We start from the raw sequence: 72,089 nt of genomic DNA on the forward strand, positions 1-72,089 counted from the left end.
AAATTCTTTTTGCATCTATGTATGTATCAAAAAAATTAAAATCTACTCTCAGTATTTTGTAGTTTTAAAAAATTTAATAAAAAAAAATCTAAATTAATGATTTAATATGCTTTAGTATAATTTTGATAAATTCCTAAAACATAATAAGATGAAATCTAAATACATTCAAAGATATACAAAATAAAGAATAGTGGAAAAAGAATACAAGAATGTAAATTGATTTGAGATTTAGAAAAACATTTTTTTAGTTAATTAAATTGTGTGTGTATGTATGTATGTATGTATGTATGTATGTATTAAAATTTTAATTGGAAGTTTTCAGCTTTAGATACATGTATTTTTAGAAAAATATAATTAATTTTTTTAATGTAAATGGTTGATGTAACGTGAACTCATTTCCTACTTAAAAGCATTCAAATGTATATTTAAACAGTTCTGAATATAAATAATGGTTATGATCTTTTATTGATAGTGTTCATTATATTTTTAGATAACTAAATTAGATCTAAATATAAATTTTATAAAATTATGGTAGTTGAGCATATTCCAAGCTGGTATCAGAATAATTATAATTACAATTTTATACTTCTTCAATGCATTTTACTTTTGAAAAGATACATTCTTACTTAGAAAAAGTTTTGATGTTAAATAAATAATCTGATATTGATTCTCCAGAAAAGATAACGGCATCATTAAAAATACTGATTCCTGTCTTCCGAAGAATCCCAAACATAATGGATACTGAAGATTCTACTGTAATGATATTCAGAAGTAAATTTCAAAAACGTGCACCATTCTGAGAGGTTCTAGATTTCTGAAGAGTATTTTTCAATTCCATGTTTTAATTGTACATCATTGTTAGAATGATTTTAGACTATTTAAGAAATAAATAAATAAATAAATACATCAAATCAAATCAACCAAGCATTTTTAAAAATCAAATTAATTTAATGTATACGCATTTTGCAATGATCAGATGATGATTGAATCAATTTCTGTAAATTTTATAAAGTTGAAAATGTTTTCTGTAGATTTATGATAAAAAATAAAAAAATACTAATTAATCGTACTTGTTACTATTTATTTTCTGTGGGTAACGTTTTTTGAAATGTCTGAATATGTGTATTCATGTTTCGTGTATGTCTGAATATATGATTGAACACTTTTTTTATATTCATATGTCCTTTTATAATCGATTCTTCAATTCATGATTGGAATATTTATTTAGAAAACGTTGGATGTTGATGAATACATTTAGAATGAACAGAAAGACATAATTGAAGTATTTTTCATGTATAGTACAAACTTTATTGGTAATTACATCAAGTCGCATAAGATTCATTGAAAAAACCAAAATTGTTAATAAACCTTACTAACAGTTCTTAAATGAAGAATGCCACAATTAAAGTTCAACATTTTTTGCTGGACCTTTGATAATTCATTTTTCTAGACCTTCAATGAGTCACTTTTATTTTACTCATATGATGCCAGAGGATATTATACAAATATTTCATTGCGAGGAATTAAGTGTTGTAAAAAAATAAAAATAATACTTAGTGAAAAACACAGAATTATATATGTTTCATCACAATGGACATGACATTTGAACCTCCAAATCTGTCATTGAGGGATTGTTGAAATCTTTTGAGAAATTCTTTGTGCAAAAAGACAACCTCAAAAATCTTTTTACAGATACATAACACTTGCAAGAAGAATTTTTGTAGCATGAAACATGTAAATAAATAAAATGAAGTGAAGAAAAATCATAAATTCAGGTATTTGTGGAAAAGATTTTGTGACCCCACCAATATGTATTTAAGTTTATTTTTATCAAAACTTATTGATTGATGTTGAATTCAAATCTTAACCAATTTTAATTCAAAGGTCAATTTGACCCATTTACTCAAAACACAATGGCTCAATTATTACTCAAATTCCATGTTCCTTATTTTGAGTAATAATAACTAAAGTAAAATGAAATCCAATCACATTTACAGTAAAAAATAAAAATAAAAATAAAAAGTTATTCACTATTTTCCCCTGTCCTTCTACACTTCAAATTTTAATAGATCACCTCAATCTAAAAAAATCACACACCCATTTTTCAACCTCCTCTCCATATACACTGTAACCCACATATGCAAATCACCATCATAATAGATATTTTCAAATATGTAGAAATATAAATATAAATATAAACAATTGCCCCAAAAATTGATACAAGCATTGTACATATGAAACCCTAATCCAAAAACTGAGAAACATTCATTGGAAGCCATTAGACGATAACCCAAAGACAGATAAACAAAAAAAAGTGACAACCACTCTAACCTCTGCCAAATTTGGGGACAGAGTCAGGTAAGCCTGTTTCTCTGTCTCTCTCTACATATCTGTTTGTATATATATCTATATATACATATATCTGTATGTATGTATGTATGTATGTTGCCTGTGTGGAAAGAGAGATACAATTGTTCATTATATTGCACCAAAAGAGCAAACCCCTGAAATTGTTTTGTCTGGGAAGGGTGTTAATAGTGGTACAATTCCCTGCCTTGGTATTCGATTCAGTCCTGCACCAATTGTGAGCGACTCACTCTCCCTCCTCTCAAGTGTCCATTATCCAACCCTAAATTAGTAAGCAAGCTTGTACACAAGTTGTCTACTATTGTGCATTAAAACTCTCTCATTTGCCTCCCTCTCTACTACTGGTCATGCTTCTGTCATGTTGCCAAATTGGCCCTTTCCTTGTAACTGAAACCAACTGTCTGGCTATGGCCTTGTTGTTGGTTTGTGAGAGTACCTACCAACTTTGGTGGAGCTGGAACCACTTTCCTGCTATATTTGGCAATGGGGGTGCAGTAGTTTTTGATGAGGGAGGGTGGTGCTGTATTCACAGTCATTTTGTGATTTGTCATGTTGTTGTTGGAATGGGGTGGGATTCCCCAAAAGGGGTGTGTGTGTGGGTGTGTGGAAAACTTGCAACAAGGTCACAGGGATCAGAAGAAAGCAATGAATTCATGGTCCCCAACAACTTCCCTCAAGACCCCAGCTGAACTATTTATATGACCTTTGTACTCATGCAGGGCTACCTGGCAGGAGAGGGGAGGGGGCTTGAATGACGAGATATTGTCTCTTTCCCCGCCTTCAACGTACACCCCCCCCACTCATAGACATGGATCCAGCTCTCATGCCTTCTCCACTGCCTAGGCCCTGAAAGAAACAAAGAAAAAGAAAAGCAGCAGCAACAACAACACAACCAAACAAAACAAAATCCACATACAACGGAACTATTCTCACCCCAGGTTGGCAGCAGTTCTCTTCTGTTTCTTTTAACTGGGTGGGCTTTTATGGGTTCGTTTTGTATGGCATTGATGAGATTCAGTGGGCAGAGTGTGTCCCCTAAAGGCTGCCAAGTAGCAAGCACACACTCATACTTGCAAACCCAGACACTACCAAGGTATACATAGTATGAGTAAATGGCTCTGCAGGCAGGTGTTGTAATACAGTGGGGCTGATCCAAGGCTTGGAACATGTGAGGTTTCTTACACACCCCTGAAGTGACATTTATGCACAGTGCCATTGCATAATGGGAGGGGGGGATGTTAGTATTAAGCAGTGCATATAGAGAGTGTACATCAGCCATGTTCATTCAAAGCCAGGGAATTCCATCATAATATTGCAAGGTACCCCTTGAAACCCAAAGATGTTTTTGTACTCTCTGCCCCCCAGTCTGAATGCACCCCCTTGTAATCCAGATTAAAGCACTGCCACATCCACTTCAGTATTTTTATACTCCTTATTATGTGAATGTGGGTTTTTTCTTTTGCATAACTTTGCTCTACTTTAAGAAGGCCAAAACTGAAACTGGTGCAATTATCCACAAGACTTCAGTGATAACTTTTGAGAAGCCAAAAGTCCAGATGATGTAGAGAGTGAATGCTGCTTTTGAAAAACAAAGTGGCCGAGGTAACACTGCTGCAACATATAATTAACTCAAAGTGAACTTTACCCTTTCTGGTTTCATTTTTTTCCTTTAATATCAAACCCATTTCCTTTAATATCTCACCCATTTCCATTTCTGTTTTAGGATCCAAACAAGACTGACTTTCAAGCCACCACAATAGGTCAATTCCAAGCACAAAATCACACTCAAGAAGAAACAGAAAGAAAAGAAAAAAGAAAAAAAAAGAAAAAAGAAAAAATAGACAAATCCGGAACCAAAGGTTTCCTCAATCACGACCAGCAACTCATCTTTACACAACGGTCCTCTTTTTCTTTTCATGGGGTAGGTCAAATTCTTCTTCCGGATAATTTTTATTTATTTATTTATTGTTTGTTCACAGCACTAGAAACAATTCAAACCCCATGCAAAATAGAAAAGAACGGAGCACGAGAAAGAAAAAGATCCAGAATTGCAAAAGAGAAGGCGCAGGTGGATGTGGGACCGGGACCGGAAGCAGCGCTGTCTTGAAGGGAAGAGGATTGCAATTGCATCGCAATGCAAAGTTAAGGGGCTCGTGCTGAAGATCCATTCATATTGCTACTTTACTACCCCTGCTGCTGCTGCTGCTTCTATTGTTGTTGTAATTGTTGTTGTAATTGTTGTGGATGTTGTTGTTGTAGCGATGCATGCTTGTTTGCTGTGTGGGTTTTGCTTCCGAATGTGAAGCTGTGGGTAGTTTGTTTGATACTCCCCCCGTTGGGACCAAGCTTGCTTACTTGCTTGCTTGGCACCATGAAGTCTGCGGAGACCGAGACCGAGGGCGCATGTTCCTCGTCGCGTTCGGGCTCGGGCTCGGCATCGGGATCGTATTCCGGTGCGGAGATCGGAGCGGTTGGAATCGGTGTGGTGGGACGTAGTCGACGGAAGAGGAGCTCACGCATGCGTACTTTTAGCTCGGGCACGGCAGCGTTGGCTCTCGTTGTGTCCACTGCGGAGGGCCAGACGCGAGAGCGGAAACATGAGCGGAGCTCGCAGTACAGAGGTGTTACTAAGTGCGTGCTTCGAGCTTCGAGTTTTGGTTTTGGTTTTGTCGAGTTTTGTTTGGGTCTGTTTACAGGACGGTGGTGCAGTCGTTGAGGCTCCGCTCTGAATGTTTTTAGCTGTTGTCATTAAATTGTTTCGTGAGGAGTGGTTGATGAATTGTCCAGGGATTGGTGTGCCGCGGAGGCACTCATTCGGAGGGGTTTGGGTTGGGGAATGACCGCAGGCATCGTGGGACTGGACGCTTTGAGGCTCACTTGTGGGACAAGACGGGATGGAACCAGAAGCAGCACAAGAAGGGGAAGCAAGGTGTGCGCTAGTTTTAGTTCAGGCTTCTCTTGGAGGTGGTTGTGCGGGCTAGCCTTCTTTTGTTTCTACTTTTATTTTTTGTTTTTGGCGATTAGCTTATCAATGGATTACAATACATCTCTATCCTCTCCTCCCACAGTTCCCGTTCCTACTGCTCACGCGAAATCTCTCCTCCACCTAGAGTTTGAAAATCCTACCCTTCCCATTGTGGAGTCTTCTCAACACGGTCTCCGCTCCTGTCCCCGCTGATCTTTTGTAAAGTACAGTTGTCACACGGATTTTATGAGTTTCTAAACCAATGGTAGCTATCTCAATCCGTTCTTTATCTCTCCCCCTCCCAATTCGCATTTTGAGCGCAGTCGTGGTAGAAAATAAAATAAAAACAAAAGACGTTTCTCATCTGGGGCCTTCCATTACCTCGCTAATTATTAGAACCGAGTGGAGAGAGATCGTAGTCAGAATGACCCAGTTAAAAGTACGTGTTCTGCTCGGTCCATGGGCTTGCACAAGTCGCTAATCTTATTGCAAGTCGCGTAGATATTTGAGAGTCTAGGTTAATTTTATGTACAACCCGGACTCGCAGTTTTTACTGGTTGCCCAAATCACTCCATTAAGTCTATGCCATAGAGATTACTCAATGGTCATGTTTGTTCAGTTAGTTCTGGGGTAAACTTCTTTTGCCCACTGTAATGCACGTGTTCGTGGGATTCAGTGTATCTTGGTGCCTATGAGAAAGAGACTGCTGCTGCTCGGGCTTATGACATGGCCGCTCTCAAATACTGGGGCCCTGAGACAGTGATCAACTTTGAGGTTTAATCTTTGCATGCTTTCTTTGTTTTTGTTCTTGTTCTTGTTCTTGTTTTTTTTTTTTTTTTTTTTTGTTATTAATATTATTATTATTATTATTATTATTATTATTATTCAGTAAAATGCGGTTTCGATTCCGTAGTGTGGAACCTTCAGCAGATACGTGCTCGAAGTGATTCAGCCGCACTAATGGGTTAACCTGAAATGAGATTTGACGTATTTGCGGTCCAACAGACAGTTGATTCGAATCCATGACTCTTTTCGTTGCAGTTGGAGGATTACACCCAAGAGCTGAAAGAAATGGCCAAGATTTCCAAAGAGGAATATCTCGCCACTCTTCGCAGGTCTGTACTTTCTCGTCATGGTCTTGTAAACTTGAAAATTCAAGTTAGGCAGAAATTGTAGTGGAAGAGTGTCCGCGGGGAAAATGTTTATTTAGTTTACATGATTTTGGTCATCATGATGAGGAAAGAGAAGTATCTGAACAGGAAGAGCACTGGTTTTTCAAGAGGAGTTTCCAAGTATAGAGGTGTTGCAAGGTAACACAAAATTTCGGTCTTTGTCTTATGCTGCAAATTGTTTCATGAATTGTAGATCGCTTCAGACCTTTCTGGTGTACATTTGATGGACTGTCTATTGGTTTGTGATTGCCTTTGCCTGAAGATGCTGCCCCCGTGTACATCGAAGGTAACAGATGTGCAAAGATGTTTTCTTAGTTTGTTAGCCTGATGGAGATTAGCTCAAGCAATCAGAATCATGGGCATTTTGCAGACACCATCACAATGGACGGTGGGAGGCCCGCATCGGGCGAGTGGAAGGAAATAAATACCTATATCTGGGAACGTTTGGTAGGCTTTTCAATTCTTTGAAGCCCTTTCCTTAAAAAAGCGAACTGAAGAGGTGCGAACATATTGAATGCAAAGAAATTGACTAACGCTAAAAATAAATTAAAAAATTAAAAAAATATAGGTACACAAGAGGAAGCCGCTGAAGCTTACGATAAGGCTGCGATCAAATACCGTGGTGCCGCTGCCGTCACAAATTTTGAGTTGACTCACTACCCTGAGCTTGCAAAGTGAGTAGCAGAACTCATTACAATACTCAATGCATTTCTTTTTTTTTGCTGTTTTCGCGGTTTTTGTTTTAAGAAAAGGATCATAAAACTACACTTATCCTCATCCCATACTCATTGTGTGTAGGGACATTCCATTGAAACAAAGGCGAAAGAACTGCGTCACAACGGCCACTTCTACAGACAGCAAGCCAGTCACAAAAGTGGATGGAAGTCCATCTAACAATCCAGACGTACTGGAGAAGGCGAACCAGAGTAACGTTCATGGGCTAAAGATGATCCAATGCCCTCAACCTCCATCTTGCTTGGACGATTTGGACGATTTTCATGTGCAAAGGAAGCACCGTCTTCAATTCAAGCAAGAGGCCCAAAGGATTTCTTTAGATGATTTCTGTTTTGAAGGGCATTCGGAGGATGTCCACACGAAGAGCGCAAGGAATTTCTGCTCTTTCTCTCATATAAAAGATGAAGACCTTCCTGACTTTTACACAGACCCTGAAGACTTGTCGATAGATTATTTAGACTCGAAAGCTGATGTGTTGGGGGTCGACTATGAGGACTATTGGCTTGCGGATTTGGACAGTGTGTATTCTGGCTGCAGTTCGTGTATGTTAGAAGGTGTTCAATCGCCCATTCTGGCCCGTGGGTGAATACCACTCTTTGGATGAGATTGTATACTAATTTAGTAGGGTGCAAGCGTCACAGTTGTTGAGGTTAGTGAGGATAATGGGTAGCATAGAAAAACCACATTACAAGAAGTCCACCACTTCTAGGATAGTACTAGGCTTAGACCTAATTTTGAGGTATGTAAGATATACAGGTGGATTGGTGGATGCTTCCAATTTTCAAAAGAAAGTAAACTCCATTTTTTTATTTTCAGGAGTGTGTTTTGATCCATGGCTGTATATCTTATAGTTACATGTCTTGTGGTGAAAATCATCAAACTGGGTTGCCATACCCATATCTTGATATACTTTCTTACCTCATATGTGTTGTTTTTTTCTTTCAATCTAACAATGTAATGTGAAGGCATTAATGAAGAAAATATGGAGTGGCAACCGCATGAAACAAGTCATATAGTTCGGGATTCAGGACTGAAATAAAACAATGGAAGATAAGTAGTGTACGAACTAGGAAACAACCATATCCAAGCATGAATTTACTTAGACAGTTAAATATATCTCAGATGGCTGAAAACATCTTAAAAATTTCAATGTTAATTTTATGGCACCCAAGAATTTCACGTAGTGGAATAATTATGCACGATCTACTAAAAATATGTTGTCTCGAAAATGAAGTATAGTAGATGACAATCGTCAGGCTATTAAATTTGCTCTCAAGGGTGTTAAGATACATGTAGGCTTGTAAATACTTTGACTATAAATGTAACGAGTTATCCCCACTGTAAAATAAAAATAAAAATAAAAAGCCTGAAAAAGATGACTCTTAGAACATGATACCAACCACCTAGTACTTAACCACATGTAAGGAAGGCTGAGATTCAATCAGGGCTTGGATTAGGACGATTCTCTTCCAAATATTTTTCTGAGCACACAACCTTTATCGCACGATAAAAGCGGTACAAAACTTACCTTCAAGGTTGCCTAACATAATTACATTACTCTTGGCAAATACAATACAGGCTTTGTAATATCGAACCATTTCTGAACATCCAACGCCTCCTCTCTTCCTATCTGGTGCTAATGCAAACCAACCTTTCATTTCGCACAACATCAAAAGAAAAGTTGTTTGCGCAATACCAACTGAGGGTCCGAGATACAAGTCCACAGCGCACAATGTGCTTTTCAAAAATCAGTTTGTAAAGTGTAAGATCAATACACACTCATATTTAACCGTGTTAGCAAAAGGTGTCACAATGACACAAAACACCATTGAAACAGTCTTAGTTACTTGTACTTTTGTATAAAACTTTGATATTCTAGCTTCCCCGCATATCATGAAGATTACGAATAGTGAACGAAATATGAGCTTTATGTCGGTGACTGTTTCGCGAAGTTTGCTGCCAGTTTGCCTTCTGGGTATCATGCTTCAGTTGCACAACTTTGGCTTTCCGGCGTCAGTGAGAAAGAAGCTCGACACGACCTACACGTCAAGCCCACAGAGACATTCTGAAGCGGTGAACCTGCAACAAACCCAGTCCCATCACCTGTGATCGATGGAATGATGGCAGCAAAGTCGCTTGGATGCCCTTGCTTTTGATCCCAGAGTTAGCGGCATTGGAAAGCCTTCCGTCGCAATCTCTATGTTGCGATATACTTGCTCACTGGAGCGCTGATTGATGCAGGCCGATCCACAAAATGATGCCAATCATCGTCGAAAGCCATACGCCTGGCATGAACGTGAATCATGAATTTGCCTTCATTTCTGACCTTGGCTCTGTACAAGCGAAAGTGTGGAAGTTGTTTTAAAACTGTTTTCGAAATGCTGGACTTCAGAATGGTAAGAGGTAGAGAGGGTAAGAGGAAGGCAAAAGATTTGCAAAAATCCATGTGAGATGTGTGATGTGTGAAGGCACTCACTGCTTTAAGGTAACTCATATATAAAGAAAAGGCATTTAAGTACTGGCAGAGCAGTACATGTACTGTAGCGTTATACATAGAACATACTGAATACATAGGACATATGGAATATGTACAGACCTAAATATGAGGAGCTGGGATTATATCAGCACCCTCCCTAATCTTAGCCCTTGATTGGAGCAAGGATTTAAGCCTTTGAGCTTAACTTAGAAGTTATGCAAAGCAAAGCACTTAAGTAGAAATTCAAACAAAGTTCTTCTGTTATTCTTGTTGTTTTAGAGCAAGTTTGTGCAAGTTTGGTGGTGATTTGCTATAGTAGTTGTATTCTTTTTAGATAGGTAGTGGTGCTTATGGTGTCATGTTGTAACACAATTATATGGTGAAAGACAAAAAATATGAGTTTTTTTTTTTTTTTTTTTTTTTTTTTTTGCAAAACATGGATGATAAATAGGAAGGTAGTAATTTTTTTTTAGTTTCATTGCTGTTATTTTATAAAAAAAGATTCTATTTACTTTGTATGGCCATAAATTATGCAAAAAAGAAGTAGATTAAAGAAAAATAACATAAGCATTTTTAGGAAGAAGTTAAAAGTAGTTTGTAGCAAAAATTAGCTTAAGAAACCAAGAATTGAAACTCTAAGAAGATCAATTGAGAACTAGGATCAAAATCAAATCTTAAAGAACAAAGTCATGCACACATATTTAAAGAATTTATAAAAACTATAGTAGATAGATATGTCAAAATTTGTTGGTTTGTAAATGTTCTTGTCTTAAATGTGTTTTGAAAATTTAAGGTCAATCAAACAATTAAATTAAAGGATATTCCAATTTGATTAGATTAGGATCTCAGATATGTAATTTTTAGGATTAGTGAGGTTTTTTGTGATCTTGAGCAATGAATTAATTAGATTGAAGCAAAACTTTGTAAAAGTATAGAAAGCTTAAGCTTCTGCAATCTAGTCAATTTAAAGAAAAATTGAATAGTTAAATAAGGAGTAATTGCTTCTAAAAGATTGATATTAAGGTTGGAGAAAAAAAACAATTAATACCTAAGAAAATTAAAAGTTCTTTTTTTCAATTGATAAGTTTGATTTTGATTTAAAATGTATATGTTTAATATTTATTTAAAGATTGAAATGTATGATTTTTTTAGTTAAGATTAATAATTTAATTAATAGTTATTGAAGTTTTAAGAATGCTATAATGATTTAGTTAAGAATTATTTATAATTTAATTAGAATTTATTTAGGATTTGATTAAAATTTGATTAAAATTTGATTAGTATTTTTTAAAGGTTTGATTAGGATTTGATTTTAATTTGATTAGAATTTAATTAGAATTTGATTAAGGTTTACTTAAAATTTATTTGGTATTAGATTAGACTTTAATTATAGTTTATTTAAGGCTTTTTTTTAGTATTTCTTTAATATTTCTTTATTTATTTTTAAGATATTTATTTTTAATATATTTAAGGATTTTTAAAATTATTTCTTTAAATTTTCTTTAAAAAATATTTTTAAAGATTTAATTATGGTTCTTTTTGATGATTTCTTTACAAAATCTTTGTAATCTCTTATGATTCTTTTTTAAAATTTCTTTAAGATTTCCAAAGAACTAATTAATATTTTATTAAGATTATCAAGATTAAATTGAAGATTATCTAAGATTCTATTAGAGTTATTAGGACCTTGTTATTGCAATTTTTGATTTATCTTCCACAATCAAGTCCTAAATGCATTTTCAAGCAAAACAACACCTATTAAAACAACAACGTTTCTTTTTTGATGTCAATGATTCACTTGAGATCCTTTAAGATTGTAGCTTAGAAGTGTATTTTTTGCGATTGAGAAGCAATGATAATATTCAAATTCTATAGGATTTCTCCACATTCTTAGAATATAACTATAAATTAGCAAAAAAAAAATCTGATAACATTAATCAAGTTGCATGTGTCACCTACATGTCAAGTTTCATGCTTAAGAGATAAAAATATTGGAGACAAAGATGATTCTTCTTCCTTAATTATTGAGTTATATTTCTTCAATATAAGATATGAGTTTTTTCTCTTTATCCTTCTTTGTCTTTTTAATAAGTCTTTTTCTTTTTCTACTCATAATGGCATGACCTTATCTTTTCTTCAACTATTGGTTGTAATAGTTGTGAATTTAGATGCTAATTTTGTCATTCAAAATTTTGATTTTTCTCAGCATTGAATATTTTGGAGAGTAAGTAAGGTTTAGTTGTAATTGATTGATTTTATTTTTGAAGGGTGTGTTACAAAGGTTATTAATTTAGATAATTTAGACAAGGATTATTGTCCTAAGATTTCAGCAAAGTTCTTGCATATTCATATGTATTAGTTTCTTGTTGCTTCTTCTAGTCAACATTAGACTTATATTACTTATCAATCTAACTTATTATTTTTTTATTTTTCTTTCTATCTTACTTCCTATCTACTAAGTTCAAATTTTTTTCTACACTCAAATTAATCTTTTTAAATTGGCAGTTAATCAACTAGTATTCAAGTCATCTTTCCTAGAATAATAGCAAGAATTATAATAGTGATGACTCTACAACCATTGAGATATCAATTTAAAAGCAATAAAATGCATTGAAAAGATAATGGAATCTAATTTAAAAATATGAAAATTTAAATTAGAAATCTATTTTTTAAATCATAATATAATATCTACTATCTTATGTTGCCACTTCTTGCTAAAATAATTGCTTTCATTCTCTTGAGCATACTCTTAATCGAGGTTTGAAGTTGCTCTAAAGATATTCCATTCTAACTTGATTGAATGGTTTGTATTTTTTTTTTTTTTTTTTTTTTTTTTGGTCTATAATATTGCTGCACTAAATCTTTGATAATCTTCTACAATTTTTTTATAGATTTCAACTTTGAAGAGTTTGGAGGCGAAATTAGTTTTGTCATATCATAAGCTTGTTTTTATTGTAATGGAAGTAAAATACAATAGATTGGAGCTCGATCTTCTATAAGTTTCAATTGCTTAGGGAGATTATGTAAAAAATAAAATCCATATAATGCTTTCTTATAAAAAATTGTTACAAAATTTCTTAATGTTTTTTGTTTGGAGGTAAAATAATAAGATGACATTTATCAAAGCCACTGAATGCACTTCAAACCATCAACTAACTATGACTAGAATTAAAAATTGGTGTTATATAATTTCATGTGTATTTTTTGTATAATTTTTGCTACATTCTAATTTGCCTTGAATTCTTGCCAATTTGAATGACAACTTGTCTGACTAAATTATATTGTACCAATCTTTAAAATTCTAACTTTGTCATGGACATACGCATGTAAGCCAATAATTACATGTATAAATAGGTATAAGTAAGTAAAAATAGGTAAAAGTAAGATAATTCTAGAATATTTGCTATGAAAGATTTTTAGAAGTTTCATAGAGGCTGTTTTGACTATATAGCTGACTTTAATTGACTTTTTGGATTAAAAATATGGTCAAAAAGTTGGCCATGTGCCACACATGTTAGCTTAAAGACCAAGCTAACAATATGGTCCACACGTAGAAAAACTTGCCTAATAAGTCAAGGCATGTGTCCTACAAAGTCAACACATATTGGAGGTCCTATAGAACATCGCCACATAGCCCCTAATTAGATAGTATATATAGAGACAAGAGTGAAGCCCTCTTCATTCTTGTCAACTTCTTTCTTGCTTCTAGTCTAGTTTCTCTAGTTTTCTTATCTTTTGGCAATAGCCATTCTAGTTTCTTTCTTAATATACATATTGAGTTATTTCTATTATTTCATCTTTCTTTGAGAGAAGTCTCACTTATTTATTTATTTTTATCAAGTTCTTATTCTTGACAGATTGACAAGAGTACACTTACAATATCAAAGCTTTGTCTAATCTTGATTAAGTCTAGATTACCCCTTTTTCTTGATAAGACATAAGGGTATTAGAAGTTGTGGATTACCTATTGAAGAAAAAAAGTCTAAAAGCTATAAATACTTAGCATCAGTAAGGATTGTAGTCTAAAAGAAGTGTGGAGAAAGATAATTCTTACTTCCAACACTCTTTACTTATAGGTGGTGGTTTGCTCACCAATGAGGAAACTTCCATCCTTTTGATATTACATCCATTTCTACCTCATCCAACTAAATCCTTCGTGCCACCACAGTAACTTACTTTAATTCTTTACTATCTTTTTACTATTAGCAACATACTATGCTTAATCTCTATGTGGTTGTAACTAAGCAAGTACTTGCTGATCTTCAACATTACCCTCTTCTAAACTGATATTGTCCTTAGTATTTTCTTTGTTCTCAAGTCCTCTCTTCTATTTGTCTTAAGCGATATTAAACATCTTTTATTCTAAGTTTTATCATGCCAGAACTTGCTAAAATGAAGAGTGCTATGGCACAAATATAAGAACAATTGAGGGAGTTAATGCTTACGATACATCAATTCAATTTACCACCATAAGGAACAATAAGATTGGTAGAAAGTAAAGATATAGAAATGATTGGAGCTGCTTCAATATCTGTACTAAATCATGTCCCTTCTCCTATAGTGGAACACCCTTCCATTGTTAGAGAACCTAAAATTGTCCTATCTGAGAAGTTTGATGGCACTAAATCATAATTTAAAAGATTTATCAATCAAATACAGCTTGTAATTGAATTTCAATGCCAAAGCTATCCAATTCCAAGATCAAAAGTTAGATTCATTAATATATTACTTTCAGATTCAATATTATCATGGTTTTTATCTTTTCTTGAATGATGAGATCCTATATTGGATAATCTAGAGGCTTTTTTGGTAGAGTTTTGATCCATGTATGGACAACATGATGCAATTTGTGTTACAATCAACAAGATCCATATTTTGTGACAAGACAATCAATCAGTAACGTTGTATGCTTCATAATTTTGACAACTTGTAACTGATATCAAGTGAGATGATATTGCATTTTTTAGCCAATTTCTCTACAGATTATAATATGAGATAAAAAAATTGATGCTCAACTTACTTAATCTTCAAACATTGAGTCAAGCAATTGACTTTGTTATGAAGTGCGACAATCATATTTTTGAATTTCGATCTGAGAACCATATAAGTGGACCTCAACGTTACTATAATTCAATGGCAATACCAACATCTGTTCAAGACATACATTCAGAAGTAGAAGATATGCAAATTGATACAGTATGTTTCAAACTTCTTATTAAGCAAGAAAAGATTTATTGTTGTTAGGAAGGATTGTGCCGATATTGTGGAGAACCTAAGCATACTACTCAACATTGCCCAAAGAAGCGATGCAACCATAAAATGAGGAGTACAGTGATTAAAGAAGATAGCATGTCGGAAAACGAATTTGTCCAACTACAATAGGCATTGTGCACTTGGAACCTTATACAATTCCTAGTGAAGGTCTTATTCTCTCTTCAGAATCCTCTCTATGTTTTACGATAAATATTATTCTAGGAACTAAACATCTCAAAGCCTTTGCCTTGCTTGATTGAAGAGCCTCAACATGTTTCTTAGATGAAGAATTTGTGAAAAGACATAACATACTTTTAGTGAAGAAAACTAAATCTATTCATGTAGAAGTCATAGATGGTCATCCGTTGTCTTTAGGAGATGTTACTCATGAAACCCTTCCTATAGAAGTAGTAACTAATGGTCATAGTAGCTTTGTAATATTTAATATTATTAAAAATCCATCTAATCTAATCATTTTAGGTTTATTATGGCTAAAAATATATAACTCTAAAATAGATTGGATTTCTCGTAGTCTTAACTTTTTTGAAAGTACAACTAAGAGCGTAGTTAATCAAATAGAAAGTCATAAGTCTAGTACAATTAAACTTGTATTTGTAGGTGCAAGTGCTTTCTTACATGCTACAAAAGAAGGATCACCTTGTGTCATTTATACCACACTTGTTTCTATTGGTGGAAAGACTTCAAGTGGCATTCCAAGCCAATATCAAGATTTTCAAGATGTATTTGAGAAGAAAAATGCAAATACTCTTCTAGAACATTGTTCCTATGACTTCTCAATTGACCTTCAAGAAGGAACACAACTGCCATTTGGACCAATCTATAATTTATCTCAAAATGAGTTGACTAAACTCAAGAAATATATTGAAGAGAATTTAGTCAAGAACTTCATATGCCATTCCAAATCTCCAGCATGAGCTCCAATTTTATTTGTAAAGAAAAAAGATGGATCATTGCAGATGTGTATCGATTATTGAAGACTCAACAAAATCATCATCAAGAATAGGTACTCACTACCTTTGATATTTGGACTCTTTGATTAGTTGAATGAAGCTAAGATCTATACAAAAATAGATCTACAAGGAGCATACAATCTAGTATGCATCAAAGAAGGAGATAAATGGAAGACTACGTTTTGAATAAGGTATGGACATTTTGAATACAACGTCATACCTTTTGGACATATAAATGCTCCAACAACATTCCAGCATTTAATGTATGATGTCTTTTTAGAGTTTTTAGATGATTTTGTTGTCTATTATCTAGACGACATCTTAATCTATTCTAAGAATTCAGAAGAACATGAATTTCATGTTTGTTGTGTATTAAAAAAACTAAAAGCTGCGAGACTCTATGCCAAGATAAAAAAAGTATGTATTTCAAACTACTCAAGTTGACTTCTTAGGATACATCATTTTAAATGATGGACTTATGATAGATCATAAGAAAGTTCAAACTATTATAAATAGGAAGATCCCAAAAACGATAAGAGATGTCCAATGCTTTTTGGAATTTGCCAACTACTATCAGATCTTTATCAAAGACTTCTCTCAAGTTGCAGCTCTACTTACATGTTTGACTTGTAAAGATAAACTTCAATGGAATCAAGAAGGGGAAGTAGCATTTGAAGCTTTGAAGACAACCTTTGTTTCTGCATTAATCTTGTAGCGTGTTGATTTTTCTAAGCCATTTTTTATGGAAACAGACACATCAAACTATGCTTTAGGTGTCGTACTATCACAAATGGGAATAGATAATAAACTTCATCCAATAGCTTTTCATTCCAAAAAAATTTCAGTAGCTGAGATTAACTACAAGATCCATGATAAAAAAAATTCTTATAATCGTGGATTCATTTCAAGAATGACGCCATTATCTAGAAGGTACTTCTACTTCAGTCAACATGTATATGGATCACAAGAATCTTGAATATTTTATGTCAGTACATGTTTTGAATTGTCGCCAAGCCCGTTGGATTATGTCTTTATCAAGATTCAAATTCAAGATCACTTATTGTCTAAGAAAACAACAAGGTTTGTCAAATATACTCTCAAGACGATCTTACCTTTTACCAAAGGAAGGAGATGTTGCTTTCGATCAAAAATGCACAATTCTCTTGAAGCCAGAGCATCTTCAACTTTGAGCAATGAAATCAACACTAATTGTTGATTCAACTTTCATTAAGCAAGTTCAGTCAAGTATGTCTACTGATCCTCTTATTCGTGATATTAAGGAAAATCCTTCAAAGTCTAATGATACTTCCAAGTTTGAATTCAAGAAGAATCTACTATATTTTGAGGGACGCCTATATGTTCTAGAAGGTGAAGCTCGATTACGTGTTTTTCAAGCTCATCATGACTTTCCAACAGAAGGACATTTTGGGTACAATAAAACTTTGGAACTAATATCTAGGGACTTTTGATGGCCATAAATGTAGAAAGCAGCCAAAGATTTTGTACAATCTTATGATGTTTGCTCAAGATAAAAAAAACTCCTCGTCATCAATGTTATGGACTTCTTCAGCCATTACCTATTTCAGAACAACCATGGTCTTCTGTTTCTATGGATTTCATTATGAATCTTCCAATCTCAGGTTCTTATGACTCTATATTTGTGAAAGTATATTGTTTTACTAAGATAGTATATTTTAAACCATATACAAAATCTACCACACGGGAAGGAACAGCTAAGTTCTTTCTTGATAATATCTATTGCTATCATGGATTACTCAAAGGTAGTATATCAAATAAGGAAACTTAGTTTGTATCAAGATTTTGGTAGATTCTTTTCAAGATTCTAAAAGTGGATATAAAACTATCTTCGGCATTCCATCCTCAAACTGATAGATAAATAGAGCATGTTAATTACGTTTTTAAAACGTAAAGATAAGCTCAACCTCATCCTATAAAAGTAGACAATAATAAAGAGTTCAAAGTGGAAGAAGTGTCATGGATATACTCATGTAAGCTAATAATTACATATATAAATAAGTAGAAGTAAGTAAAAGTAGATGAAAGTAAGTTAATTCTATAATATTTGATATGGAAGCTTTCTAGAAGCTTCATAGATGTTGCTTTGACTTCATAAGTGTCTTTAATTGACTTTTTGGATTAGAAATGTGGTCAACAAGTTGGCCATGTGCCACACATATTTTTAGCTTGAAGATCAAGCTAACTATGTAGCCTTCACGTAGAAAAACTTACCTTGTAAGTCAAGGCAAGTGTCCTACAAAGTCAACACATATTGGAGGTCCTATAGAATGTCGCCACGTAGCCTCTAGTTACATAGTATATATAGAGATAAGAGTGAAGCCTTCTTCACTCTTGTCAACTCTTTTCTTATTTTCAATCTAGTTTGAAGAGTCGTCATATTTTCTAGTCTTTGGCAATAGCCATTCTAGTTGAATATATTATCACCTTTGAGTGATTTCTAAATATTTTCGAGTGACAAAAGAGTGTATTGAGATTATCTTTTTTTAGAGTTCATGTCCTTGATAGTTTGACAAGAGTGCTAATATATTGTTTCTGTCTTGTTCTAGAAGTGAGCGGATTATTTCACTTCTATTATTGTATTTTGAAGGTTGTAGACTATCCACCTTTAAACAAAAAATCTTATTTTCTAACATTGATCTTTTTCTTAAAGAGAGTAGATTACCCCTCTTTGTGGAATGTATTTTTAGAGGTTACGGATTACCCTCTTCTTATTTAACTTTTGAATTCATTTGAGTTGTCTATGGAAGGAAAAATCATGGATGCTACACTTGGTGGAAGTGAAAATAGATTTGCAACTATTGCAGATCTTTATGAGCTTGTCAACACTCTTAGGACCGAAATTTCACGCATCACCAACACCAATCATGGAAGCACTATTCCTACTAATATGGAAGAAGTTCAGAGTCTACGCCAAGAAGTTGTGTAGTTGAAGGAAACAAGTCTATTAGCCTTGCAACCAAATTTCAAGATTTTTGCTTCCATAAGCTTAAGAGAGGTAAGAATTAGTATGCCTAAAAAGTTTGACAAGACAAGATCAAGATTTTGAAGATTTTTGCAATAAAACTCTACTTAAGGTTGTATCATTTCCAATACCCAAATGGATTTACTCAAGTTGGATTCATAGGTGCATTTCTATCTAGAAGTGCTCTTTCTTGGTTCGTACCTTTGATGGAAAAAGATTCACGACTACTCTATGATTTGAAGTCATTCTTAGAAGTATTTATGACTACATTTAGAGAAAGTGATCAAGAAAGGGTAGCAGAGACGAAGCTTGTATCACTACAACAAGGATCACGTTCAACCACCATGTATGCCACTAAATTCCAAAGTCTTGCTTGTGATGTGGACTGGAATGATAAAGCCTTTATCAATTAATTTTGCTATGGATTAAAGGATAATGTCAAAGATTTGTTTTTAACAATGCCAAAAATAGATTCTTTAGAATAATTCATTGTTCAAGCTATTACATGTGATAATCATTTATTTGAAAGATATCAAGAAAAAAGATATGGCTGGAGAAGAACAAGTCAAGTCATGGTAACACCTTCTAAGTTTTTGGAAACCTTTCCATCAAGGCCAAAGCTAATGCAAATTGATATGGTACATTTTAAACTCCTCACGGAGCAAGAAAAGACTCGACGATGTCAAGAGGACTTATATCTATATTATGGAGAAGCTAAACACACTACTCAACATTATCTAAGAAAGTATTGCAATTACAAAATGAGGAGTACGATTGCAAAAGAAGACAATGTATCGAAAAACGAGTTCTTCCAGCTATAATAGGGACCGTGCGGCTAGAACCATGTGTAATACCTAATCAAGGTCCTATTCTCTCCTCAGACCCTTCACCTTGTTTTACAATAGATGTGTGTTTAAGATCCAAAAATCATAAAGTCTTTGTATTATTAGATTCAGGAGCCTTAACTTGTTTTATACACAAAGACTTTGTCAAAAAATAAGAAATATTATTAGTCAAGAAAATCAAACCCATACATATGGAAGTCATAGATGGTCATTCATTGTCTTCTGGTGATATTATCCATGAGAGTGTTTCTTTAGATGTAGTAATTAAAGATCATAATAGTATAGTAATATTTAATGTGATACGATCTCCTTTGAATCCAATCATTTTAAGACTATCTTCGTTAGAAAAGTACAAACCTCAGATAGATTAGATTTTTAGTAACCTTAACTTTTTTAGTAGTTTATTTCGAAATTCTATTAATTAAGAAGAAATACATAAGTCTAGTGTATCTAAGTCCTAACTAGTAGGGGCAAGAGCTTTCATGCATGCAAGCAAAGAGGGGTCATCTTTTGTTACATATGCCACGCCTATTTCAGATAGTAAAAAGATGTCAAGTGGTATTCCTAGTCAATATGAAGAATTCCAAGATGTTTTTGAGAAGAAGAATGCAAATATTCTTCCAAAATATCGACCTTATGATTGTTCAAGTGATCTTCAAGAAGGAGCTCAACCACCATTTGGACCAATCTATAGCTTATGACAAAACGAGTTGGCTGTACTAAAGAAGTATATTAATGAGAACTTGGCTAAAAACTTCATAAGCCATTCAAAATCTCCAACAGGAGCATCGATCTTATTTGTGAAGAAAAAAGATGGATCTCTACAGATGTGCATAGACTATCAGGGCCTTAACAAAGATCACCATAAAAAACAAGTATCCTTTATCTTTGATTTCAGGACTTTTTGATCAACTCAATCAAGCAAAGTTCTACACAAAAATAGATCTACGAGGAGCATATAACTTGGTGTACATCAAAAAAAGAGATGAATAGAAGACTGCTTTTCAAACTAGGTATGGACATTTTGAATATAATGTCATGCCTTTTGGACTCACAAATGCACCAACTGCTTTTCAACATCTTATGAATGATGTTTTTCATGAGTTTTTAGATGATTTTGTCATTTGTTATTTAGACGACATTCTAATCTATTTTAAGAATACAGAAGAACATGAACTCCATGTTCGTCGTGTGTTAAAAAAACTAAGAGATGCAGGATTATATGCCAAGTTAGAAAAGTGTATATTCCACACTACTCAAGTTGACTTTTTAGGATACATCATTTCCAACGAAGGCTTGATGATGGATCCGAAGAAGGTCCAGACTATCATAGATTGAAAGACTTCTAGAATAGTATGAGATGTGGAATGTTTTTTAGGCTTTGCAAATTACTATCGAATCTTCATGAAGAACTTTTCTCAAGTTGCAGCTCTATTTATGCGTTTGACTTATAAAGTCAAATTTGAGTGGAGTAAAGAAGGTGAAGTAGCATTTGATGCTTTAAAGAAGAAATTTACTTTTGTACCAATCTTGTATCGCATCGACTTCTCCAAGGTATTTTTTATGGAAATAGATGCATCATACTTTGCCTTGAATGCTGTTTTGTCATAAATGGGAGCAGATGACAAGCTCCATCCAATAGCTTTCCATTCCAGGAAATTTTCAGCAATTGAAATTAATTATGAAATCCATGATAAAGAGCTTCTTGTAATTGTGGATTCATTTAAAGAATGGCGTCATTATCTAGAAGGCACCTCAAGTCTAATCAACTTGTACACGGATCATAGGAACCTTGAGTATTTCATATCAACATGCATATTAAATCGTCATCAAGCTCGTTGGAGTATATCTTTATCAAGATTTGAGTTCATCATCACTTATCGACCAGAAAAACAACAAGGTTTGTCCGATGCCTTGTCTAGACGTTCTTATGTTATACCAAAAGAAGGAGATGCAACTTTTGAGGAACAAAGAACGATTCTCTTGAAGCCGGAGTAATTTCATCTTTGAGCAATAAAATCAACATTGACTATTGATTTAACTTTTTTGATGCAAGTCCACTTAAGTATGTCTTCAGACCCTCTTCTTCACGATATCAAGAATAATTCTTCTAAATCTCATGATCCCTCTAAATTCGAGTTCAAGAACAACCTACTCTATTTCAAAGGACGCCTATGTGTTCCAAAAGGAAAAGTATGTTTACGTGTTCTTCAAGCTCATCATGACTTTTCAGCAGCAGGACATTTTGGATACAATAAGACTTTGGAGTTGATATCTAGGGATTTTTGGTGGCCTCAAATGTGGAAGGCAGTCAAAGATTTTGTACAATCATGTGATGTTTGCTTAAGATCAAAAACTCCTTATTATCGATCTTTTGGACTTTTTCAGCCATTATCCATTTCAGAACAACCATGGTCTTCTATTTCTATGGACTTTATCACAGATCTTCTAAGCTCAGGTTCTTATGACTCTATATTTGTCATAGTAGATCGCTTCACCAAGATGGCACATTTTGTGCCATGTATAAAATCCATCACAGGTGAAGAAACAGCTAAGCTTTTTATTGATAATATCTATTGCTATCATGGATTATCCAAGGATATTATATCAGATAAAGGAACTCAATTTGTATCAAGATTTTGGCAGACTCTTTTGAAGATTCTAAAAGTAGATATAAAACTATTTTCGACTTTTCATCCTCAAATTGATGGATAAACGGAACATGTTAATCAAGTTTTGGAGCAATATTTAAGATGTACCATTAACTACCAACAAGATGATTGGACAACTCTTTTGCCATTGGCAGAGTTTGCTTATAATAATACGGTGCATTCATCTTCACAACAAATACCTTTCTTTGCCAATTATGGTTATCATCTACAACTTGACACGTTTGATTTCTCAAAAGTTTATAGTCCAACGGCAGAAGATATGACAAATTAGTTGTCAAAGTTACATGCAACAATGAAGGTGCAATTAAAAGAAGCTCAAGAACGACAAAAGATAAATACGGATGTCTATCAAAAGGAACAACCACCATTTTACATGGGCGATAAGATATGGTTACTTCATCGTAATATCAAGACCACTCATCCTTGTGACAAGTTGGACTATTGAAGACTTGGACCATTTTTTATTTCTGCACAAATCAATCCAATTGCATATTGTTCACATCTATCGGAGTCAATGAAAATCCATCTAGTATTCCACGTGTCTCTTCTTTAACTATACAAGATAGTGGACATACCAAGAAGAAGACAAGTTCCACCTCCTCCTATAGAAGTGGACAATAATGAAGAATTTGAAGTGAAAGAAGTCTTAGATTCAAGGCGGCGTTGAAATAAATTCGAATATCTTATTCATTGACATGGATATGATATTAGTGAATGCACATGGGAGCCAGTAAAGAATCTTGTAAATGCATCAAAGGTGGTGGAAGCTTTTCATTGGCGACATCCATCAAAATCAAGATAAAAATCTTCTTTATAAAAAAAACAAAATCTAGATAAGATAACATTCTACTTTCAATTCTTATTTGTAGCTTCTTTGTAGTTGTGATGTTAAAGAGATGGAGAACCAACAACCAGTGGATTCGACTCAAGCGCCTTTATTTGTTGACATGTTGGACGAGACATTACGATTGTCACAACCTTCAAGATGATGTAATTGAGATGAAGATCTTCAAGAATGACATGTTCTTCCTTGAATAGATGGCAAGATTCAACGTGTTTGGTACCACGACCCTAGAAGGGACTCCCGATGTTTGGTGATTTTACCAGAGGTAGGAACAACTCTTGATGGTGTTCCAAATATTTTATTCAAACGAAGTTATGAAAGCCTCAATAATGACCAAATAACTGGATGGTCATCCTACCCTGGTATGGGACACTACTGATGGTTGAGAGGCCCTATCAATCATCTTCAAAGAGAACAAAGATCACAGTATGTGGCGAATACAATTCGTCGCATCATAGATTTTTTCAACATATGATGACCGCTCTTCATGGAACTCCTCCCTAGAAGGGTGGATAATGTCATGGATATACTCATGGATATACTCATGTAAGCTAATAATTACATATATAAATAAGTAGAAGTAAGTAAAAGTAGATAAAAGTAAGTTAATTCTATAATATTTGATATGGAAGCATTTCTAGAAGCTTCATAGATGTTGCTTTGACTTCATAGGTGTCTTTAATTGACTTTTTGGATTAGAAATGTGGTCAACAAGTTGGCCATGTGCCACACATATTTTTAGCTTGAAGATCAAGCTAACTATGTGGCCCACACGTAGAAAAACTTACCTTGTAAGTCAAGGCAAGTGTCCTACAAAGTCAACACATATTGGAGGTCCTATAGAATGTCGCCACGTAGCCCCTAGTTAGATAGTATATATAGAGACAAGAGTGAAGCCTTCTTCACTCTTGTCAACTTCTTTCTTATTTCCAGTCTAGTTTGAAGAGTCGTCATATTTTCTAGTCTTTGGCAATAGCCATTCTAGTTGAATATATTATCACCTTTGAGTGATTTCTAAGTATTTTCGAGTGACACAAGAGTGTATTGAGATTATCTTTCTTTGGAGTTCATGTCCTTGATAAGAAGTCTTAGATTCAAGGCAACACCAAAATAAATTGGAATATCTTGTCTATTAGCGTAGATATGATATTAGTGATTGTACATGAGAGCCAATAAAGAATCTTACAAATATAATAAAGGCGGTGGAGGCTTTTCATCAACGACATCCATCAAAATTAAGATGAAACTTTCTTTATAAAAGAAAGAAGATCTAGATAAGATAACATTCTATTTTCAATCCTTGTTTGTAGATTCTTTGTAGTTGTGACGCTAAGCAAATAGAAAACCAACAACGAGCAGATTTGACTCAAGGGCCTTTGTTTGTTGACTTGCTAGATGAGACATTACGATTGTTACAACCTTCAAGACAATGCAATCAAGATGAAGTTCTTCAAGAATAACATATTCTTCCTCGAATAGATGGCGAGATACAACACGTTTGATATCACGACCTTGGAAGGGACTTTTGATGTTTGGTGATTTTACTAGAGATAGGAACAACTCCTGATGGTGTTCCAAATATTTTATTCAAAAGAAGTTATGAAGGCCTCAATAACGATCAAATAATTGGATGGTCTTTTTGCCGTGGTATGGAATACTATCGATGGTTGAGAGGCCCTTTCAATTATCTTTGAAGAGAACAAAGATCAGAGTATATATGGAATACAATTTGTCACATCATAGATTTTTTCAACATATGATGACTGCTCTTCATCGAACTTGTCCCTAGAAGGAGAGATAATGTCATGGACATACGCATGTAAGCCAATAATTACATGTATAAATAAGTATAAGTAAGTAAAAATAGGTAAAAGTAAGTTAATTCTATAATATTTGCTATGAAAGCTTCTTAAAAGCTTTATAGATACTACTTTGACTTTATAGCTGTGTTTAATTGATTTTTTGGATTAAAAATGTGGTCAACAAGTTGGCCATGTGCCACACATATTGTTAGCTTGAAGACCAAGCTAACTATGTGGCCCACACGTAGAAAAACTTGCCTTGTAAGTCAAGGCATGTGTCCTATAAAGTCAATACATATTAGAGGTCCTATAGAACATCGCCGCGTAGCCCCTAATTAGATAGTATATATAGAGACAAGAGTGAAGCCCTCTTCATTCTTGTCAACTCTTTTCTTGCTTCTAGTTTAATTTCTCTAGTTTTCTTGTCTTTTGGCAATAGCCATTCTAATTTCTTTCTTAATATACATATTGAATTATTTCTATTTTTTCATCTTTCTTTGAGAGAAGTCTCACTTGTTTATTTATTTTTATCAAGTTCTTGTCCTTTACACTTTCATAAGCTTGGAAAAATACAAGGCTATTACTTTATGTTTATCACTAAGATAGGATTTTTTTGGTGCAATGCAATTTCTAAAGTCCAATTCATTCAAATATAATCATGTTTTGTTATAAAATACATTCAATTGGCTTGTTATTTCTAACAATGGTTGTATTATATTATCTCTAATAAAATGCAACAATAATCTAATATTATAAATATCTACCACATTAATTTTTTAAAGATTTTATACTACCATGGATCTTCTAATTTGTCAAGACAATGGAAATAGTCAACCTTGAAATATTCAATACTACACCAATGTTCAAATACTTCATTCTATTGTCACACATTCTCAAAATGCAAGTTCTTTCTTCATCACTTTGCATTCTGTACAACATGATATTTCTCTAGAATCCAATGCAAATTTAAGAATTAATAGCTTTGATCCAAAAACATAGCAAGTAAAGGCAACTCCAATACTTTTGTCTAGACCACCTGCAAAACAACTTCAAACTACTATATCTCATGTATACAAGCCAATCTCCATTGCAATGATATTCCTTGTTGTAGTCTTGAGCTTTAAGCATTATAAAGTGCAATGAACACATGCCATCAAAGCATTACAATGAAGCAAAGAAATCAGCAAGGAAAGATGCATGTTTCAACTTATGGCACCACATTTAACTAAATTCAATCAAATTTTCTATATAGTGACATTTATTTATGATTTATAGATAGAGATTATAGACCACTTACAACATCACAAATTGCAATTGATTTGGTGTAGAAGCTATAAAAATTAAAGTAGTAATATAAATCGAATGTAGTGGTTTTTTATGCATACAAGCCCATCAAGGAAGCTTGCGAAGCGGTGCCACTTCACAACAGAAACTCCGTCACTATCCAAGTGAACCCTGGAGTACACGTGTAAGTTAATTTCAATGAATGCCAACAGCGAACGTTTCGCTAAAATAGTGTTTCCAGGGGACGGCATTCACGACACAAGCAGGGCTGGTTTTTATTTCTACTAACGAAGCTGATTGCAGCGAAAGGGTAGTGATACCGAAGAGCAAGTGGCACATTACATTGCAAGGATCTGGTCGAGAAGTCACCAAAATCACATCCAAAAATGCCGCAGGCGACACGGGCACCACATACACGACTTCTACTTTCAGAGTCAGCGCTCCTTACTTCACCGCACGGAATATTTCGTTTGAGGTAGGTCTTCAAGGAACTAATTCTCATTTCGCCGATGCCAAAATGGCGATGTATCAGTTTAATCAAGGACGCGAATTCATCTACTATCACTAGATTGAAGTTATCACATGCCACCTGAATAGTCCATGTTTTGCTGAAGTGGTTATGCCTGACCAATGTTTATTGAGGATCTATAGAAGCACACAACTTAAGAGTGATTATGTTTGTTTCCTGATTTAACTTGCGGCGAACTCAAACAGGAACCAGTTCTCGTCAACTTAATGATTCAATGCCCAATTTTCACAGAATTCCTCACCGCGGCCTTCCGGGGAGGCACAACCGCAAGCCGTAGCACTGCGTACAACAGGCGATTTCAATGCGTTTTACGGGTGCGCATTCTATGGGCAGCAGGGTACTCTATACGACGATAGAGGCCGCTATTACTTCAAAGACACACTAATTGTAGGTTCAGTAGATTTCACCTTCGGCGATGGGAAATCACTCTACAAATTACGGCATTTCACGATTCTAGTGATTCAACTAGTCGTCTATTGTTGGATTTATGAAAGTTGGAGACGCCCGTTCTGATTGAGAAGCTTGCGAAGAGCCCACCTCATCGAGGTTTGGAGCTCTGGAATTTGGGTTTGGAATCAAGTTTCACAAGAAGTTTGTGGAAGAGAACCAAGTTTCACAAGAAGATGTGCATTCGGTTAAGAATTGGGCTCAAGGACGGAAATCGCACACTGAGTTGGTGAGGATTCAAGACCTTACACACACACAGATTTGTTTAGATTTATTTTTTCGATTAAAGTTGACACGCAAAACTTTAGAGCATAGCAAGAACACTGTTCTACATACCTAGACGACAATATGAGGTTGCAATCACAGCTCTTGTAATGCAACATAGACAGATATGGCTGTCGTTCCTGCCATTGCTCTAGAAATTGCGAATGCTTCACCGCACAAGATCAGCAATCTGTATTGCTTACATGCCAACTTGTACATCATTTGTATGCAGAGCTGCTCGAACAGTGCAATTGAAAACTTAGTTACAGTGATAGTTTGTATTACCTCCGAGATGTATTAGAGAGAGACGAGTTCGAGGGAGTGGTAGAGCATTGCCAACCCTAACAGTCAGAAACGATGAGTTTCTGTCTGTACACGGAAAAGTGAACTGACATTACTTAACCAGTTGCACTGTTCGATACTTGTCACTGCTCTGTTCAAACACCACTATGTCTCGCATAACAGACGGGAAATTGCACAAGGTTGGTCTAGCAAAAACCTTCGAGAAATCTTATACATATTTTCTGCGCCATTGTCAGGGAACTGTTGTGCTCTACGACGCTCCATTGATCAACAGGAATGTACAATCCAGGGGTTATGATCAATGCACGAGTATGCAACAGTGGAAAAGTTGACGAGCCATGGAATAGGGATCGCCATAGCTAAATTGGCACCGGAAAGACTCTACATACTCCCACGCACCTAGAAACAAATTGTAACCCTATCTTCAGGACCAGAGGGCAGGCAAGCTGCAACACACGATGCAAACGTTGACAGCTGCAAACATCACTCTGCAACTTGAGCGTCGCCAGTGCAGCCGTAAGGGTTAAACATGTGCGTTGCAATCCACCAAGTGTTGCCCGCGGGATCCTTGATAGCACCCATCCGATCGCCGTAAGGCTTGTCCACGGGCGCTTCCACTGACTCCGCGCCTTTGCTCAACGCGAGCTCGTAGGTCTTGTCGACATCCTGTACATAGACGAACATCCACACTGTTTGAGCCGGATGCTCGTCGTTAGCGTCGGTGACCATCACAACCGTGTCGCCGATGCGCAACGACGCGTGCTTGACGGTTCCATCTTCATTAGTCTGCTTGTACATCTGGTGCGCGTTCAGCATTTCAATCATGAAGTCGATCACTTTCTGGGCGCCCTTAGAGACCAGATAGGCGGACACTGTCGAGTGCCCCTTCATCTGCCATTCCACCGGTTTGGTCGCCATAGGATGTACTGTCCTCGCAAATTTGACCAAAGACAAACGAATCTGTGATCGATAAGGCTCCCCACACCTCACTTTATGCTTCCACGACAAGCTTCGCAGTGAAGCTACAACTACTTCCTATTCTGCTAGGCTTCTGAACTGTGATCCTTCAGCGCTTGCAGAGTATAATGGCGAATCCGACTCATCATCCAAAGCTTCACATTACAAAATTCCGCCGCAGACAGTTCAACAAGGAGAGGTTGATTCCTATAAATTGCCATATAGGGTGGTGCTAGTGGATAGTTCGAAAGATTCCTGATCGCTCGTCGCAAGTGGGCTCCGCACAATTAATGCTACCATGAACCTTGGTGGGACCTCCACTCCAAAAAAGAAGTGGTTTTCGGCGCTGAAACCCTTGCGACTTGGTTGTTTGCAACTAGAGAGGCGCTACACACATGAGTGATGTTTGCGACATAATGTCTTTTTGATTACCGGAGAATAACCATGTATTCTATTGATTGTATTGAGAGTAATCTCAGTTGGATCAGACAGCAACCTCCTTGAACATGGTACCACATTTCACAATACGTAAAATTCCACTAGCGCGTCGGAATTTTTAGGTTTTCCATTGCAGAGTACGCGTTGTTTGTAGACTGAAAATGCAGAACACATTGAACGCAATGGATTTTACATTCATAGACAACGGCTATATCGCACCCCTATTTCTGGGAAAATGAAGAATGGCTTCGTCGTCACACAACCTTCCTGCACCCACGGTTGCTATCCGAAACTGGATTGAGCAGTTTCGAAATTAAAATGCGTTAGGCTGATTCAATTCAGAAACGCTGGCCTTCCAGTAGAAAGAATGCCCATGGAGGACCTTTACTTAGTCAATTTATCCTGAGCATAGTTATGTGAATGATGTGGGTGTTTTTCGGGTGGATGTGAAGAAGAAAGAAAACGCACCGCCTGAGATTATTGCAGCGTGGGGAGTTGAGAACAACTTGAAGGATCGATACCACTGCTGACATTTGATTTGCGAGAGTTTTCAACGCGAGCTACTCAAGCTTGTGCAGGAGCTCCTGATTGCAGAATCAGAAGCCGACGACGTTCTCCTTCCAAGGAATTTACATCTGCGTACGTCAAGGAACTCAGTTGACTAGCTCACAGGGACTCGATGATGGCAGTAAAGAATATTCTAAGCGTTTCCCGCTAGTAACTTTTTAGGAGCTTAAGGAATGGCACACTAAACCCTGTTATTTTTCGCCAGGGAACGACCCTAAAGTATTGGCTAAATTTAAAATAACTCAACGTTTCTGAATTGAGTGTGGACCCTTGTTGCTTTTTCAGCGGATGTAGTCTGTGTACAACTGTTTCATTCTATGATCACGCTTTGAAGTCTCTGGAGCACATACAGGTTGCTCAACTGAAGGTATCAGATCGAGCTCAAGCCTAAATACCAGGTGCGAATTCTCTGACTATATGAAACACATTCTTGAAGAGTGTCGTCTTGATGATCATGTCCCTAGCCCAATATAATGACAGGCATGATCAGTCATGGACGTTACTGTAATTTTTGAGAGCTTCTGCGAAGATGAACTTGTACAGAACGTCATTTCCAGGAATCCATATTCCAGGTAACTTTGCCATGCACATAGACGAGGATTTGGTGTAAACCTTAGCAAATCCTGATTGCGATATCTTTTAATCACCTTTGTGAAGGATAAGCTCGTAAACTTGTTGCCTGATGACTCCGGCTACGCAACCGAAAACCTAAATCTCCCTCATTGCTCACAAGCCAACACCTATCGAAAACCAACTCGGCACACACAATTTTTATTTGCAGTTCTTTCACACAGCTTCTTCCAAGTTGTCGACAGCTAGGTAACAGGCAAGCAATATCGTTTGTGAAATTCGGGAAATTGTGCAGAAACCAACGTTCTGCCAAACAGCACAAAATGGTTTCCAATCCACAGTAAAATGTCCATATTCTCTTCCTGAGTCCATAAACATCAGACAATACAGCACCAGATAACAGGTGGTCGTCTTCGACATGTCTGTTTGGTAGGAAAAGCAGTGAATTATTGATACCGGAACTATATAAGACCGATGTCTAATCAAGATTCCAAGGCATGAATAGGAATTATGTCAAAACTGGAAGAGGGAGATGGTGCTTTCGAAGAGCTCTGACGAGAAGCGTGCTGCTAACAGTGATCCTGAAGTCAAAGCAATAGGAGCCCAAACAATCATCCACCTCAAATATAACTCTTAATCATCGTCATCGCCTCCATCGTCTTCACCATCATCATCAACTCCATATCCGGCGAAAACGACATACATCAACACAGCAGTCACCTGCGCTATCACGAAATACTTAGCCCGTTTCTTGAAGAAAATATCCTTCTCCCTCCTCTCCTTTTCTGGATTGTCTCTCTCCTTCGGTCCTTGCCTCGGTGGACTCGCATGGGAAGAATGAGGTGTCTTCGGACGAAAGGAGGAATCGATAGAATTCCCCTCCTCTCCTAGCAGATATTTACTCCAATGTTCCGCGTAATCCACCAAATTTTGGTACTTCAGAATTGCTTCCTTCAATGTGGAAACCTCAAGTGGCACTCGAAGGTGGAAAAGGAGGTGACCGAGCACAAGAGCATCAAGGCTAGTCGGACGATCATTGAAAAAATACTTCTGGTCACTCAAAAGAATAGAGAGGGCAGAATAAGCATTACTGGCCTTCTTATACAGCTCCTCCGTCCTAGTCATCGTATTCTCAGGGGTGATTTCCAAACGCTGCATAACAGCAAGCCGCTGCTTCCAGTCCAGCGCTTGAACGAGTCCCCACGGCAATTCAGAAAAATACACCGTCTTACATTGCCTACTGTTATCCCGCATCCACACTTCGTACGCACTGGCATCCGCGACCCAAGACTGCATCATCGCCTTGCAAGTCTCCAGCTCAGCTCTCTCTCTCTCATTCAGCCCCGCATCTAAATCAACGATTTTCTCCTCCCGCAAAAACTCTACAACTCCACCGTTCTCGCTCGCAAATCCTACATTCTCTCCATACTCCACTGATGGCAAATCTTCTGAATCCGGCTCAACGGCAGTCACATGTACATCGAACCGAGCCCCAGCCAGCCGCAGGTACAAGTACGCAGGCAGACAAGCAGGACATGCCGTAGGAAGACCGAATGCGGGTGGCCTTGTGACCAACACCAAGTCCGCAGAACCACTACTGCTTTCCGCCCATGCGGACGATGTCGATGACACCATGTCCATCATGTTGATACTAAACCCGAACTCTAATTCAATCGATAAATTCTCCTTCAATTCTCTGCTTCCTCTTCATGACCAGCAGTAACGACCATTTTAGGGTTGTAGAGGGTAAGCCATAGCCATGAAGACTCTGCCGTACTGTCGAGCTCAGGGAGTTGTGGAGACTCTAGTGGTTCTTGTTGATATCCGACGTGATATCCCGTCCCAGGGTATCAACCTCACCCATCTCATGAGAGGGTGAAGTAATTAAATAATATCTGTCATAAAACAAATACACACATATATAAATAAATAAAACAAATACACATACATATATATATATATATATATATATGTTGATAAAAAAACAAAAATATGTCTTAATAAATATATTAAATACTATGTATATATCACTTCTTTATGTTTATGTCTATGTATTTCTATACACATATTCTTTTTGTACACATATGTATAGAAATATGTCTATATATATAAATAAAATAATAATACAACAAGCATTTTCTACAAGATTCTAATTAATTCTGCTGAAAAGAACTTGTGAGTTTTTTAATCAATGATTGATATTCTTTTATTTTATTTTATTGTAATAGATATGCAATTTCAAATTCTTGTAAAAAAATGAATGATTTTATTAATAATAATTTTGATCTTTAAGAAAACCACTTAACAAACTCCATGTATTATAATACACATAGATCTATTAAAATAAATTGAGCTTGCATGACATGTAGATTTGTTATAAGATTATAAAATAAAATCTGCCAAAATAAATCTTTTCTAAAATAGAAGAAATATGCTTTGAAAATTAATTATATTTCTTTCAAAAGTAACATGTGAACATAAACCTTTAGAAATTATAGAACTTAAGCCTCCAAAACAACAAATCTAATTTTAAAATATTTTTTAAAAAGAATTTTTATTTATTGTACTTTGACTTTTTTTTAAGAGTCACAAAATATAATTTATTAAAAAAATAGTGTATGTAATATAAACTTAAAGATCATTTGCTTCTTAAATTAAACACCATAACTTGTAATTTAACAAGTTAACAAGATGTATCAATGCCACATTGTTTTCTGTACAAAATTCAACAAGATTTTTTTTTTAATAAAAAAAATAATAATATCATAGTAGTATCAAGTAGTTATTATAGCTAAAGCTATTACAAAAATCCCAAATTTAAGTAATATTGAGATACCAATTAAAGATTTACATACTTTTTCTTTTGGTTGTTGTAGTAATTAATAAATATATTGAATTTGTTTATTATTTACTTCATAAAATACTAAATATTTAATGCATAATCTATATTATTTTAACATATAACTTTATAAATACTTGTAATAATATTTTTTGAATATTAAAATAAACAAGCATGTTTTTAATTGACTATTTTTATTCATAATAAAAAAAAATCTTATAAGAATGATTAGAGGAGTTTTATAATAACATAGATTAATTGATTTTTTACACTCTCCTATCAACAAAACTATGATATTTAATTAAAAAATATATATTTTATTTCTATTTAATAAGAATTAAACTAAAAATTTCTTTAAAATTACAATAAAACTATAATTGTAGAAAAATTAGAATTATGATTAATTAAAAAAATACATATATTTAGGCCTAAAAATATTATATCTAATAAGGATTATTCTAATCAATGCTTATAAATATATGCATAGATTAATTTGAAACATATCTATATATATATATATATATATATATATATATATATAATTTTTAAATAATCATACAGAATTTATGTTTTTTAAAATGCAACAAACTTAAAAACTCTTCAGTATTAAAAAAAATGTTTTAATCTGTGCTTGTTATGTCACACGAAATAAGATTCTAATATAATTTTTTTGTATTATATATCAAAGAATCTCTATGCAATTATTATGTCTTTACATTATGTTATTTTGAAGTTTGTTGAGTAATTAAACAATATATGACCAAGATAGTGATTTCTTTTCATCACCATAATCAAAAACAATATCAAAGTAGTTTATCATAATTTAATACAATCTGAATTAAAAAAATTACATAGAATAAAAATAAAAAAAATAAATCTAGTAGATTATGCAATTTGATTTTTAATTTAAAATAAAATAAAATCTTATACCAAGATTAAAAAATATACATCTCAATTTTTTATAAAACATATGGTAAATATAACAACGACTTTTAAGCATTTAGAAACAATTCAATTATAATCATTAAAGTATCCTATTTCAAAATATTTTTTGAAAAAGAATAGTTTTTTATTATTATTTTATTTATAATTAAATAATGAGTAAAAATTATATTTTGTTAAGTTTTATTAATATTTTTTTGAACAAACAATGTATTTAAGGGTCATAGAAAAAAAATTTCTATTTTGTTTAAGTAAAAGTTAATGTGGCCAATTAAAAAAAATTAAGAATACATTTAATTAGTCTTTATTATTGTTAAGTATTAATTGAATTTTATTTTAAATTTTATGTACTATCAAAAGTATTATATTCTAAATAGTTTCTAATAAATCAAATGTAAAAGAATATATAGATATCAATATGTATATCAAAATTTCTATTCTAATATTAATATTGAAATTCTATTTATGTTAACATTGTGTCAAGGATAAGAACTCAAGAAGATATGTAAACGAGATATGTATCAAAGAGAGATGAAAAAATGATATATATATATATTCAAGAAGAAATTGGAATGGCTATTGTCAAAAGGCAAGAAAACTTAAAACCCTTAAAACTAAACTAAAAGCAACAAAGAAATTGACAAGTGTGAAAAACGCTTCACTATTGCCACTACATATATTATCTAACTAGGAACTATATAGCAATGTTGTTGTATTATGAGTTGTCTTCTTTGGAAATGCACGAGGCACATAACTATGCAAGGTGAAGTTATGTTTTACAAGTATCTAAGAATCCTAATAAGTTTCAACCATATAAGAAGAATGTAATTTGAATTTCAATTCAAAAGTACTTAAAGCCAATAAAAGGTGCTCAAAAACACTCGTTTTAGTAACCTTAATTATACACAAACTCTAATTGCATTATTACTTTAAAAATTATGCAATTTCGATTTCTCTTTACATATCCTAATTCTAGTTAGTGAGCTTTAGGAAGTTGTAACTCCTAATTTGATTGTCTAATTGATAAAAAAATTTGCTTACAGATGCTACTATAAGTCTTCTATATGCTCAAAAAAATTCAGTCCAATCCAATTAAAAGATTGTGAGAAAACGTCTAAAAAAACTACATTGATATCACTTGGCTGTCAACTCAAAAGTTGATGTAGATGTTTTAGTAGTAATTTCTTATTTTCCAACCATTAACTTTAGCTCAAAATTATAATATAGCTTGATCTTTAAGTCTTCGAAGACCATGCCAAATTTCAACTTGTTTCAACTAGTAGATCTTCAAATACCATAGAAATACTACTTGACTCCAAACTGCCAACTTTCAATACCTTTTTATATCAAAAATTAAATATCTTTCAATTGCATTAATAGATTAATGTAAAATTTTACACACATTTAGTGCACCTAATCAAATAAAGATTGTCAAATTTTGAATTATAGATGTAATACCAATTGCTTGAATTAGCCAAGAGTGCTAGCCCTAATTGTATTGCATAAATTTTAAGTCACCAATATAAATCTTAACTTTGAATAATACTTACAAAATCATCCCAAATCAATTTAAAATAAATTTTATGCTTTTTAAATAAACTTAAAATTAGTTCTTTAATTTTAATTGTTGATTTTCAAATGCTTCAATACTTTGCATTAGATAGTAGTTTTAATAGCTAGAAGTCTGATTTTGAACCTCTGTCATAAACAATCGATCCTTGAATATCAATTGCAACTTATTCTAGGAATGTTTGTAGTCCAATCCTACCTTCAACTTAATTTTAGTATCAATAATATTCATTATTTATTTCTTTTATTATATTTTATTAATTTATAGTCTTTCTAAGATAATAAAAGAATTTCTACAATCTAAAAAGTAAAATTACTAAGCAACTTTTAATCTATTAGCTATTAAAACAAGAAAATAAACTAAGAGGCTTAGATAAAAGCTATGTTTAAATGACTTGAATTATTATTGAACCAAGATAATTGAATATTTATTAAAATTTTTATTTTTGATTGTATTTTTACCATAAAATTACATTACAACAGGACAACATTCTATAAGACCTTCAACACTTGTCTTATTTGTAAGACATATGTATTAACTTACAAGATAGGTTTCCTATATGTGTGGTACATAGTGAGCTTGAACCACAAGCTACCAATACATGCAACAGATAGCTAATTTATTGACTAAGTTTATAACCTATCAATTATCTATGGATGCAAATAAAGGTGAGAATTTGTTTAGAAAAGTTTTAAGAAGTTTTTTTATAAGATATTATCAATTTAATATATTTTTATTTATTACCTATATTATCTAAATAAATATTAAAATAAATATATGTATTTGTAACATTATTTCTTTTTTTAGAAATAAATTCTACAAAAAATAGTATTCATATGTTGATAAAGTTTAAGATACAACAAATTATATTTGTCACATTTTCTATTCTCTATTTCCTTTGAAGGTAGTTGATATGTCTTTTTAGTCATCAATAATGTCTCATTTCAAGATAGAAAGACCACCTTAATATTTGATCATTGTTGAGGTGTAAGGATAATATTCACTCTTCAACTCAAATTACAAGATAGCCTAAATTAAGAATTGCTTGTAATTATTGATGTGAAGTAGAAGTAGCAAGAAAGAAGAAAAAAAAGAAAAAAAATACAAAAGAAGTGTAGCAAGTACAATCAAATAATTGTATATTACAAAACTAATCATTGTTTGTTTATTAGATTTTTATCCAATAAAAAGTAAAAATAAAAAGAAAAAATATTTTTAAATATATAGCTTTTTAATATTTTCAATGACATAAAAAATATATAAATTCAAGTTACTATGAATAAGATATGATAGGTTAAAGATAAAATATAAATAATAAAAAATTAAATAAATAATTTTTATCTCAAAGATAACTTGCTTAAGAAATTACAAGTTCAAGCCTTACTAAGATTTATAAGTAGTATTTATGGATTATTAAGAGAGACCACAAGGCCTTAGTCTTATGTTCCTAATTCTATTTAAAGTGCTACAATCCATATTGTAATAGACTAACTATTAGTTCTCCTATTTTCTACTGATAAAACTCATAATTTTATATTTTTGACTTCACCATGGTCTTTCAAAACATCCAAATAGTTTATAAACCTTGTATGTCCTTCAAATTTTCATAATAACTTCCAAAGTGATAAAGTTCAATTTTACCAAGGTCTTGAAATCTTCTCTAAAAATTCCTAAATAATTCTAAATAAATTCTAAATAAATCTTAATTTTTTTTATAATATTTTGATAATACTAATATCTATTTAAATCTATATTTTTCTATCTTTATGATTTTTTATAGTAATAAAATCAATTTAAATCTACTAAAAATCCTATTTTCTATATAATTAACTGAAAATCATAAAGTTTTTATTCATGCTTCTTCTAACTACTAATTAATCATTGATAGGATTTTTATAAGTAATACATGTAGATAAGAGGCTAATAAAGATATTGGTCTTAATAACTAAATCTTAATTTTTAATAATAATTAAAAATACTAAATCAACTAAGATAATTACTTTTAAGATTTACTAAGATTCCATTTTTATAATTTTTTTAAGAAGACTTTTATAACATATGAGTACTTCTAAATTATAATAAATACTTAAATAGTCAAAAAGAATATTTAATTTTAATATTTATATAATGAAATAACTTAAAACTATATATTTAATCAATTCATGAATTAAGATGTATTGGTAGGACTTACATAAGGCCTTCATAACTTCCTTCAAATAAAAATTTTGTAATAACATTAGGAGTCATTCCTACCTCCAATAAATTTATCAAACATCATGAATCTCTTTCGAAGTAATGATATTAAATGTATTGTATCTTGCCATCTATTTGAGGAAGAACATATCATTCTTGAAAGCTTTCATCTCTATTGTATTATTTTAAAAGTTGTGACAATCTCATTATCTTGTTCAACAAATTAGCAAATGATAGCTCTTGAATTGAATCTTTTGGCTATTAATTCTTTATCTTTCTAATGGCATTAATACAAAGAAATTACGATAAAGAATAGGAGTTAGAATGCAATCTTTATGGAACATTTTTTTTTTTATAGGAAAGATTTACTTAACTCTTCATCTTGATTTTGATAGATGTTAGTGCAAAGTTTTGACGTCCTTCCCTATATTTGCAAGATTCTTTATTGGCTTCTATATGTGTTTTCTAATATTATATCTTTTCCAATAAATAAGATATTCTAACCAAAGTCAATATTGCCTTGAATTTAAGACTTCTTCAACCTCAAATTATTATTATTATTCACTTCTATAAAAGGTGGTAGTATTTACCTTATTCTTAAAATATTTACTATCTTGTATGGTTCAAGAAGAGACACTTTGTCATATTGTAATATGACTATATGATAAAAATATAATCAAAAATAAAATTTTAATTAATATCTTATCATCTTGATTTAATAATAATTCAAGTTATTTAAAAATGACTTTTATAAAAGCCTTTTATTTTATTTTATTATCTTAATAGCTAATAGATTAAAGATTGGTTAATAATTTTATCTTCTAGGCTATAAAAATTCTTTTATTATCTTATAAAGGCCATAAATTAATAAAAATAGGATAAAAGAGATAAATAGTTAATATGATTGACATTAAGATTAAATTAAAGATAGGATCAAGCTAAAACATTCCTAGGATAGATTGAATTGATATTCAAGGGTCGACTATTTGTGAGACAAGGTGAAAATCAGACCTCTAGCTACTAAAATAGTCGCCTTAGGCAAAATATGAGTGTTTTTGGAGCTTAGCAACTAGAATTGGAGAGTTAGCTTTAAGATTTTTTCAAAAGCAAAAAACTTATTTTCATAGGATTTAGAATGACTTTGAAATTATTATTCAAAATCAAGGTTTGTGTTAGTACCTTTGGATTTATGAAATACAATTATAACTAATATTCTTGGCTAATTTATTCTTACCTCTATATATACTATCTAACTAAAAGCTACATGACAATGTTATATAAGACTTTTAACACATGCTGACTTAGTATCAATGACATACTCTTACAAATATACATACTTATTCTAGTAATCACCTATATGAATACAAAGAAGTAGATAAAAATATATAATATAAGATTAATTTCATAATATCTTTTAAAAAAGCTTCCTAAAAGCTTTATAGACATGATTTTGATTTTAAATGTGTTTATAATTCACTTTTAGTTTAGAAACTTGATCAATAAATTAGCTATGTATTACTTATATAAATAGCTTGTGGAATATACTAATCATATAGCATACATATAAAAAAATTACTTTGTAAGTTAAGACACATGACTTAAAAAGTCAATACATATTAGAGGTCCTATAGAACATTGCCACATAACTTTTAGATAGATAATATATATAGAGACAAAAGTGAAGCCTTCTTCACTCTTGTCAATTCTTTTCTTGTTCTAATTTAGATTCAAGAGTCTTTAATTTTCTTATCTTTTAGCAACGGCCATTCTAATTTTTTTAATATACATATTTATTTATTTATATTTTATCATACTTCTTTGAAAAAATTCTCACTTGATTATTTACTTTCATTAAATTTTTGTTCTTAATAAATTGACAAGAATACACTTATAATATCAAAGTTTTATCTTTTTTTTAATTAAGAGTGGATTAATCCTTTTTTTTTGATAAAACTAAAGCTTATTAGAAGTTGGAAATTACCTTCTTCTAAATTGATATTATTTTTAGTATTTTCTTTCCTCTTAAGTCATCTCTTTCATTTTTTTTGAATGATATTAGACATCTTTTCTTTTCTAAGTGTAATCATGGCAAAGCTTCTTGAAATAAAGAATGTAATAGCATAAATATAAGGAAAATTGAAAAAATTAATGCTTGTGATACAACAACTTAATTTAGCACTACAAGAAGCAACAAGAATAGCAAAGAGCAAAGATATAGAGATGATTGGAGTTGCTTCAATACTTGTACCAAATTATGTCTCTTTTCCTATAATAGAACATTCTTCTAGTATTAAAAAATTAAGAATTGCATTATTTGAAAGGTTTAATGGAATAAGATCTAAGTTTCAGGGATTTGTTAATCAAATATAACTTTTGATTGAACTTCAATTTTAAAGCTATCTAATTCCAAGATTGAAAGTTAGATTTATTAATATACTTCTTTTAAGTTTAGTATTATCATAGTTTTTATCTTTTTTGAGTGAAAAGATCCAATATTAGATAATTTGGAGGCTTTTTTGGTGGAATTTTGATCTATGTATGGAAAATATAATGTAATTTTTATTGCAACCAACAAGATCCATATTTTGTAATAAGGCAATTGATGAGTAACATTATATGCTTCATAATTTTAACAACTTGTAGTTGATATTAAGTGAAATAGTGGTGCACTTGTTAGCTAATTTTTTTACAAATTATAATATGAGGTAAAAAAATTGAGCTCAATTTACTTGATCCTCAAACATTAAGTCAAGCAATTGTCTTTGTTATGAAGTGTGATAATTGATTTTTGAATTTTGATTTAAAAATTACACAAGTATACTTCAATATTACTATAATTCAATGGAAATATCAATGTCTCTTCAATACATATATTTAGAAGTAGAGAATATGTAAATTGATGTAGTACATTTTAAACATCTTACAAAGCAAAAAAATATTTTTTGTCGTGAAAAAGGATTGTGCTTGTATAGTAGAGAATCTAACCATACTAGTTAATATTGTCCAAAGAAGCAATGTAACTACAAAATAAAGAGTAGGATTATTAAAAAAAAATAGTATGTCATAAAACAAGTTTGTCTAGCTACAATAGGAATTATGTGGCTGGAATCTTATACAATACTTAGTGAAGGTCTTATTTTCTCCTTAGAATCCTTTTTTTGTTCTATAATAAATGTTATTTTAGGACCTAAATATTACATAGCCTTTGCCTTATTAGATTTAAGAGCCTTCGTATGTTTTTTAATGAAGAATATGCTAAAAGATATAGTATATTTTTAATAAAGAAAACTAAACATATTTGCATAGAAATCATAGATAATTGTCCATTATCTTTAGGAGATGTTACTCATGAAATTCTTCCTATAGAAGTAACAACTAATGGTCATAAGACTGTTTTAATATTTAATATCATTAGATTTTTTTTTAATCCAATCATTTTAGATTTATCATGTCTAAAAAAAATATAATTCTAAAATAAATTGAATTTTTTATAGTCTTGACTTTTTTAAAAATATAACTAAGAATATAATTAATCAAATAGAAAGTCATAAGTGTAGTGTAACTAAACTTGTATTTTTAGGTGAAAGAACTTTTTTACTTGCTACAAAAGAAGGATTATCTTGTATCATTTATGTTGCATCTGTTTCTAATAGTAGAAAGACTTCACCTGACATTCTAAGTCAATATAAAGATTTTTAAGATATATTTGAAAAAAAGAATGCAGATACTCTTTTAAAATATCATTCATATGACTACTCTATTGACTTTCAAGGAAGAGTTCAACTACTATTTGGACCAATCTATAATTTATTATAAAATGAGTTGGCTGAATTTAAAGTGTATATTGAAAAAAACCTTGCTAAGAATTTCATACACCATTTCAAATCTCTAGTAGAAGCTCCAATTTTATTATGAAGAAAAAAAATGAATCATTACTAATATATTTTGATTATTAAAGATTCAATAAAATCACCATAAAAAATAGATATCTAATACTTTTGATATCTTAACTTCTTGATCAATTGAATCAAGCTAAGATTTATACAAAAATAGATCTACAAAGAGCATACAATTTGATATTCATTAAAGAAAGAAATAAATAAAAGATTATGTTTCAAATAAGTATGAATATTTTAAATATAACATCATGCCTTTTAAATTTATAAATAGATCAATAGCTTTTCAATATCTAATGAATGATATATTTTAAGAGTTTTTAAATGATTTTATTATTTTTTACTTAAATGACATTTTAATCTATTCTAAGAATATAGAAGAACATGAACTTCATATTCATCGTATATTAAAAAAATTAAAAAATTTGACATTCTGTGCTAAGATAAAAAAGTGTGTATTTTATATTACTTAGGTCGACTTCTTAAGATACATCATTTCAAATGATGGACTTATGATGGATCCTAAGAAAGTTCAAATTATTATGGATTGAAAGATCTCAAAAATAATAAGAGACATCTAATACTTTTTGAAATTTGTCAACTACTATCAAATATTTATCAAGGACTTTTTTCAAGTTTTAAATTTACTTACACATTTGACTTGTGAAGACAAATTTTAATGGAATGAAGAAGCTAAAGTAATATTTAAAGCTTTCAAGACAACCTTTATTTTTGTATCAATCTTGTATTGCATTGAATTTCTTAAGCTATTCTTTATAGAAATAAATGCATCAAAATTGCTTTAGATGATGTATTTTTACAAATGGAAAAAAATGATAAACTTCATTTAATATTTTTTTATTTAAAAAATATTTTAGAAGCTAAAATCAATTACAAGATTCATAACAAAATACTTTTTGTAATTATGGATTTGTTTCAAGAATGACCATATTATCTAAAAGGTACATATAATCTAATTATTGTTTATAGAAACGATAAGAATCTTAAATATTTTATATCAGCACATATTTTGAATTGTCGCCAAGCTTGTTCGAGTATGTCTTCATCAAGATTTGATTTCAAGATTACTTATCAATCTAAAAAACAACAAGGTTTATGAAACATCTTTTTTAGACATTCTTATCTTATCCTAAAAGAAGGAGATATATCTTTTGATCAATACAAAGTAATTTTCTTGAAGCCATAGCATTTTCATCTTTAAGTAATAAAATCAACATTGACTATTGATTCAATCTTTGGCAAACAAATTTAATCAAGTATGTCCTTTAATTCTTTTTTTTATGATATTAAGAATCCTTCTTCTAAATTTTATGATGCTTCTAAGCTCAAATTCAAGAACAATCTATTTTATTTCAAAGGATGCTTATATATTCCAGAAAAAGAAGCATATTTTACATGTTCTTTAAGCATGTCATGACTTTTCAATGACCAAATATTTTGGATACAACAAAAATTTGGAGCTTATATCTAGAGACTTTTGATAGCCGCAAATATAGAAGATAGTGAAATAATTTTTTTAGTTATAAGATATTTGTTCAAGGACAAAAATTCCTCGTCATCAATCTTATAGACTTTTTCAACCATTGTCCATATCCAAACAACCATGGTCTTCTATTTCTATATATTTTATTATAAATCTTTCAATCTCAAATTTGTATGATTTTATATTTATAATGGTAGATCATTTTATCAAAATAGCATATTTTTTACTATATATAAAATCTATCATAGGTAAAAAAATAATTAAGCTTTTTATTGAAAATATTTATCACTATTATTGATTATCCAAGGATATTATATGAAATAAGAGGATCCAATTTGTATCAAGATTTTTAAGAACTCTTTTCAAGATTCTAGAGATAAATATAAATTTATCTTTGATCTTTTATCTTCAAATTAATAGATAGAAAAAGCATATTAATGAAATTTTAGAGCAATATTTGAAGTGTATCATCAACTACCAACAAGTTGATTGGACAATTCTTTTGCCATAGATAGAATTTACTTATAATAATATGATATATTCTTCTATTTATCAAATATATTTATTTTATTATTAATTATGATTATTATCTATAACTTGATGCTTTTGAATTTTTAAGAGTAAATAATCCTATGACAAAAGATTTGACAAATCATTTGTCAAAGCTATATGCAATAATGAAGGTGCAATTAAAAAAAGCTTAAGAATAATAAAAGAGAAATGCAGATGTCTATAGTAAGAAATAACTATAATTCAATGTGGATAAAAAGATATGATTATTTTGTTGTAATATTAAGACTATTTGCCTTTGTCACAAATTAAACTATTGTAATCTTAGATCTTTTCCTATTTGTGAATAAATCAATGTAATTTCTTATTGATTAGATCTAACAAAGTCACATATTTTACTTGTCTCTTTTTAAACCATACAAGATAATGAATATACCAAGAAGAAAATAGGTGCCACCTTTTTGTATAGAAATAGAAAATAATAAAGAATTTGATGTGGATGAAGTTAAAAATTCAATGTGGTACCAAAATACATTAAAACATCTTATTCATTGGTGTCAACATGATATTAGTAAATGCACATGGCAGCCAACAAAGAATCTTGCAAATGCGGTAAAGAAGATAGATGCTTTTTTATTAATAACATCCATCAAAATTAAAATGAAAAAAATCAAATCTTTTCTATTAAAGAAATAAGATCAAGAGAAGAAATTATTCTATCTTCTATCCTTATTTGTAGCTTTTGAGTATATTGTGGTGCTAAAGAGATGAAAAATTAATGACTACTAGATGCAACTCAAGAGCTATCATTTGTTGACTTGTTACATAAGATATTATAATTTTCTCAAATTTTAAGATGATGTGATTAAAATGAAGATCCTCAAGAATGACATGTATTTTTTCAAATAGATGGGATACTTGAATTATACTTGTAATGATTGGATCCATATATAACTTATTCCTTAAAAAAAACTCCATTTGAAGCTCTTTCTATAGCTCCTTCAAAATTCTTTCTTTTTTCTACTAAATAAAAATAAAAATAAAAATAATTAAACTCCAATACCTCCCTCCTCAAGTTTTCATGTTGATTTCATTACTTATGTTATACTATGTGAAGTCTTGCTTGAGAATACACTGGACACTAGGATGTAGAAAGTAGAAGAAAAATTGCAACAACGAGATTCTAACAACTCTAATAGAATCCTAAATAAACTCCAATTAATCTTTAATAATGCTAATCAAGCTTTAATAAAATCCAAAAGTAATCGTAAAGAAATTATAAAAGAAACATGAAGAAATCTTAAAAAACTTCTTAAAAAGTTGTAAAGAAGTTTTAAAGAAATATTAAAGAAATCTTAAATAAATCTTAAATAAATCCAAATCAAATCCTACTTTAGTCTTAATTGAAATCTTAATGGATCTTAATTAAATTCTAGGTCAAATTCTAATTAAATTCTAAACCAAATCTTAGACAAATTAATCTAATCCTAGGGCAGTATAGAACCTCAATATCTATCGATTATATTATTGGTCTTATTTAAGATTTTATACACCTATCAACAACTAAATTGGCAAAAAGCACATAAAATTTGAAGAAGATCAAACTTACCAAATAGAAGATCAATCCTAAATTTTGCTCAAGTGTTGGCTAGCCTCTTATTCCAATCTGAATGTTGAACTTTTAGTACCAATATTTCCTTCTTAAACCATTGAATTACTTCTAAAATTCATATAAAATATGGAAAATCAAGTCTAATCTTCATACAAAAAATATTCACTTCAATCCAATTAATAAGTTGCTAAAGATCTTAAAAATACTCATTGACCTTCAAACTCTAATTTGTGAGACTTCAACCCACAAAAACCTTCATATACTTTAATCTAATTATTTGATTGACTTCAAAATTTGTACACACATTAACAACTAGTACAAAAATATTCTACCCAAAATTTACTTATATACATACCACAAAATTCAAGAAATCCTTGACTTTGTAAACACAACTTTATTTTTCAAAATCTTATCCAACCAAGAACATCATTAATTTTAAATTTTTTCCAAAAACTGAATATTAACTCAATTGACATAAAATCAATGTTTAAAAATTTATTTGTAATTTTTTTCTTAAATTCCATTCTTTAATCTTCCAAAGAATCCTAGAGTTGTTGTAGGTATGTAATTTTGTGCTTTAAAATTTGGTTTTCACCCAAGTTAACAACTGGTCCTCTATGGGTATCAATACTTGATAATTTGAGGTAATTTTTGCTTGAAATTATTGATAACTCTTTTTTAAATATGTCTATATTAATTACTTATTTCATTTACTTTGATTTGAGGTATTTACATTCCTACAAATCAAATAGAAGCCTCTTCTCTAAAAAACAACCTTAAGACTAAATCTTTTATTGTTTTACTATTATTTATCTTTGTTCTTTTTAATCTGTCTAATGCTATTTGCATTAGGGACCATATATAAGACAAGGATTCAAGACCAAAAAATAGAGTTAACTTGACATTAAAACATTAAATAGATATAAGGCAAAAAAGCCATAGCTAAATCACAAGAAGTGAGTTGTCAAGACTGAGGATCCCTTCAGCCTTGACTACTATATGTACTAGGTCCTAAGAAGCTTCTTGAGAAGTTTCTATGAAGCTTAAAAACAAAGTAAGCCTAAGATGCTTCTTTAGCAACTTCCTAAATCATTTAAAGACTCCTGGAACCTTTCTAGGACCTCTTATGATCTTCTAGAACTTTCTTAGAATCTATTGGAACCTTCTAAAATCTATTGGAACCTCTTAGAACCTTCAAGAGCCTTTTTAGAATCTACTAGTATCTTTTGGAACTTTTTGGAACCTTCTTTAGTTTTATGTCTATAACATCACTTCTTCTTTTAGCTTTGAGATCTCTGAGAAGCAATGTTGTGACAGCTAGTATATGCTCAAGAAGTTAAAAATCTGTCGTATGATGTCTGATATATATTCTAATCGTTTTTTATAAGTTAAATGAATTATAGGCCCTTGTAGCCACTGATAGTGCCCCAAACCTTCTACTTGTGACCAAGCATGAATTTTAGTATCTTCATTATAAAATTGTCCTACAAATACTTATTTTGGATGTCTTTTATAGGCAAATTCTACCTCAAACATAATTATCAGTGATCTATTACTAGGTATCTTTTGACGTCTTCATAGTTTAAGCAACTCTTTATCTTAGGATTATTTCTCCAAGCTACTTAATTGAGATGATATGATCGACAGAGTGTCTATTTCTTGACTATCCATATCATGTAAAGTAGTTAAGACCAAAAAAATATAAATAGGTTATAGTCGTAAACTCAAACTACTAACTTATACTATTCTAAACATTTGACAAAAATTGCTTCTTCAAAAGTTACCTTCTACTATTCTTTATGAGGCCAAAAACTAAGAATCTTCATGGTGAAGCCATCTTACAAAGCTATTATTCTTCATTTTGTAGCTTTTGGTCTAGATGGATATTGTTGATGGAACCTTTGAACCTTCATTTATATATTTATAAGATTACTAGCTAATTCCTGTATATGATCATTTATATCATATCCATGCAAATGGACCAAATACTCAAGCCTTTCATATCTTATCTTTGAATCTAATACATCTTCTACCTCAAATTCAATATGATCATTGATTTCAATCATAGGAGGTGGTGGTTATCTTTGACCTAGTATATTCAATTCTTTATACTTTTTCAAAAGTAAAATATGAAAGACTAGATGAATCTTCATAAATGAAGATAACTCTAAGCGATAAGTTACGTAATTAATTTATTTTTGCATCATAAATAGTCTTAGTCTTCGGTAGTCCAACTTATCATATGGCTTATTCATTTTTATATTGCACCGAAGAAGCCATACTTTTTCATCAACTTGGAATGGAGGATGTTCCTTCCTCAATTCATCTGCTAATAGCTTATAATGTTGTTGAGTCCTTTCTACGTGAGTCTTAATGCTTGAAGTTTAGCCATCTTTGTAGCAAACTCCTATGCTGTTAGATTTGTCAACTTTGAAGGCTCTATCATATCCAACTTTGGATAATGATTGTAGTTTGAGTAGAATAGCATTTGCTATGTAGATGCATGGATTGTGTTGTTATATGCAAATCCTGCCAATGACAAGTAGGAAGTCCAATCGTCTTATTGATAATTGATGGTGCACCTCAAATATTGCTCAAAAATTTAGTTGACCTGCTCCATTTGGCCATTAGTTTGAAAGTGGAAGGCAAAAAAAAGGTTGATGTCAATCTTAAGAATCTTGAAAAGTACCTTTCAAACCTTAATACAAATTATGGTCTATGATTTGACACAATATCATTTGGCAATCCGTGATAATGATAGACATTGTCAATAAAAAATCTTGTAGTCTCTTCACCAATAATTGACTTCTTACAAGGTATAAAATGTGTTATCTTTTTTAATTAATCAACAATTACAAAGATAGTGTCAAATGATTTTGATGGTAGAAGATTTGTAATGAAATCCATAGAGATAGATGACCATAGTTGTCTTAAAATAGGAAGGGATTGAAGAAGTCTATATGGCTGATGTTGAGGGTTTTATGACCTTGAACAAGTATCACATGATAATATGAATTCTTTAACATCCTTCCACATTTTAGGCCGCTAAAAGTCTCTAGATAGAAGTTCCAAGGTCTTGTTGAATCCAAAATACCTAGCTGCAAGGAAGTCACGGCATATTTAAAGAACTTGTAAGTGATTTGGTCCTTCAAAAATGAACAAACATTCTTCAAAGAATAAGAAGTTGTTTACATATTTGAATTTAGAAGACTCTGTAGGAAGGTTGTTGGCAAGATGCTTGATATTAAGAACAAGAGGGTCTATGTTTGACGCATTACGAACTTGATCAAGAAATAATAAATCTATAGGTATTGATACATTGATTGTTCGAAGATGAAATTGTTTAGATTTTAATAAGATTGTTTGTTGTTGATCATATGATGCCTTGCTTTTTTTTGGTTAAAGATAGGAACATCTTAATAATACATCTTATAACCCTCGTTGGCTCTCGAGTCGATATGTGATGCAAAAGTTAAATCATGATAAAGATAAATGCCAATGTACTTGGCGACGATTTAATACTCGAGCTTATATGAAATATTCAAGATTCTTATGATCTGTATATACAGACATGTAATGACAAGTGCCTTCAAGAAAGTGGCACCATTCTTGGAAAGAATCTATGATAGTAAGTAGGTCTTTATCGTGGATTTTGTAATTAATTTTTGTCGCTCAAAATTTTCTAGATTAGAATGTAATGGGATGAAGTTTATTATCTTCTCCATATTGTGACAAAAATGCTCTCAATACAAAGTCTGAGGCATCATTCTCCATAAAATAGGGCTTATTGAAATCTAGATGTATTAAAATTGGAGCTGTTGTGAAAGCATATTTTAAGCTTTGAAAAACTTTCTCTAGTAGAGTAGCAATCTAGAGTAATTCTTAACCAAAATCTTGTAGAAGTTTGTAAATCAAAGAAAACATTAGACATTATGTACAATTTTTGACTTTACTCAATCGATGATTTCTTATACTTTCTTTGGATCTTTAAAAAGACTTTTTTTGGAAATAATATATTCAACAAATTTGACTTGAGGTCCATAAAATATACACTTCTCTAGTTTTGCATATAGCTCAACACTTCGTATCTTTTCCAACACAAGGCAGATATGTTTTTTGTAGACTTCTGAATTCTTAGAAAATATGAGAATATCATCCAAATAGATGACAAAAAATTCATTGAGATACTCGCAAAATATGTCATTTATTAAGTATTGGAATATGGTTGGAGTATTAGTAAGTCCAAAGGCATGACATTGTATTCAAAATGTACATACTTGGTGCGAAATGCTATCTTTCATTCATCTCTCTCTTTAGTGCATATCAAGTTATATGTACCTCGTAGATCAATCTTTGTAAAGACGTTTACTTGAGTGAGTTGATTAAGAAGTCTAAATATCAATGGCAATGGATATCAATCCTTTATCGTGATTTTATTAAGACCACAATAATTGACAAACATTCATGAGGATCCATCTTTCTTCTTCACAAATAATATCAAAGCATTAGCTGGTGACTTGGAATGTTGAATAAAATTCTTAGCCAGATTTTCTTCAATCTACTCTTTTAAAGTTGTAAGTTCATTCTAAGATAAATTATAGATGGATCAAAATGGTGGTTGAGTACCTTTTTAAAGGTCAATTGTATAATTATAAGAACGATGCTTTGGCAAGATATCTACGTTTTTTTTTTCAAATACATCTACAAAATTCTTATACATCTCTGGAATTATTGTTGTAGTGACGATAGGTTTTGATTGTGGATTTGCATAGACAGCAAACATAATACTTTATTTAGCCATCCTTACAAATGCTCTAGCTCCAATAAATAAATATTGTTTAAGTTTTGGCTTATTGGATGTTAAAAGCTTTTTCATAGATCTAAAGGTTCTATGATCTACTAGAAGAAATTCTAAATTTTGTGATACCTAATTTATTCATGGATTATATTTTTCAAGCCATAAAAGTCCTAAAATGACTGAACTTAATTGTGATCTAATAACATTGTCATAATACTTGAAGTCTTGCTTGAAAATGCTCCAAATATCTGATTGTGGAAGGAAGAATGGAAATTACAATAACAAAATCTTAATTCTAATAGAATACTAACAATGCTCTAATTAGACCATAATAATACTAAATAAGCTTAATCAAATTCAAAGAAACTTCAGAGAAATTTTAAACAAACAATAAAAATTCTTAAAGAAATATTAGAAGGATCACAAATATCACTCAAATACATCTCAATTCAATCTTAATTTAATTCTAGTTAAAATCCTATTGAACTTCATTCAAACTTTAGGCCAAAAATAATTGAATCTTAAATCCTAATAAAATCCTAAATCCTAAATCAAACCCTAAAAAAACCTTAAACCAAACTCCAATCAAATCCTCAACCAAATCCTAAATCCTAAATCAAATCATAATCAAATCCTAATCCAAATCCTAAATCAAATTCTAACCAAATCCTAATCCAAATCCTAAATCCTAAATCAAATTCCAACTAAACCCTAAATCCTAAATAAAATCCTAATCCAAATCCTAACCAAATCCTAAACCAAACCCTAGTAATTCCTACAACAGATTTAAATGTCAATAACTAATTAATAAACTGTTGATCTTAATTCAATTTTTTCACACTTTTAAAACAATAAATTCAAAACAAGCATAAAAAAATTGAAAAGGATTGGAGTTACCAAATTGACGATAACCTCAAAAATGTGCTTGGATAGTGGTTGGCCTCCTTCTCTAATCTTAATGCCAATCTTCCAGAGCCAATCTCTCTCCTTTGCATCATTCGATTGATTTCAAAATTTTCATATATATAGAAAAATAAGTCTAAAATCCTTTCACATAAATTTCACTCCAATCCAACTAGTAGATTGCAAGAAATCTTAAAAACCCTCACTAGACCTAAAATTCTACTTTTTGAGACCTTGTGTCAAGGACAAGAACTCGATGAAAAAATAATTCAGACAAGTGAGCCTTCACTCAAAGAGAGGTAACAAAATATATATAAACAAGGATATATATTGAAAGAAAAACTGGAATGGCTATTGCCAAAAGACAAGAAAACTAGAGACCCTTGAAACTAGACTAGAAGCAAGAAAAGAATTGACAAGAGTGAAGAAGGCTTCACTCTTGTCTCTATATATACTATCTAATCAGGGGCTACATGGCGATGTTCTATAGGACCTCTAATATGTATTGACTTTGTAGGACACATGCCTTGACTTACAAGGCAAGTTTTTCTATGTGTGGGCCATATAGTTAGCTTGATCTTCAAGCTAACAACATGTGTGGTACATGGCCAACTTGTTGACCACGTTTCTAATCCAAAAAGTCAATTAAAGACACCTATGAAGTCAAAGCAGCATCTATAAAGCTTCTAGGAAGCTTCTATATTAAATACTATAGAATTTACTTACTTTTACCTACTTTTAGTTACTTCTACCTATTTGTATATGTAATTACTAGCTTACATGATTATGTTCGTGACATTACCTCCCCTTTTAGGGACGAGTTCCACGAGGAGCGGTCATCATATGTCGAAGAAATCTATGATGCGACGAATTATATTCACCACATACTCTGATCTTTGTTCTCTTCGAAGATGATTGATAGGGCCTCTCAACCATCGGTAGTGTCCCATACCAGGGCGGAAAGACCACTCAGTTATTTGATCATTGTTGAGGCCTTCGTAACTTCCTTCGAATAGAATATTTGGAACACCACCAGGAGTTGTTCGTACCTCTAGCACAATCATCAAACATTGAGAGTCCCTTCCCAAATTGTGATACCAAACGCGTTGTATCTCACCATTTATTTGAGGAAGAACATGTCGTTCTTGAAGAACTTCATCTCGATTGCATCGTCTTGAAGGTTGTGACAATCGTAATGTCTCATCCGACAAGTCACCAAATGAAGGCTCTTGAGTCAAATCCGCTAGTTGTTGGTTCTCCATCTCCTGAATGTCACTACTATAAAGAAGCTACGAACAAGAATTGAAAGTAGAATGTTATCTTGCCTAGATGTTATTTCTTTTATAAAGAAGGTTTTCATCTTGATTTTGATGGATGTCGTCGATGAAAAGCCTCCACCGCCTTTGCTGCATTTACAAGATTCTTTATTGGCTTCCATGTGCATTCACTAATACCATATCCGCGCCAATGGAAAAGATATTCTAATTTATTTTGACGCCGCCTTGAATCTAAGACTTCTTCTAATTCAAACTCTTCATTATTGTCCACTTCTATAGGAGGAGGTGGAGCTTGTCGTCTTCTTGGTATGTCCAGTGTCTTGTATAGTTCAAGAAGAGACACGTGGAATACTGGATGGATTTTCATTGATTCATGTAGATGTAAATGATATGCAACTAGATTGATTTGTGCAGAAATAGAAAATGGTCCAAGCCTTCGATAGTCCAACTTGTCACAAGGACGAGTGGTCTTGATATTGCAACGAAGTAACCATACCTTATCACCCAAGGTGAATGATGGTTGTTCCTTTCGATAGACATCCGCATTGACCTTTTGTTGTTCTTGAGCCTCTTTTAACTATGCCTTCATTGTTGCATGTAGCTCTGATAAATGAATTGCCAAATCTTTCGCAACAGGATTATCAACTTTTGAAAAGTCAAAAGTATCAAATCATAGATGATAACCATAAATAGCAAAGAAAGGTGTTTATTTTATAGAAGAATGTACAGTGTTATTGTAATCAAACTCTGCCAATGGCAAAAGAGTTGTCCAATCATCTTGTTGGTAATTAATGGTACATCTTAAATATTGCTCAAAAACTTGATTAACACGCTCCATTTGTCCATCACTTTGAGGATGGAATGCCGAAGATAGTTTTATATCCACTTTTAGAATCTTGAAAAGAGTCCGCCAAAATCTTGATACAAATTGAGTTCCCCTATCTGATATAATATCCTTGGATAATCCATGATAGCGATAGATATTGTTAAGAAAGAGCTTAGCTGTTTCTTCACCTGTGATAGATTTTGTATATGGTACAAAATGTACCATTTTGGTAAAACGATCTACTATCACGAATATAGAGTCATAAGAACTTGAGATTGGAAGATCCGTGATGAAGTCCATAGAAACAGAAGACCATGGTTGTTCTGGAATGGATAATGGCTGAAGAAGTCTAAAAGATTGATGATGAAGAGTTTTTGATCTTGAGCAAACATCACATGATTGTACAAAATCTTTGACTGCCTTCCACATTTGAAGCCACCAAAAATCCCTAGATATCAGCTCTAAAGTCTTATTATATCCAAAATATCATGCTGCTAGGAAGTCGTGACGAGCTTGAAGAACACGTAAACATACTTCTCCTTCTGGAACATATAGGCGTCCTTCGAAATAGAGTAGGTTATTCTTGAATTCAAATTTAGAGGGATCATAAGATTTAAAAGAATTATTCTTGATATCATGAACAAGAGGGTCTGAAGACATACTTAACTGGAGTTGCTTAAGAAAAGTTAAATCAACAGTCAATGTTGATTTTATTGCTCGAAGATGAAATTGCTGTGGCTTTAAGAGAACCATTCTTTGTTGCTCAAAAGCTGCATCTCCTTCTTTTGGTACAAGATAAGAACGTCTAGATAAGGCATCGGACAAACCTTATTATTTTCCTGGCCGATAAGTGATGATGAACTCGAATCTTGATAAAGACATGCTCCAACGAGCTTGGTGACTATTTAATACGTGTGCTGACATAAAATATTCGAGGTTCTTGTGATCCGTATATATGGTGACTGGACTGTAAGCGCCTTCTAGATAATGACGCCATTCTTGAAAAGAATCCACATATGCAAGAAGTCCTTTGTCGTGGATCTCATAATTGATTTCTGCTGCTGAGAATTTTCTTGAATGAAAGGCTACTGGATGAAGTTTGTCATCTGTTCCTATTTGTAATAAAATCGCACCCAGAGCAAAGTCTGATGCATCTATTTCCATAAAAAAAGCTTTCAAAAAATCAACACGATATAGGATTGGTGCAGAAACAAACGCTGTCTTCAAAGATTCAAAAGCAACTTCCGCTTCTTGATTCCATTGGAGTTTGTCTTTACAAGTCAAACATGTAAGTGGAGCTGCAACTCGAGAGAAGTCTTTGATGAAGATTCGATAGTAGTTGGCAAATCCCAAAAAACATTGGACATCTCTTATCATTTTTGGGATCTTCCAGTCTATAATAGTTTGAACTTTTTTAGGATCCATCATAAGTCCATCATTTGAAATGATGTAACCTAAGAAATCGACTTGAGTAGTGTGGAACACACACTTTTCTATCTTGGCATAGAGTCTTGTATCTCTTAATTTTTGTAACACATGACGAACATGAAGTTCATGTTCTTCTGGATTCTTAGAATAGATCAAGATATCGTCTAGATAATAGACCACAAAATTGTCCAAAAACTCTCGAAAAACATCATTCATTAGATGTTGAAAAGCTGCTGGTGTATTTGTAAGTCCAAAAGACATGACATTATATTCAAAATATCCATACCTAGTTCGAAACGTAGTCTTCCATTCATCTCCTTCTTTGATGCGTACTAGATTTTATGCTCCCCGAAGATCTATTTTTGTATAGATCTTAGCTTGATTCAACTGATCAAGAAGTCCAGATATTAAAGGTAGTGGATACCTGTTCTTGATGGTAATCTTGTTGAGTCCTTGATAATCAACACACATCCGCAATGATCTATCTTTTTTCTTCACAAATAGAATTGGAGCTCCTGCCAGAGATTTAGAATGGTATATGAAATTTTTGGCCAGATTTTCTTCAATATACTCCTTGAGTTCAGCCAATTCATTTTGTGATAAACTGTTGATTGGTCCGAATGGCAGTTGTGCTCCTTCTTGAAGGTCAATTGAGTAATCATAGGGACGATGTTCCGAGAGTGTATCCACATTCTTTTTTTTCAAATACATCTTGAAATTCTTGATATTGGCTTGGAATGCCACTTGAAGTCTTTTCACTAGTAGAAACGGGTGTGGCATAAATAATTTATGGTGATTCTTTCATAGCAGCATGCAAGAAAGCTTTTACACCTATAAATACGAGTTTAATTGAACAGGACTTATGACTCTCTACTTGATTAACTACACTATTAGTTATACTTTTAGAGAAAGTAAGAGTTCGAGAAATCCAATCTATTTGAAAATTGTATTTTTCTAACCCCGATAGACCTAAAATGACTGGATTAGAGGGAGATCTAATGATATTAAATACTACAAAACTATTATGACCATTAATTATTACTTCTATAGGAAGGGTTTTGTGAGTAATACCTCCAAAAGATAATGGACGACTATTTATGACTTCTACATGAACAGGTTTAGTTTTCTTTACTAAAGATATGCTATGTCTTTTAGTAAATTCTTCATCTAAAAAACACGTTGAGGCTCTTGAATCTAACAAGGCAGAGACTTTGTAATGTTTAGGTCCTAAAATAACATTTAATGTAAAACAAGGAAAGGGCTCTGAGGAGAGAATAGGACCTTTACTAGATGTTGTGCAAGGTTTCAGCCGCACGGTTCCTATTATAGCTGGACGAACTCGTTTTCTGACATATTGTCTTCTTTCACAGCCATACTCCTCATTTTGTGATTGTCTCATTTCTTTGGACAATGTTGAGCAGTGTGCTTTGGTTCTCCACAATATAAATATTATCCTTCTTGATGACGACGAGTCTTTTCTTGCTCAGTAAGAGGTTTGAAACGTTGTCGTGTTATAACACGAGTATACCGTGAAAATATAAAGAAAGGGGAATTTTATTAATATTTAGTTACCTCGAATATTCGGGGCAACGACCAATTCCAGTTCAAATACTGGGAGGCCAGGGTCAGTCACCCCGTTACAGTCAGTCGGGGCATACTGAAATGCTCCGTTCGATTCCAATAACGGGAGTCAGCAAAAAAAGGAAAGGACCAATTCAACAACGGGTGAGCCTGGTTCGAAGAGCCAATTGGATCCAATTTCAAGACATCCAATCCAGGTCTTACTATAGGCCTCTCAGCTAATCTGACGCAAAGGACCAATTTGACCCAGTTATGGGAACATCCAGGTCTTACTACGGGCCTCTTACCCAATATGAGACCTGAATTGGTCGGGCGACTCAATGTGGTTCCAATTACGGGGCTCCGATTCCGTTTCAGGCCGTTTCGTCCTTTGTGCCATTCCGGGAACGTCCTTTCGGTAAAAGGATCTCTTAAAGGTAAAAATGGAGGAGAAAGCTCTGACGGCAAGAGCCAATTTCGGATCCAAGCTCTGACGGTGGGAGCCAATTTCAGATCCAAGACGGAAGATTGAAGAAATTCAGTATTAAGGTTAAGAAATGGGACGGGAGAGAATAAGTTTTGGGAGGGTTTTGAAGGATCGAGAGGACTAGCTTCATGCTTCGGGCGGAGAAAAAAGACAGAGAATTGGGTTTGTTTTTTTCATAGGATTTTGGGAAGATTGAGGCAATCGTTGCTCAAGTCAGTGTTGTAATGGTGAATCGGGATTTTTAATGAAGTGAATTTGATTACTCTTGACTGTTTTGTGAAATCAAGTTACGTCTGTGATGAAGAATTAAAAGGGTGTCTATAGGATTAAGTATGCAGAGTGAATGAAATTTATTGGGTTAATCTAACAAGACAGTCAGTGGATACGAGATCGTGAGTTTAAAGCGGTATCGAAGATTAGTAGTTTGGGTTGTTTGGAGTTCTTTATAACCTCTAGAGGCCTACTGGCTGGGACAAAAAGGACTTCGACGAGCAGTCGAAGGGCATCCGTATAGATTTATGGTGTATTCTTGCAGTTGTTTATATTCCAACAGTCAAAAAATCGATAGAATATTTGAATATAAGCGAATCTCCATACTACCTTCTACAGCCAGACGCCCGGCACGTTCTCAAGCAGGAAAGCACGTAATAGCGAAAAAAGTAGTGAACCCGACGTGAAAGCTTGAGGTCGAAGGTATTGGATTTCGTTTGATTTTATTTTTATTTTTATTTTATGGAAAATGAAAATAAAAATTTTGAAGGATCTTTGGGAGGAGTTTCTGGTGGAGATTCTTCTAAAGGACAAGGTATGCACATGGATCCGTCTATTGCTAGTATGTTTCAAGCCTTGTCATTATCAATGCAGCAACAGCAAAGCAATGATCGAAAGGAAGCTTTGGCAACCAAAGCATTGCAAGCAGTGGTCAATAAAATTGATCAATTTGATGGGAGGAATATTTCAAGGTATTTAAGATGTTATGTTCATGAAATGGAATTAAATTGGATTTCTGAGAAGAAAATGGTTGAATTATTTGGACTTGCCATGATACCGAAGATAAGAGATCATATTACATCGATTACGGATCGTTATGGGAATTCATGGGAGGTTTTTTCACATGCATTGAAAGACGAATATTTCTTGGAAGATGCTGATCGCATTACTAAGAAGTTGTTTCTGGAATGGATTGAATGGCCCAATAAGAATTTACAAGCAACAGAGCTACTAAGGGAATTTGAGAGGCAGTACTTTCAATTGTCGAAGGTAGAAAAATTGACATTAGAGTCGAACAAAGTTGATCTATTTCTTCAAGCTGCTGATAGAGAATTACAAGGGAAATTAGAACTCCTTCTTGAAGACAAAGAAGAAGATGAAGGATTGACAACAAAGTGGAAGAACGTTGAAGATGCGGTAGGATTGCTTACAAAAAGAAAAAGGAGGAAGGATAGGAGCAATATTCCGAAAACAGTACAAGCACCCAAAGCTCCAGTACGTACAACACCACCAACAATGCCTACAATTCAACCTTCGACATCCTTAGCAAAGAAAGCAGATATGGAGATGGAAGAAATTATATGAGGAATGCGAGATCTTCAAATCAAATTGGCAAGACTTGAAGAGAATACTTCTACAAACAATTCGAAGAGTATTTCAAAACAATGATATGTACAAAGATGCATTTGGTGTGATGACGCTTCACACACTAGGAAAGATTGCAATGAATTTAATAAAATAATACGGTAAGGAATTATTTGCTGGAAAGATGGGAAGATAGCATTAAAAGATAGGGAGGATCTTCTTCAAACCAATTTTGGCAAGAGAGAAATGAGAGCATTGGTTCAAGATTACTTAAAAGAGCATGAAACAGCAGCACGAGAAAGTGCAAGTTATGGTGCTAGAGTAGATGATGACCTTGGTGGAAGAATGAAAACTAGTGAGTTTTGGACTTCTGCCATTTCTACAATGTAAGAAGAGAAATTACCTTGAGAAGCATTATTAAGGACTGCAGCTACAATACGAGGTAGAACAGGTTGGAAGGATCCTGTTGAATCTCTTTCAGTTCATGCATATATTGCTAAGAGCCAACATGAAGCTTTGATGGAAGAAAAGAGATGAGGAAATTTTGATGATACGAGAGAAGGAAATTCTTCTAAGAGGCAAACTCAAGGAGACAAGGCTCGGGAGGCAGCTTCACAAGAATTGCCTGTAAAGGATACCTCAGCATCATTGGAAGAAAAAACAAGGGAGACAAAAGATAAGGACAAATCAATTGCTTATAAGCTACTTTGTGACATTGAAGCGGCAACAAATTTGAAAGGGGTGTTAGAAGAACGTATATTAAATGCTAAGGTAGAATTCACATAGAAAGAAGTCTTGGGAATTACAAAGAAGGAGTTTTATGATGTCATCATTGATAGCATTAAGCGAAAGAGACAATTAATGGGCGAAACTGGAATGAGTCATGGTATTGATGCAAGAATATATAAAGATGAAGAAGAGACTGATATTGGTTACAAGCAACCAAAAAATGAAAAGAATGGGTATAATCAACGAGTACGTTTCGAAGATTATAGTGACAAGAAAATGGAAACTTTGAGCCATTATACTCGAAAGCATTGGGCAAGGGCAACTACTGAGGTATTGGTGAAAGTAGGAGATATAGAAGAACCAATTGTTGCTTTAGTCGACCATGGTTCTGAAATAAATCTCATGTCTAAAGATCTTTATAAGAAGCAAAAATGGCCAATTGATATGGAATATGGATGGGCAATACGAGCAGCTAATAACACAAGGGCCGAATTATATGGAGCTTGTCCAGATGTCAAAATTCGGATTGGGGATGTTGCGACAGAGCAACATTTCTTCGTTCAAGATACAACGTCTTATCCGTTGATTTTAGGACAACCTTATATCACAGCAACACGGATGGAAATAAAGGTACTTGACGATGGTTCTGCTTATGCAAGGGTATGGAGCGAAGATGGGAGGAAAGCTGTACAATTTCTAATAGTACCTCCTAACCATGAACGGAATCGAGATAGGTTGAGGGTGAAACCATTGTCAAAGATTGTTGAAGGATTTAAGGATTTTGGGGAGGTACCACTGTAAAGCGAGATTATGGAGGTACAAAAGAGGAGGTACTCTCGCGAGATGAAGGTGCCTTTGATGCGAGTTTTATTGGTATATTAGAGAATGGAAATATTATGTATAAGAAAGTTGATGATTTTAAAAGAAAAGAAAGAAAAAGATTATATAATATTGAAAGAGAATTACGCAAGTTAGGTACATTGCAAGATGATGAGAGGTTTTTAGGTGTTTATGAAGAAAATAGACTGGAAGATTTAATTGATTTGATTACATCTATTGGGTTAGGGGATAATGATAAGATTGTTGAGATTAATTCAAGAGAGATTTATACCATACTTGAATCTTTTCAAGAACCAGAAGTCATTGTAGAGACGAGATTTAAAACGACAGATAAGAAGGTAAAGCCTGTTGCCGGACCATTGCCAGAAGATTCTAAAGAACAAATGAGAGAAGCATCAAAAGAAGCAAGTTTAAAAGATCCAATGAGTATTGGACATCAGTTTACGAAAGAGACTTTTGAAGAATTGAAGATTGGTTCTGATGGTTCTTTTTTGCCGGAAGAAATTACTTCCTTCAAAAAGATGTTGGCTAAACAAGGTAGATCGTTTGCCTTCGAATCTCATGAAATTGGGTGTGTGGATCCAAAGATTATAACACCTATGGTTATCTTCACTGTACCATATGTACCTTGGAATCTAAGATCGATTCCAGTACCGAGGGCACATTTACCTAAATTGGTTGAACGATTAAAAGAAAAGATAAAGATGAAAATATTGGAACCCTCGTTTGCACCATATTCTAGTCGATGGTTTACGGTACCTAAGAAGAATGGGTCACTATGGTTTATTCAAGATATGCAACCGGTGAATGCAGTAACTGTCAGGAATGCAGGAATTGGACCTATTGTGGATGAATTTGCTAAGGCATTTGCTGGAAGGGCGATCTATTCAATGTGTGACTTGTATTCAGGTTATGATCAATTTCAACTTACCAAAGGAAGTAGAGATATGACAACAATGAGGACACCACTTGGATTGGTTAGAATGTGCACTCTTCCTCAAGACGCGACCAACTCAGTTGCACATAAGATGAATGAGATGAATAAGGTATTGAGAGATTTTATTCCGGAAAAGACTATGCCTTTTCTGGATGATGTTCTTATAAAAGGGTGCAGTGAAGGAGACAAGGATGAAACTTTAGATACAAGGGGGTATCGCAAATATGTTGTTGATCATATACAAGATTGTGAAAAGATTTTAACTCGACTTGGAGAAGTTCATCTTACATTATCGAGTGTGAAGTCCGTATTTGGAGTACGAGAGGTTGTGATTGTTGGACATTTATGTGGATCTTATAGAAGAAAACCAGATCCGACTAAAGTTGATGCAATTGGAAGGATGAAAGGGGATTGTGATTCTTTAACAGAGGTTCGCAGATTTTTAGGTGCATGTGTATTTTATCGAATTTGGATCCCTCATTATGCTCACATAGCAGATCCATTATATGAACAGTTACGCAAGGGTTACTGATTTAAATGGGAAGAAAGGCATATTCAAGCAATGCAAAGATTGAAGAAATTATTGATGTCACCTCCAATATTGAGGAAGGTTGATTATAAGTGCAATAGACCACTGATTCTTACTGTGGACGCTAGTCCAATTGCTATTGAATGGGCTGTGGGTCAAGATGATTCCAGTGGGAATAGATTTGTAGTTCGATTTGGAGCTAAAGTTTTAAGTATTCATCAGCGTGCATATTCGCAAGTCAAAAGATTGCTTGCCATTACTTGGAATGATTACTAACTGTTCAACACCAGTTATTGCAATGTTGAGATGGATTGCTTATATTAAGTTACTAAATCTGGAATTTAAGCATGTTACTGGGAAGGACAATTTAGTAGCAGTCATGCTATCTCGAGCAAGATACGAGAGAGAGGACGAAATGGTTGAAGACATTGATGACGTCGGATTGAAATTCTATTCAATATCAAATCTCAACAGGGAAGACAAGCTATTTCTTGAAGAATCTTATGAAGGAGAATTATTAGATATTGGTCATTACTTGAATACCTTGACTAAGCAGGGGAATTGGTCTATAGAAAAATTCAAACAAATAAGAAAAAAAGCATATGGATTTTTGCTTCGAAATGGATTCTTATGGAAGAGACCGAAGAAAGGAATTGGGATGCCACAACGAGTCATAGGCAAAAAGGAAGAAAAACTAAAATTATTAAAGGAGTTTCATGATAGTTTATGGGCAGGGCATAGAGGAATCTGGGCTACTTTTGCTAAACTCAAGGAACGATATTGGTGGAAAAATATGTATCGAGATGTGCTCTCATTTGTAGAGTCATGTGAAATCTGTCAATCGTATTCTAATATCCGACATCGAGATGGTCTTCATCCTACGTATCCTCTGGCTATTCATTTTAAATGGGTTGTTGATTTGGTTATTATGTCGGTTGGGTTATGGCAGATGAGATATTTGGTTTTAGCTCGTGAAGTTTTATCAAATCAAGTAGAAGGAAGAGCATTGAGGACAAAATCTACAGAGGGGATTTGTAGGTTTTTGCTTGAAGATGTCATTTGCCACTACGGATGCATAGGAAAAATCACTGCAGATCGTGGAGAATTAAATGCACAAGAAGCTCGTAAGTTCTTTGAAAGATGTGGAGTTAAACTATCACTGACTACTGCTTATAATCCGGAAGGGAATGCAAAAAGCGAACGCGGTCACCCACCGATTGTGAAAGTATTGATTAAAGCTTGTAATAGGAAAGTTAGAGAGTGGCCACGACTTTTGTCATTTGCATTATGGACTGATCGAACAACACATAGTTCGATGACAGGATATATGCCAGTAGAACTTATGACAGGTCGAAAACCAATTATGCCGATTGAAGAAAAGGTTCTTACTTGGAGTATGCTACGATGGGAAGATGGATTGACAAGAGAAGAACTTCTGGCTATTAGGATTCGACAATTGGAGCAAAGAACGGAAGATGTACAGATAGCATTGGAAAGGTTAAAAAGCACAAGGTTACAAAACAAGGCGCGATTCGATAAGCAACATCGATTGAGACCTAAAGCAATCGAAGAAGGTGACTGGATACTTGTTTATGATAATAATCTGAATAATCAACATAGTACTTTGCGAAAATTTTTAAAACGTTGGTTTGGACCATATGTAGTAACAACTGTTCATGATAATGCGACTTACTCATTATGGAAGTTAGATGGTACAAAATTAAAAATACCAATTGCAGGGAAGCGAGTAAAAATATTTAAACGAAGATATGTGAAGATGAATATGGAAGACCTTAATGAAGGTATAGAGATTCCGCAACAAGAAGATGAAAGTGATTTAGATAATGAAGGTGACGAAGACAAACTGGACAAAGACGTAGAGGATATATTCTAAATCAAACAGCAATTGGATAAATTGGTGCATACCGGAGGATGCACAGGTTCAGAGGGGGTGGATGTCGTGTTGTAACATGAGTATATCATGAAAATATAAAGAAAGGGAACTTTTATTAATATTTAGTTATCTCGAATATTCGGGGCAACGACCAATTTCAGTTCAAATACTGGGAGGCCAGGGTCAGTCACCCCGTTACAGTCAGCCGGGGCATACTGAAATGCTCCGTTCGATTCCAATAACGGGAGTCAGCAAAAAAAGAAAAGGACCAATTCAACAACGAGTGAGCCTGGTTCGAAGACCTAATTGGATCCAATTTCAAGACATCCAATCTAGGTCTTACTACGGGCCTCTCAGCCAATTTGATGCGAAGGACCAATTTGACCCTGTTACGGGAACATCCAGGTCTTACTACGGGCCTCTTACCCAATATGAGACCTGAATTGGTCGGGCGACTCAATGTGGTTCTAATTACGGAGCTCCGATTCCGTTTCAGGCTGTTCCGTCCTTTTTGCCATTCCGGGAATGTCCTTTCGATAAAAAGATCTCTTAAAGGTAAAAACGGAGGAGAAAGCTCTAACGACGAGAGCCAATTTCGGATCCAAGCTCTAACGGTGGGAGCCAATTTCGGATCCAAGATGGAAGATTGAAGAAATTCAGAATTAAGGTTAAGAAATGGGGGGGGGAGAGAATAAGTTTTAGGAGGATTTTGAAGGATCGAGAGGACTAGCTTCATGCTTTGGGCAAGGAAAAAAGACAGAGAATTGGGGTTTTTTTTCTTCATAGGGTTTTGAAAAGACTAAGGCAATCGTTGCCAAAGTCAGTGTTTTAATGGTGAATCGAGATTTTTAATGAAGTAGGTTTGATTACTCTTGACTGTTTTGTGAAATCGAGTTATGTCTATGATGAAGAATTAAAAGGGTATCTATAGGATTGAGTATGCAGAGTGAATGAAATTTATTGGGTTAATCTAACAAGACAGTTAGTGGATACAAGATCGTGAGTATAAAGCGGTATTGAAGATTAATAGTTTGGGTTGTTCGGGGTTCTTTGTAACGTCTAGAGACCTACCGACTAGGACAAAAAGGACTTCGGCGAGCAGTCGAAGGGCATTCGTATAGATTTACGGTGTATTCTTGCAGTTGTTTATATTCCAACAGTCAAAAAACCGATAGACTCTTTGAATATTAGCAAATCTCCATACTACCTTCTACAGCCAGATGCCCGACGCGTTCTCGAGCAGAAAAGCATGTAATATGACAACGTACTGCATCAAATTATATATCCTCTACTTCTAAATGTATGTGTTGAAGAGGTGTTGGTGTTGCCATTGAATTATAGTAACGTTGTTGTGTTGTAACACGAGTATACAGTGAAAATAAAAAGAAAGGGGAATTTTATTAATATTCAGTTACCTCGAATATTGGGAGCATCAACCAACTCCAGTACAAATACTGAGTGGTGAGATTCAGTGACTCCGTTACAATCAGCCGGAGCATACTGAAATGCCCCGTTCCATTCCAATAACGGGAGTCAGAAGGAGGAGAAGGACCAATTCACACGACGGGTTCGAGGAGCCAATTCGATCCAATTTCGATAATCCAATCCGGGTCCTCTTACCCAATATGAGACCTGTATTGGTGAGGCAACCTAATGCAGTCTAGTTACGAGAAATCCAGGTCTAACTACGGGTCTTAGCCAATCTGACGCGAGGACCAATTTGACCCAATTGCGGGAACATCCAGGTTACTACGGGCATCTTTCCCAATATAGGACCTGAATTGGTCGGGCGACTCAATGTGGTCCCGATTACGGGGTTCGATTTTGTTTCAGGCTGTCCTGTTCTCTGTGCCGTCTCAGGGAACGTTGTTTTCGGTAAATGGATTTCTTAAAGGCAAAAACGGAGGAGAAAGCTTGACGGCGAGAGCCAATTTCGGATCCAAGCTTGAGGTGGGAGCCAATTCCAGATCTAAGACGGAAGATTGAAGAAATTCAGAGGATAAGGTTAGGTGGGATATAGTTAGGAAGTGGTTTTTTTTTTTTGAGGGAAATCGAGGGGGGAGCTAGTTTTCAAGCTTCTGCAAGGTTACCAGTTCGGTTTTCATTGGAGGTTTTTTGAAGATCAGGGGAATTAGAGAGAGGAGCTTCATGCTTCGGGTCGGGGAAAGAAAGACATAGAATTTGGATTTTTCTTCTTCGTAGAGTTTTGGGGAAGACTGAGGCAATCGCTACTGAAGTCAGTGTTGTAATGGTGAATCGGGATTTTTAAATGAAGTGGGTTTGAATACTCTTGACTGTTTTGTGAAATCGAGTTACGTCTGTGATTGAAGGATTAAAAGGGTGTCTATAGGATTGAGTATGCGGAGTGAATGAAATTTATTGGGTTAATCTAACAAGACAGTCAGTGGATACAAGATCGTAAGTACAAAGCAGTATTGAAGGTTAACAGTTTGGATTATACGGGGTTCTCCGTAACGTCTAGAGACCTATCGGCTCGGACAAAAAGGACTTCGACAAGCAGTCAAAGAGCACCCATGTAGATTTACGGTACATTGTTGCAGTCGTTTATATTCCAGCAGTCAAAAATTGATAGACTGCTTGACTATCGGCGAATCTCCATACTACCTTCTACAGCCAGACGCCCGGCACGTTCTCGAGCAGGAAAGCACGTAATACGACATAAGTGGTGAACCCGACGTGAAAGCTTGAGGTAGAAGGTATTGGATTTCGGTTGATTTTATCTTTATTTTTATGGAAAACGAAAATAAAAACTTTGAAGGATTTTTGGGAGAAGTTTCTGGTGAGGAGTCTTCTAAAGGACAAGGTATGCACATGGATCCGTCTATTGCTAGTTTGTTTCAAGCCTTCTCATTGTCAATGCAGCAACAGTAAAGCAATGATCGAATGGAAGCTTTGGCAACCAAAGCATTGCAAGCAGTGGTCAATAAAATTGATCAATTTGATGGGAGGAATATTTCAAGGTATTTAAGATGTTATGTTCGTGAAATGGAATTAAATCAGGTTTCTGAGAAGAAAATGGTTGTACTATTTGGACTTGCCACGATATCGGAGATAAGGGACCACATTACATCGATTACGGATCGTTGTAGGAATTCATGGGAGAATTTTTCACATGCATTGAAAGACGAATATTTCTTGGAAGATGCTGATCGCGTTACTAAGAAGCTGTTTCTGGGATGGATTGAACGGCCCAATAAGAATTTGCAAGCAACAGAGCTACTAAGGGAATTTGAGAGGCAGTACTCTCAATTATCGAAGGTAGAAAAATTGACATTGGAGCCGAACAAAGTTGATCTATTTCTTCAAGCTGCTGATGGAGAATTGCAAGAGAAATTAGAACCCCTTCTTGAAGACAAAGAAGAAGATGAAGGATTGACGACGAAGTGGAAGAACGTTGAAGATGCGGTGGGGTTACTTACAAAAAAAGAAAGGAGGAAGGATAGGAGTAATATTCTAAAAACAGTACAAGCACCCAAAGCTCCAGTACGTACAACACCACCGACAATGCCTACAGTTCAACCTTCGACATCCTTGTCAAAGAAAGCAGATATGGGTATGGAAGAAATTATACGAGGAATGCGAGATCTTCAAATCAAATTGGCAAGACTTGAAGAGAATACTTCTATAAACAATTCGAAGAATGTTTCAAAACAAGGATATGTACAAAGATGCATTTGGTGTGATGATGCTTCACACATTAGAAAAGATTGCAATGAATTTAATAATATGATACGGCAGGGAATTATTTGCTAGAAAGATGGGAAGATAGCATTGAAAGATAGGGAGGATCTTCTTCAAACCAATTTTGGCAAGGGAGGAATGAGAGCATTGGTTCAAGATTACTTAAAAGAGCATGAAACAGTAGTACGAGAAAGTGCAAGTTATGGTGCTAGAGTAGATGATGAAATTGGTGGAAGTACGGAAACTAGTGAGTTTTGGGCTTCTACCGTTTCTACAATGCAAGAAGGGAAATTACCTCGAGAAGCGTTATTGAGAACTGCAGCTACAATACGAGGAAGAACAGGTTAAGAGGATCCCGTTGAGTCTCTTTCAGTTCATGCATATATTGCTAAGAGCCAACATGAAGCTTTGATGGAAGAAAAAAGAGGAGGAAATTTTGATGATACTAGAGAAGGAAATTCTTTTAAGAGGCAAACTCGAGGAGACAAGGCTCGGGAGGCAGCTTCACAAGAATTGCCTGTAAAGGATACCTCAGCATCATTGGGAGAAAAAACAACGGAGACAAAAGATAAGGGCAAATCAATTGCTTATAAGCTACTTTCTGACATTGAAGCGACAACAAATTTGAAAGGGGTGTTGGAAGAACGTATATTAAATGCTAAGGTGGAATTCACATTGAAAGAAGTCTTGGAAATTGCAAAGAAGGAGTTTCATGATGTTATCATTGACAGCATTAAGCGAAAGAGGCAATTAATGAGCGAAACTGGAATGAGTCATGCTATTGATGCAAGAATATGTAGAGATGAAGAAGAGGTTGATATTGGTTATAAGCAACCAACAAATGAAAAGAATGGGTATAATTAGCGAGTACGTTTCGAAGATTCTAGTGACAAGAAAATGGAAACTTTGAGCCATTATACTCGAAAGCATTGGGCAAGGGCAACTACTGAGGTATTGGTGAAGGTAGGAGATATAGAAGAACCAATAGTTGCTTTGGTAGACCATGGTTTTGAAATAAATCTCATGTCTAAAGATCTTTATAAGAAGCAAAAATAGCCAATTGATATGGAACATGGATGGGCAATACGAACAGCTAATAACACACGAGGCGAATTATATGGAGCTTGTCCAGATGTCAAAATTCGGATTGGGGATGTTGCGACGGAGCAACATTTCTTCGTTCAAGATACAACGTCTTATCCGTTGATTTTAGGACAACCTTATATCACGGCAATACGGACGGAAACAAAGGTACTTGACGATGGTTTTGCTTATGCAAGGGTACGGTGTGAAGATGGGAGGAAAGCTGTACAATTTCTAACAGTACCTCCTAACCATGAACAGAATCGAGATAGGTTGAGGGAAAAACCATTGCCAAAGATTGTTGAAGGATTTAAGGATTTTGGGGAGGTACCACTGTAAAGCGAGATTATGGAGGTACAAAAGAGGAGGTACTCTCGCGAGATGAAGGTGCCTTTGATGCGAGTTTTATTGGTATATTGGAGAATGGAAATATTATGTATAAGAAAGTTGATGATTTTAAAAGAAAAGAAAGAAAAAGATTATATGATATTGAAGGACAGTTACGCAAGATAGGTACATTACAAGATGATGAGAGGATTTTGGGTGTTTATGAAGAAAATGGGCTGGAAGATTCATTGGAATTGATTACATCTATTGGGTTAGGGGATAATGATAAGATTGTTGAGATTCATTCGAGAGAGGTTTATACCATGCTTGAATCTTTTCAAGCACCAGAAGTCACAGTAGAGACGAGATATAAAACGGCAGATAAGAAGGTAAAGCCTGTTGCCGGACCATTACCAGAGGATTCTAAAGAACAAATGGGAGAAGCATCAAAAGAAGCAAGTTTAAGAGATCCAATGAGTATTGGACATCAGTTTACTGAAGAGACTTTTGAAGAATTGAAGATTGGTTCTGATGGTTCTTTATTGCCGGAGGAAATTACTTGCTTCAAAAAGATGTTGGCTAAACAAGGTAGATCGTTTGCCTTCGAATCTCATGAAATTGGGTGTGTGGATCCAAATATTATAACACCTATGGTTATCTTCACTGTACCGCATGTACCTTGGAATCTAAGACCGATTCTAGTACCGAGGGCACATTTACCTAAATTAGTGGAACTATTGAAAGAAAAGATAAAGATGAAAATATTAGAACCTTCATTTGCGCCGTATTCTAGTCGATGGTTTACGATACCTAAGAAGAATGAGTCACTGCGGTTTATTCAAGATATGCAGCCGGTGAATGCTTTAACTGTCAGGAATGCAGGAATTGGACCTATTGTGGATGAATTTGCTGAGGCATTTGCTGGAAGGGCGATCTATTCAATGGGTGATTTGTATTCAGGTTATGATCAATTTCAACTTGCCGAAGGAAGTAGAGATATGACAACGATGAGAACACCGCTTAGATTGGTTAGAATGTGCACTCTTCTTCAAGGCGCGACCAACTCAGTTGCGCATATGATGAATGGGATGAATAAGGTATTGAGAGATTTTATTCCGGAAAAGACTATGCCTTTTCTGGATGATGTTCTTATAAAAGGGTGCAGAGAAGGAGACAAGGATGAAACTTTAGATACGAGGGGATGTCGCAGATATGTTGTTGATCATATACAAGATTGTGAAAAGATTTTAACTCGGCTTGGAGAAGTTCATCTTACATTATCGGGTATGAAGTCCGTATTTGGAGTGCGAGAGGTTGTAATTGTTGGACATTTATGTGGATCTTACGGAAGAAAACCAGATTCGACTAAAGTTGATGCAATTGGAAGGATGAAAGAGGATTGTGGTTCTTTAACAGAGGTTCGCAGGTTTTTGGGTGCATGTGTATTTTATCGAATCTGGATCCCTCATTTTGCTCACATAGCGGATCCATTATATGAACTGTTACGCAAGGGTTACCGATTTGAATGGAAAGAAAGGCATATTCAGGCAATGCAAAGATTGAAGAAATTATTGATGTCACCTCCAATATTGAGGAAGGTTGATTATAAGTGCAATAGACCAGTGATTCTTACTGTAGACGCTAGTCCAATTGCCGTTGGATGGGCGGTGGGTCAAGATGATTCGAATGGGAGTAGATTTGCAGTTCGATTTGGGGCTAAAGTTTTAAGTATTCGTCAGCGTGCATATTTGCAAGTCAAAAGAGAACTTTGGGAGTCGTTTCGGCTATGAAAGCTGAAAAGGACTATTTGATTGGGGAAGTAGTAGTAATTGAAATAGATTGCTTGCCATTGCTTGGAATGATTACTAACTGTTCAACGCCAGATATTGTAATGTTGAGATGGATTGCTTATATTAAGTCACTAAATCTTAAATTTAAGCATATCACTGGAAAGGACAATTTAGTAGCAGACATGCTATCTCGAGCAAGATACGAGAGGGAGGACGAAATGGTTGAAGACATTGATGATGTCGGATTGAAATTCTATTCAATATCAAATCTCAACAGAGAAGACAAGCTATTTCTTGAAGAATCTTATGAAGGAGAATTATTGGATATTGGTCATTATTTGAATACCTTGTCTAAGCAGGGGAATTGGTCTACAGAAAAATTCAAACAAATAAGAAAAAAAGCATATGGATTTTTACTTCGAGATGGATTCTTATGGAAGAGACCGAAGAAAGGAATTGGGATGCCACAACGAGTGATAGGCAAAAGGAAAGAAAAACTAAAATTATTAAAGGAGTTTCATGATAGTTTATGGGCAGGGCATAGAGGAATCTGGGCTACTTTTGCTAAACTCAAGGAACGATATTGGTGGAAAAATATGTATCGAGATGTGCTCTCATTTGTAGAGTCATGTGAAATCTGTCAATCGTATTCTAATATCCGACATCGAGATGGTCTTCATCCTACGTATCCTCTGGCTATTCATTTTAAATGGGTTGTTGATTTGGTTATTATGTCGGTTGGGTTATGGCAGATGAGATATTTGGTTTTAGCTCGTGAAGATTTATCAAATCAAGTAGAAGGAAGAGCATTGAGGACAAAATCTACAGAGGGAATTTGTAGGTTTTTGCTTGAAGATGTCATTTGCCGTTACGGGTGCGTAGGAAAAATCACTGCAGATCGTGGAGAATTAAATGCACAAGAAGCTCGTAAGTTCTTTGAAAAGTGTAGAGTTAAACTATCACTGACTACTGCTTATAATCCGGAAGGGAATGCAAAAAGCGAACGCGGTCACCCGCCGATTGTGAAAGCATTGGTTAAAGCTTGTAATGGGAAGGTTAAAGAGTGGCCACGGATTTTGTCATTTGCATTATGGACTGATCGAACAACACATAGTTCGGTGACAGGATATATGCCAGTAGAACTTATGACAGGTCAAAAACCAATTATGCCGATTGAAGAAAAGGTACTTACTTGGAATATGCTACCATGGGAAGATGGATTGACAAGAGAAGAACTTCTGGCTATTAGGATTCGACAATTGGAGCAAAGAACGGAAGATGTCCAGATAGCATTGGAAAGGTTAAAAAGAGCAAGGTTACAAAACAAGGCGCGATTCGATAAGCAACATCGATTGAGACCAAAAGCAATCGAGGAAGGTGATTGGGTACTTGTTTATGATAATAATCTGGATAATCAACATAGTACTTTGCGGAAATTTTTAAAACGTTGGTTTGGACCATATGTTGTAACAACTGTTCATGATAATGCGACTTACTCATTACGGGAGTTAGATGGTACAAAATTGAAAATACCAATTGCAAGGAAGAGAGTAAAAATATTTAAACGAAGACACGCAGAGATAAATATGGAAGACCTTAATGAAGGTACAGAGATTCCGCAACAAGAAGATGAAAGTGATATGGATAATGAAGGTGACGAAGACGAACTGGACAAAGACGTAGGGGATATATTCTGAATCAAACAGCAATTGGGTAAATTGGTGCATACCGGAGGATGCACAGGTTCAGAGGGGGTGGATGTCGTGTTGTAACACGAGTGTACAGTGAAAATAAAAAGAAAGGGGAATTTTATTAATATTCAGTTACCTCGAATATTGGGAGCATCGACCAACTCCAGTACAAATACTGAGTGGTC

At 33.7% G+C, this 72,089-nt stretch overlaps 3 protein-coding genes across 3 annotated transcripts; 1 reads left to right on the forward strand and 2 right to left on the reverse strand.

Moving 5' to 3' along the window:
• Window positions 1–4,500: 4,500 nt before the first annotated feature.
• On the forward strand, window positions 4,501–8,054 carry LOC112289383 (AP2-like ethylene-responsive transcription factor PLT2). Its single transcript, XM_024534546.2, has 8 exons — window positions 4,501–4,998; window positions 5,214–5,296; window positions 6,009–6,106; window positions 6,374–6,447; window positions 6,592–6,642; window positions 6,875–6,951; window positions 7,073–7,178; window positions 7,303–8,054. The coding sequence occupies exons 1-8, from the start codon at window positions 4,739–4,741 to the stop codon at window positions 7,823–7,825; spliced, it is 1,272 nt and encodes a 423-aa protein (XP_024390314.1). The 5' UTR covers window positions 4,501–4,738; the 3' UTR covers window positions 7,826–8,054.
• A 20,359-nt stretch (window positions 8,055–28,413) lies between these two features.
• Window positions 28,414–28,848, reverse strand: LOC112289468 (uncharacterized). The gene has a single exon (XM_024534708.1). The coding sequence runs from the start codon at window positions 28,846–28,848 to the stop codon at window positions 28,414–28,416; it is 435 nt and encodes a 144-aa protein (XP_024390476.1).
• Window positions 28,849–30,712: 1,864 nt separating this feature from the next.
• On the reverse strand, window positions 30,713–32,239 carry LOC112289806 (mitochondrial outer membrane import complex protein METAXIN). The gene has a single exon (XM_024535416.3). It carries the CDS (start codon window positions 32,104–32,106, stop codon window positions 31,096–31,098), a length of 1,011 nt encoding a protein of 336 aa, XP_024391184.1. The 5' UTR covers window positions 32,107–32,239; the 3' UTR covers window positions 30,713–31,095.
• Window positions 32,240–72,089: the final 39,850 nt, after the last annotated feature.

The sequence above is a fragment of the Physcomitrium patens genome, chromosome 12 (assembly GCF_059467195.1).
Source record: "Physcomitrium patens ecotype Gransden chromosome 12, ASM5946719v1, whole genome shotgun sequence".
Taxonomy (NCBI): domain Eukaryota; kingdom Viridiplantae; phylum Streptophyta; class Bryopsida; order Funariales; family Funariaceae; genus Physcomitrium; species Physcomitrium patens.

Bases quoted from the DNA above. Each gene is read 5' to 3' on its own strand.
- LOC112289383 (XM_024534546.2), top strand. From the start codon at position 4,739: ATGAAGTCTGCGGAGACCGAGACCGAGGGCGCATGTTCCTCGTCGCGT. The intron at 4,999-5,213 runs GTGCGTGCTTCG...GAATGACCGCAG, and splicing joins CAGTACAGAGGTGTTACTAA to GCATCGTGGGACTGGACGCT. The intron at 6,643-6,874 runs GTAACACAAAAT...GGCATTTTGCAG, and splicing joins AAGTATAGAGGTGTTGCAAG to ACACCATCACAATGGACGGT.
- LOC112289468 (XM_024534708.1), bottom strand. From the start codon at position 28,848: ATGGCGACCAAACCGGTGGAATGGCAGATGAAGGGGCACTCGACAGTG.
- LOC112289806 (XM_024535416.3), bottom strand. From the start codon at position 32,106: ATGATGGACATGGTGTCATCGACATCGTCCGCATGGGCGGAAAGCAGT.